At 37.6% G+C, this 72,089-nt stretch overlaps 1 protein-coding gene across 1 annotated transcript; it reads right to left on the bottom strand.

Annotated features, from left to right (window-relative positions):
- Positions 1–35,877: 35,877 nt before the first annotated feature.
- On the bottom strand, positions 35,878–64,212 carry opn7b (opsin 7, group member b). Its single transcript, XM_036591868.1, has 5 exons — positions 64,116–64,212; positions 62,170–62,332; positions 57,379–57,506; positions 37,689–38,023; positions 35,878–36,671 (listed from the first exon to the last, which is right to left on the bottom strand). The coding sequence occupies exons 1-5, from the start codon at positions 64,198–64,200 to the stop codon at positions 36,183–36,185; spliced, it is 1,200 nt and encodes a 399-aa protein (XP_036447761.1). The 5' UTR covers positions 64,201–64,212; the 3' UTR covers positions 35,878–36,182.
- Positions 64,213–72,089: the final 7,877 nt, after the last annotated feature.

Here is a 72,089-nt window from a genome sequence, read left to right as displayed (position 1 = left end):
TTTGACATGTACTTTGCATATTTATGTAATGAAATGCATGTTTGCGTGCAGGGATGCTGTTTATGAATTTTGGGCCCCATGAAAACTTGAGACTCATTCCTCACCTCATTCCTATTAAAACCTGCCAAAATTTTCATAACCACACTCCATTATTCCAACAAGTTATGAATACGAATATAAGCAGCATGACTGCGTATCAATATTCTGTATTCAACTGGATGAAATGCTTCTCAAAGTGCTGCAAAACTATCTAATGAACTGTATAGAACACATTATTCAAAGCTCACTAATATTTCCATGAACACACTCATTTACTCAGTTATATCACTTTCATTAAATTCAGTTGTGGAAAAATAGAGGTTTTCTGGGTTAAATTCATACTTTACCCAGGATGAAAGATAGAATCACACATAAGCTGAGTTCCAAAGCGCAGGCTGCAGCCGAGGTAGGGCGAGTCCTTGGGAGGACGTCCTATGAAGACTCCTCCTTAGTAGCCTATTGATCACACAAATGAAACAGTCCTAACGAGGCTGCGTGGTGATGTCACCAGAAAGGTCCCGCCTCTTGCAATTGTGACACGAAACTTGTGAGGGAAGTGTTGAGAGAAAATAGAGCTTGTTGCACTGTGTTTGTTCCTATATTATTTTTTTGGAAATTGAGATGTTTTTATATAGTATGATGAGCTACATATGCACAAATACTTCTAAATAAAAAATGACATATAGACGATGTACGACATACGGACGAATGTTTAATCAATCAATCATTTTACACTTTATACGGTAACACAGACATTCAAGGGTGTGAGCAGCTTACATTTTGAAACAAGCTCTGCCTCAATGGCTTTGGTTTTCCATCATTTTTGTGCTGATATTTTTTTTTTTCTTCACATTGTAGAAGAAAACTCAGAGAACTGTGGGTGACCAAAGACCTGAAAGGATACATTTGTTACACGTCACTTAGAACATACACTCAAAAAAATATTTAAGCCCAAAAGTTAAAATGTATGTATTACATTATTTAATTACGTCAATTTTCCATTCAATTTAAATACATAAATCCAATGTAAAAAATGGTATTATAATTTATGTTTCTCCATCATATTCAATAAACCTGAATGAATTAAATAACATTTAAATTAGAAGTACTTGTAGGATTTATGCAATTCTTTTACATAACATTTATGTATTTCTAAACAGTTAATAGTACCTTCTGTATTCACAGCACAATTACAAACATTTATTGTAGTCCAAACTGTATTAAACAGTATTTGCTAAAGCCCATTATAAGGCACATGTAAAAGTCTAATGTGAAAGAAATAAACATAACTTTATGTATTTCAGCTGTGATCAAATTCCCTGGTTTATAATTTCTATTCACTCGCAACTGAACTACTATTTAAAGCAAATGTTTATGTGCACAACATTCCTATCGAGGTGCAACTCTCATGCTAACCATGCAAGTTAGCTAGCTAATGCTATCAGTCACTTCATGCCATGCTAATATGTCAAGGTCACCTACACTTACAAAAACCATGAACTGTTGATTTGAATATTAATGGAATACATCTTTATATACTATGCTTCACAATAAATCACTCCCATTGATTATTTAATCTACCTTTTGTACTCGTTAACATGACAGCAGACCTAGCAAGGATGCTAGCTAGCTAGTTCGCTGGTGTTGTCTAGAGTATCTCTCAAAATAAGCAAAATGAAACATTAATATATGGTCAAAAACATTAAAAACACAAATTAAATTATTGCGCATCACTGTTTCATTGCATTTGCACTGTATAACAAAGGATAGCAGCAGATTGTAAAAATAAAAAGCCATTTCATGTCCATGAAGGAAGGGTCCTTCACTTTGGAACAGCCATCTATGATGTAGCGGCAAAGAAATGCAGCCTACCTACAGACACCACAGGATTTGTTGCACTGTTGATTTATGATGGAAAAACTCTAAAATGCTTTAAACTTGAAGTAGGCGATGGAGTTTTGTTCACACAGCTCTGTTGCATCATTTTCATTTTACAACTGCAGTTACTACAGCATAAGCTTACATTCTATTAACAGCCCCAGGATATCATCATAACCCACCTTTACTTCTGAAAAACTGGGTCACTATTGCTTGCCATTTTACTATTTTCTACTTGTTTTGCTGTCATTTCTGACAGGCTGTTTTTTTGTGGCTTCTTAATTTGAACTAAAACAACATCTCGTCCTTCTTATGCACTTCCCAGGCTAAGCCACTTAACGTTTAGACTGGGTTCCACAGATGATGATAATGAAAGATGCATCACAGTTTGCATTGTCTAAAACTAGTCTTCAATTATTGTAAAAAGAATGAAGCATTTCAAGTAAGACTCTTTCAGAAACCCTAAAAATCACATGTAAAAACAATCTTTGTGGGCCTCTGTCTCATCAGGGCACCTGGAATTGTCCAAATTTTCCACCCCTTTATGATGCCGGTGTGTTTTGGTGATGTGTTTAACCCTCTGGGGTCTGAAGGCATTTTCTCAATTTTTTTATATCTTCCTAAATTCTCCTTTCAGTGTGATTCAACATGATACCCATATGTTTCATATCAAAATGTTCAGAATAATCTCAGCTCTGTGTAATGAGAAACCACTGCAGCAACGTTTTCAGATTATTAAGATGTTAAATTATTAAGATATTTCTCATGTGTCTGTGATCTGAATGAAGAATGAAGGGTTTCCGGCATGACGGTCAGTGCTTAGTGATTTACTGAGTGTCCATTGGTCAGTTTCACACCAAATGTAGACGGATACATGAATCCACCAGTTCCACAGGGTGAGAGGCAGATGACGTGTATCCGAACCCCTCTTCATAGGCTCATAACTCCGCATGTGAGTCACGTATGATCTCATGATAAGATGGAATGGAAAGGACATATTCAGGAAATGTTTGAACTGTATTTCTGTGTTGTATTATTATGAGGACAGAGACACAAAATAAAAACATTGAATTTGCCAGCAAGTTTGTGGACTCCAGAGGATTAAATGTCAACTGTTTGGATAGAAGTCTATGTTTTTAGAGGACAGTTTGACCTCATAAGAAATTAAAAACCATACTGGCCTCTTTTGTTTTGAAGAAAAGGGACAGTTTTGACAGTTTTGATATTCATCACTTTCATTTTTGAAAAATGTCCAAAAAATGCAGTTTGACTTGTAGTATAATAATAAATAGCAGTAAATAATAATATAAGTATAAATAATCAAAATCAGTGTCAATAACATCAACAATATCAACAATAACTGTAAAAAATAGGAAATAACAGTGATGATATTAATAACTGTGCATACAGTAGCAACTGTCCATTCCATTTAAAGACCTTTTTACTACTACTACTGGTACAGTAAATAACTACCTTTCTATAAATACAGAACATAGCTTACCTAGTTCAGTAGGACCTCATATACTGCAATATTATCAGTGTTTTATGAAAACAATCATACTACACAATTACATCACACTACCATTTGAAAAAAAAAGTGCGATACTTTCTTTAATTTACATTCGACATTTATTTCAATTGTTGTAATTTAAATGTTTTACAGCTGTTTAAGCTCTGGCCAGTAGGGGGGTCAGTGCATGTCTTGCTCAATTCCAGACTCTAATCTGTTTATGCTAATGAGGACAACCATTGGCTCATGAGCTACTGAATACTTTCGTTTTATTAGTTCACTATTAAAACATCTGCATGAATTAATGCATGTCTTATGTACATTCTACTTATATAAGGGCAAATTGGGACATGTCAAATGCAAATAAGTTACTAATGCTAGTGCACATGCATGTGTGTGCTTTTTTTCACAGACTTAAGCAAATTTGCCAATTTTTCAGTCATTTCCTGAAACAAGGCACTAAAATGACACTAAATTGGTTAAAATAGTGATAATAGTAACTATTTTATCATGAAAAATATAATTTTCATTCAATAACAAATATATGATTGTGTAATTACATTTAAATAGTCAAGCAATAGTAACATACCAGGATTTCTAAGGCTTAAATGCCACAATGTAATACAAATGTAAAACACGGTACATAAATCATGTACATATTTGGATGACTCTCTCTGCATAACATATTAGTGATGTTACAAGGAAAGTAAAGAATAGAAGAAGAGGAATAAAGAATGGACAGAACACTCTTTTTCTCTTATGGTTACTGATTAGAACTGAATTGTGTCCAGTTCAAGGACTCTGCGTAAAATGTGGAATTGATTAATTGGCCTGTGTCTTACTAAACGTCATTTCATCAACAGTCAAACTGGGTTAGCTTGTGATGTATGATTAGATGAGAATGGAAATTTGTATAAAGCAAATCATGGTGTCAGTTTCCATCTCATTGCAATGCCTCATACCAAATCCAGACGCCGCCTCCTGCCTGTGTAATGCATCTCTTTCTATCCCTCCTTCACCTTTCCCAAAATTGCTTTTGGCTAATTGGGGAAGTTAACGGCTTGCGTCATGTCTTTCTGGAGGTGAGCTTTAATGAAGTGCTCTGCCCTTGGCCAGCTCAGACACACTGACAGAGCAGAATGCCCTCCATTCATGTCCAATTCAAAAAAAAAAAGCAGCACAAACTTGGCACGACCATGGTCAGTCATGCATCAAATGCCTAGACGTCAAGTTAAATCTGACCAGCGTGTACCCACTTAAACATGAGCAATTCACTTTGGGACAGCAGGGACAGACGACTTGCAGCTGTTACACTGCTAGCAAGAACCTTTGAGCATGAACCTGGTTTCATGTGATTGACAATCATATTTTTATAAGTGCATACATATTCAATACATTGCTATTTTATCATGTACAGCTACCATCTACAGTCCTGTGCCATTCAGAGACCACCCTTCATTTATTTAATTTCCAGTTAGTTATTCATTCAGAAGTTATTCATTTCTCAGGAGACATCTCTGAGGAGATTGGATATAAAATAATCCACTTGCGTAAGGACACAGAAAGTCAAAGGACAATAAGAGAAAAACCAGGAGTTTCCAAAACTGGACTTTAATGCAAAATTAAAAGCTACAGAGAAAACTGGACTCTTAACAACCACCTGGAAAACCCAAACAGTCCCTATCAGATAAACAGCACTTAAAGCTTTCCTCTTTGAGAGAGAGGAGAAAATGAAGCTGCTTCAGATCTGAAAACATCCCCAGGTGTTCCTGTCCATCCTTCCACTGTGGGAGGACAACACAGAGCTGTGGGTCTTAAAGGATGTGTAGCTGTCAAGAAGACTCATTGAGAAAAGGAGACAGAAACATCAAACAAAGAAGCTGAACAATGGACTGACCACCCCAGAGTCCAGACCTCAACATTACTAAATGTGTTTGGGATTATTTCAATCATGAAAAGAAGAAAATGAAGCCAACTTCTAAGACTGAACTTTGGAGGTGTGGAAAAATATCCCTGCCAATTTCTTTGAGAAACTGAAAGCAGGTCTTTAAAAGCAAGTGATGGAGCTCCTTCCAATATCTTGGGATGAGTTTGTGATTGTAACGGTGGAGGCGAGGAGGTGGGATGCAAGTGTGAGTTGCTTTTATTAAAATCTGATTTAACAGAGTCCAGAAACTGAGTAGCAGAGGGTGGTAGAACAGACAAGTCCATAATGATACAAATCAAACAAGATTAAAGAAAACAAGCAACAGTGTAACATCCATAATGCAAGACAGAGACTGAACAAAGGGGTATAGATACACTGAGGGGAAATGAGAAACACCTGGGGCGGAGCACAGACAGGTGGAGCAGATAACAATGGGGCAGGACCAGGGAGGAGACACAGAACAACAACAAAAGCACATGGCACAAGAAAACAAAAGGCACATGGCTACCATAGAGGGGAAGAAACAAACACACTCAAAGGGGGGAATCCATGACAGTGATCCAGAACTAACATCCAACATCAGTACCTGACCTCACTAATTCACTTTTCCACTGCATGATACTTTCTTAACTCGAATCTACTCGCCTTTTTCCAGTTTCCATTTAGCGAACTTTGTACTTGGTACTATTTTTGGTATCACTCCATTGTGGTTCCAAGTGAGCTGAGCTGATACCAAAAGATGACATGGAAAAACTGACATGGAAGAGACTCGTGATTGGTCGCAGAGCATTGTCAATATCACCTTACACACATATGCTAACGTTACCTATCAGGTAAGCGTAGCCTCTTGCATTGCCTCTAAACAACGAGAACGGTCAAATTATCTGAACTCTGATGTAGTATTACTCAAACTCTCCAGCTTTTATCTTTTCTTTTTTGTCAGCCTCTTTTAAACATTTGTCACCTTCACATAACAGCAGTGTCATGTAGCATCACTGTGATGACCATCTACATTGAGGGAGGCTGTATCCATGGTGGAAAATGAAGTAGCTGCTACCAAAAGAAAGTAGAATTGAGAAGAATCAAGTCGAATTAAGCCGTACAATGCAGTGGAGAGGTGCCACGACGATCTTGTGGCTGAATACAATCAAATTCTCACAGCAATGTTCCAACATCTAATGTAAAGCCTTCCCCGAAGAGTAGAGGCTGTTGCTACAGCAAAGGGACAAACTCCCTATTAATACCCTTCAGAAGAAATACTGGATGAGCAGGTGTCTGCATACTTTTGGACACATTCTGTATGATCCACTGTTTATTTTCCAGATTTAATTAAGCGTATTCTAATTGCATGCCTGGGATAATAAACCTATAACCTATAAATAAACCTAAGGTGATGTAAGTTGCTATGGCTAAATTAGTACAGAGTAATTGAGCCACCAATGGCCCCTTTTTTTATAAGAAAGTTGTAATATGTTCTTCACTGTTGAAAACAAAGACGCCACAATGGGTTTTTTTTGTCATAAAATAACTACTTTTGGTTCTCAGAAGAAGTTCAACATAATGTAAACGTTGTATTCAAATATTTAACTTGAACCTTGCAACATAACACTGACAGAATTATGCGATAAACGCCATGACAGACTTTAGCAAAATATCAGTGTCATGCTACCAGTAATCATCATGACAGATGCTATAATGCTTATTCATGACAGCTTATGTCACATGCTGAGTTTTGCTGTACTCTAGTTAGCCATCATAACATCAAACATTATAACATCTGTCATTTCAGCTATTGGTAAAGGTAACATGGCACTATTATATTACTGGACATAATCTGCTGCAATGTGCCTGCAATGCATATGTTTTGTTTTCTGTTTTTTTCTCACTTTGTCCCTCTTACCCCTTTGAGTCAATCAAACTACTGTACAGGTGTGCGATGGACCAATGAGGACATCGCTAATGCTTGGCTGCACTTATCTTTCCACCAATCAGAATCACTTCTGTCTGCTAAGGGGCGGATCTTGGCAAATAATAGAATCCACCTTAGAGAAGTCGTGGGTGGGAGCGTTTAGCGTGTCTGACACTTTTGGGGCCCCAGCTGTATAGTTAAGCTGTGCTACTTGATGGACTTGAAAATGTTATTCTTGTATCATTCAATCTTGTGGAAGCAAAGCAAAGAAAAAGCATTGACTGAAATCACCACTATTATGTCCTCATGTCTTTCCTTTCCTTCTTCCATCACATGCCACATGTTACCTCCTCTCTACCCCTGACTACATCTGCGGGGAACGTAACATCTGCATTGACAACTCATGGCAGAATATGATACCTTCCATGATATGTTCATGGCAAGGTTATGTCAGTGTTATGTAGGTTCAAGTTACCAGTTTTTCCAGCCAAGTATCATTTAGAACATACTGAAGAATGCAGACTTTATAAATCATTAATCAGTCTAGTTATGAACAGCCTAAGCAGCATTAATCATGGCAGGCACAGGCACATACTGAGTATGAATGGCAGTTCAAAGAGCAAAAGTTCATTTCAGGATCATACAATCATGCCAGTCATAGATGATTGGATGCTGCTGCATTAATATCTTATAAACCACTACTGTCCATGAAAGATGCAAACAAAAGCTCTAGCAGGAAAAGCATTTTTTCCCAAAAGGCCCAATAAACTCATGGCAACCTCAGGCAAGAGTTGGGTTGTGAAAATTCCCAGCCTGCAAAATAAAAATGGAACCATTGAAAATGAATCATGAAACAGGAAGAGGCACTACCGTCACAACCTCAGCTTGCAGGAGACAAAAAACAAACAAAGACTGGCCTTTTCCCATCTGTCCGAGCGCTGACCTGCACCATCTTTTTGGTTTACTGAAACTAGCTCAAATGAATCTTGCAGCCCTGACCATCACATGGATCTGAGGTTGACGCCAGCTTAAGGACAATCAACTTTTTTGTTCTTTAACTTTTTTTTCTCTGGAATTGTTTTTTGGTTTGTAGGGGCAGAAGGCGAATGGAGGGCCAAAAGATTACTGTGGGAATGTAGAGAAAAAAAGAATAGAAAAGGCAGCATTCACACAGCAGGATATCAAGGGTACTCAAACTACAGAGCATGATTATTTATTACAAGCCAAAAAAACTGAGGAAAGGAGAGAGCGCAAGAGAGAAAAGTTCAAAGACTAGAGCAATGAGGACAAAAAGTCAGAAACACTTAGGGCCCCCTAGGGCAAGTGTAGATCATCTTGCAGTAAAAGCACGGGAAAAAAACATGAAGGGAAAAAGGACATACAGAGAAAAGCAGCACAACACTGAAAATTCCAGAACATTTCCTGCTCCTGCTCAAGGCATTCATGAAGAGGATCACCCCTCCTTTTACAAAAACCTTGAACTATTATTTTTTAGGACTTTATTTACATCCATTACATCCCAAATATCCTTCTGTTTTCTGCTTATTAAAACAATAAGCCTGTAAAATCACTGTATTGCATGGCCTTAAGTGGCTCAATGGTTTAATAAAATGGCATGAACATAAACTATGATAAAATGCACACCTTAAATGAATTAGTTGCAAATTGTAACAACTGCAATAATTAATTCCTACTAACAAGAAATGTAGTTTCGGAGGAGCTGTTTAAAGATCCAGGTGTGGTCAAAAGTTTAGAGCATGTAATTTTCTACTCATTTCCAAAGCCAAAAACAAATGTACAAAACATGGTTGTCAGTGGTCTGCAAATTTGGTACTACAGTGTTGTTTTGCTACAAAAGCTAAAATGAGCTGTGTCAAAATGTCTGTTCTGATGCATTGTCATCAAAGGTAAAATATAAATGGTCCATAAAGATTTTTCAAATGCACCGTAGTAGTACACTTTAGCCCATGTTTAGGTTTAGGTTTTAAGTTTGCTGTGTTTTTTGCAGTCTGATTTTAACTTGGTTATGTTGTCTTCATTGGGTAAAAGTTGTGTCTGTGATGGTTATGTTTATGTGAATGTAGAATTCTGGTTGATGTATACACAATCTTACCTCTGTAAGTAGGGTTATGACTGCACTGCAGTCAGCAATTGGCTATAGCCTGATATAATTACACTGTGGGACATGCATTGGGAAATTGTATCCACCAAGTTGGCCTATCCATGTTTTAAACTCAAAAATATATTTCAGTCTGCATCACTGCCAGGTAGGATGAAAGCTTATGTAATACATAATATAATAAAAACACTTTTTGGAAAGAACATCTGATGGAGAAGTGTAATCAAATGAAACTCCACTTGATTACAGAAAAATCTTATATATGTTTATATGTACAGAAGCCTTAACAGCTAAATATAATTATTTTTTTCAGTAGTTAGTGAATCTATTGCCTTTGCAATGCCTTTGCCTTTATTACAGCTTCTATTTTTTGAGGACACTTGTTTAGTTCAGTTTACAGCACATTGTATATATTTTAATGTACTTATCACACTTTAAAAACAAAAACAGCAAAATAGCACCTCCTTTTCAAATAAGAAAATGGGGGCAAGTACAAATAAAATAAATCTCATGAGGAATTAAGATGCAAAAATAACATTTAAATCCGCAGTCATCGATTCGTGATCAACTCTTACGATACATTTGGGATATATATATACTTCCACCCATCGATTCTTAAAGGTAACATATTCTCAAGCATCATCTACCATTAACTACATTACAATGAAAATATTGAGGGTGTTCTTCCTTATGAAACTGGCTGTGGGCTGCATTTAGAGATCAATGTATAAATTCTCAGCATTAACTTTTCAAGAAAATAGAACAAACAATTCTATTTGTCCAGTTGAAAAAGCTGTAAAAGGAGAAATATGACATTACCAGCGATAATCAAGTCATCCATGCTAAAGGCCCACATCCTGTCAGATGGCAGAGCATCGTGAACAAGGTTAGCGTCCCATCCAACCCCTCCCCTACCCCCAACACACACATGTACACACAAAGGAATAGAGTTTCTTGGACCTTCCTGATAAATGAGGTGTATACGTGAGTCACTTCCTTTCACCCCTGCCAGAAATCACCATTATGGGTCACCTAACTGGCCAACTTGCGTCAGTCCACCTAGACCTTCTTTTGACCACGTTCTGCATTCAGTGTAATATTTTAGCATGTACTACAGCGCTGCTGCTCTTGAGTTACTATCTCTGAATTATATCAAACATATATTATCTGTAGAAAAGTTGTATGTATTAACTTATTAGTCAATAAAACATGTAATTTGACCAGGGGGTTCAAACTTCTTTATATGACTGTATCTTAGACTAGGAGTCTTATTAGAGTAATATTAAACTATTGTTGTGTCTGTAAACAAAATGAATTCAAAGCTTCCTCATGAGTCAGAAACATAATGGGACAAATAACATTAAGCTTAGTTATGACAGCTTAATTCACAGCCTTTTCTTTGTTTATGCACAACAGGGCTACTGACTAATCACCAGCCTTTTTCAGTAAACAGCTACAGGACAGAATAACAGGGTGGGGTTCTAGTATGAGGTTAAGAGACCAGAAGGCCAGGCCTATTATACACCCACTCTGGGCTGGCTGAGAGATGGGCAGATGGTGGGCTGAGGATGGCCTGTGTGAAGGTGAAAGAAGTGAACAGGAGCCATCTGTTTACATTAGAGCGCTCTTCATGAGTTGGTGTCAGAAATAAATCTAGCACTCTTAGGAGGTGAATATCCAGAGCTGTCCAGTCCAGCAAACGCACACGCATGTCAAACTGTAAATCAAAGCTTTCACTGTGATTATGCTATCAGCAGTCTGAAAATGCCGAAGACCATCCACTGAGTACACCTGGTTTGCACTGAGAAACACTGCAAAATGGCCAAGCAATTTCCAGTAGCACTTTATTTTACAGTGGCATTCAACTGGGAAATATGTAGTAATAACAAGTAATCTCTGGTACATATTGCAGGTTGGATATTAAAGTACCAACTACCAGTTATGTATAGTAGCGCTTAATGCAATGCAATGACTACTCAAAAGTATTTGCTGTTTCTCACATACTTATTAACCTTGATAAGTATCACGTATTCCTTGTAAATACAAAAAAAAGTAAGGATGCTCAACAGGTTGACGCTTATTAACTCTATTTACAAAACAGATCATTCTGGTCCTAAAATCTGATTGGCTGAGCCACGTTTGAAGCCGCTGTAAAACCCACAATATACACACACCTATGACGGCCTCTCAACAACTCAATTCTGCGTAACTTCACCACAGCACGAAAAAACCCTTGTGCTGTTAACGGAATAATCTTTGACTCTCATGCTGCTTGCATGGAACACCGAGTATTCCTACTCTCTTATACTTTAACTTATGTCTCTTTTTTGTATATTTTTTATTTCTGCCTAACTTATGTGTAATTTTATTTTGTATTTTCTGCACAGTATATGTAAGTGTGCAATTATGTGTTGCTACTGAAACACTGAAATTTCCCTTTGGGAACAATGAGGTTCGTTCGTTCGTTCGTTCGTTCATTCTTTCTTTCTTTCTTTCTTTCCTTCTTTCCTTCCTTCCTTCCTTCCTTCCTTCTTTCCTTCCTTCCTTCCTTCCTTCTTTCCTTCTTTCTTTCTTTCTTTCTTTCTTTCTTTCTTTCTTTCTTTCTTTCTTTCTCCTTCCTTCCTTCCTTCCTTCCTTCCTTCCATCCATCTTTTGTGTTGGCCGCCATTTTACACTTCGTGTCATACCTGAGAACATCCTTGCCCATGATAAAATTGCAGTCACACAGCCTCTCATGGCTTATTGCTAATATGAGTTATACTTAGTCTACAGGGAGATTCACTCGAAAGAGACCCCTGATATTCTGTTGTAACTGCTGTTAGGATGAAGCAATCTGAACCAAAAAAATACGCTACATACCTTGACGTATGCGTAATCGATTGCATAACATGTGGTGCTGGAAGTGATCTCCATTTTCTGCCAGACACATAAAGGGTTACGGGGGTATGCACCCAGAAGCTGCAAATGGAAGTTAAATGTCAGGAAGGCTGTCCAACGCCTACCTAATCGATCTGACACAGGGGCATCCCTGAATAGTCGGGGCCTCTTTCGAGGGAATCTCCCTGTAATTTTCAGTGATCCACACATGTGACGCAAGTAAGGTTAACTCAAACAGCTCAATCATTATAAATGATTTCCATTGAGCTAAAAGTCTCTACTTTTTTAAGTTGTGCTCACTCTTGAATTAGTCAGGTGAACTTGAATCAAATACTCTTCATTATCTTATGTTTTGGCATCAAACAACTTCATTACATTAAAAGGGCCGTTTTGTACAGTAATTAATAAATGGCTTATATGAGACTAGAATCATCCATTTCTGATTACTCTAATAGCTTAATGCACATCTGCCATTTAATTAGCATTTATGTTAAAAGGCTGTACTAATAAACCTGAACACAAAACACCATCATGGTGAAATAACAAAAACAAGCAAAATGAAACCAAACTTCACATGTAACAGGAGGAGATCCTATGACACAGAAATTACATTTTGAAAAGAGAATTACATTAATGAATTAGAAAAATAAGTTAATTAACATTATTGAGCATTTTGGGCTCTTCAGTCTGTGGAACTTGTCCAAATCAACTGATCTTAACTAGATTTAATAGATTTAAAAGTAAATAAGGATTTTAAAAGAAATTATGTGTGTTTTATTCTGTGTTTGTCTTCATAATTTTAACAAATAAATAAAGTAAGCACAAAAAATGTAGTGCAATTATCGTATTTTACAGTGTACATTAGTGCATAATTACAGCACTACATAATTAAGTAATTAATGCAGTAATTAGCAATAAAGATTGCTATACAAACTGCACTAAATTACTATGTACTTTAACACCTATAAACGCCAGACATTTATTATGTTTATTTATTAGGTGTGGAGTGCATTTATGTTTATTATTAGTGTGTAGTGCACACTAGTTCTCAATGATACTATACCATGCTGTGATAATATATCAGTCTCTATGGACAGAATAACATTAACATTATTTATTCCAAGGCTTGCACAAAAATGTAGTCTAGTTTCCAACCTATTTATCTATGTTTAATGTTTGTATTAAAGTTAAAGCTAAACTGGCTCATCATCGTTGGGCTATATGAACAACTCAACAGGTTGGGTCATTAAAGTTACTCAAAATATGGCTACTTTGACCAAGCAGTGGGTTTGTTTTAACCCTGTTATTGGGTTACTGTTTGGTATTTTTATTTGCTTGTTTTATTTCTTTTTTTCATTTTTTACATTTTATATTATTACCTTCTTAACAATAGCTTAATAAAATCAACATAAAATCATCAAAGTGTTGCTCAATAATGACAAATTTTTTAATTAAAATAAATTTCAAACTTCTTTTCCATTTGCTGCAAATATTCTGGCATGTTTATTCCAACCTATGAAAAGTAAAGATGACAAAATTTAGAGAAAAAGACAAACATGATAAACATTTAGCACTCAAAAGCCCTTTATGCACAGTAATGAACCATACACTGAGAAAAAAGCGGTCATATAAAGTCTATTCAAACCAAGTTGGCTAGTTTTAATTAGGTCAGCTATGTATTTTACTTCGCTAACATTAGCTATAGAAAATACAATTAATAATCTTAGAGTCTCACATTACAAATAGAAAAAATCTTAATAAAAAAAGTTGTCTTAAATTAAAATACTCATTTGTGTTTGTTACACTGAAGAGTATATAGTAAAAAGTCAGATGTTTACTTGCTGATTCCTGTTAGCTGTGACTCCTGTGAGCTGCTGCCTAATGCGAAGCTGTTTAACCAACTCAGTTCTAACCAGCACTGTTATGATTTGAAAATTAACCCTTTGCTTGGGTTTTTATTGTGATACAGTCACTAAACCAGCAAGTGGGCTCTCCAAAATCTACCTAAAACCTCCCCAGCACTGTAGACATAACTCAACACAATGACCCAACTGGCTCAACCCAGTGTTTGGGTAGAAAAAAACAACCCAGCAGTTTTTAGAGTGATGGATAAACCTCAAGAACAGGTTACAATTTACTCAAACAGCTTGCCAGGTTGCACTTTAAAAAAAATTGACTTATGATCTCATGGACTGACATTAATCTGTACCACAGTTTTGGAAGGAAAAACATATGGAGAATAAAAGACCTGTTAATGATGCAAATCCAACCAACTCAAGCGGTGTGGACATATATGGCTGCCAATGGAATTTGTTTTTATTGGTGTTCTGAGGCAGAGAGTAACAGGATGGATCTGAAGTTTAACGAAACATTCAATTACTTAGATGCCTTAGAAACCACTATAAAACACTTCACCTTGCATCAGGACAATAACAGTGATTATACAGAGCCATCTGTCCTAGTTGACTGATAATAGCCCTGTTGCTGTTAGTGTAAAAGGCTCACTGGTGTGACTATTTTTTCACAGTATTGCTTTTCAAAGAAATCTCCCATTACTGCATTATACCAATCTAACCACATAACTGTTAGGTGGCCAAATAGTGTCTCACTATGATTTTTTACCAATTTAATCTGTCAAAGGTTACTGCTTTCATTTTGCTCTACTATTCACAAAGGATTACATTCTGTACTGCCACGTTTGAGTCTGCACATCTTTCCATTTGATTTGATGTAAAAAAATGACAAAACAATGACAAAAATATGACATGATTTTTCTTTTTCCAAAACTAGACTGCAAATAACACCAACCTTCAAATATATTTCGTCTTCAACTTACAAACACAAATGTAATTTCTGGAAAGGATCATTGGCCAGGCCAGTATCCAAGGGCCTCTGATTGCCAGGGGCCTTGGGGTGCCTCACAATACTAAACTCGAGGTGTCTCCAATACTGGGAACAGTCCATAAATCTAACCTTCAGAATAACAAATATGTACAAATAACTAATTAAATGAAAAAGTCTAAAGAACTCATTAGGATTTTATTGGAACTTTATTGGATTTTTTTTGGGATGTTTACACTTTCTTCTGTTTTTGCATTGTGAGACTGTGATCCGTTCCCATGTGGTATAGACTAAAAGTTTTGAATCTGTACTTTCCATACAATTTCTCAGCTTGTTTTATGTGAGTGAGAAATAATTCATAGAGAAATGACACCATTCTTTTGTTATTGGCAGACTGTATAAAGGGCTATGGTCATTTTTAGTAAACAGAGTATTGCTAGGTAGGGTTAATACAGTGCCTGTATAGATACCATAAGTATAGCAGCTTCTTTCAATCATTTATTTCATTAAACCTACTTGAAATGCCTCTAAAATTGAATTCTTAATTAGTTTTTGCTTAACTGAAATCTGTTTTCTCATTCTGAGTAAGTCATGGTTCATGCTACCTACCCTCACCTGCTTAATGTAGACATTTTATACTTGAAGAATGTAAACTAGAACCAAAATTTTTCTTCTGTGCCACCAGTTTATTCTTGGCAAAGGAATGCAGATCTGACGCTGAACTGCTTCAAACTCCATTGTTTGCCCAAAAAGGAAACCATGGCATTTTATAATTTGGCTATTGTAATTCAAATATTGCCTGCTAGCTAGGATTAATATCTTTTTCCAAATCCTGTCTTGTTTGAAACAATTCCTGAACAGGTTCACAGCATGCAGAACTGCATTAGCATGTGTAGACAACGCTGCTCTGTTGGGACATTTTGTTGCTGACATACAAAACATTTTAACTCCATCTTTGTTTCAGTTCTTATTATTACATCAGTTGAAAAGCCACCTGCTTTATGTGAAAATGTCCTAATGTAACGTTGCTCCATTTCTGCCCCATGATTACCTCATTGTTGAACTCCGGGGTCTTCCATATGTAGATCTACCTGAGTGACACCATGGCTCAAAAGTCTAGATCCTACAAATGTTGTGAATTATAGAACCATTTCACTCCTTATGTTTTGTAATAGGTTATCCTGGCACAGTTGTCTTCCAGTCTTGAGAGGAACAAAGTTTGTGGCACCAACAAGTCTGCATTCCTTGGTTCTATCTTCAGTATTGTTTGTACCAGGTAGCCTGAGTGGCTCTCTCTCCACTTCTAGAGTTCCCCAGGGGTCAGTTCTTGGTCCCCTTCTGTTTTCCATGTACGCTAAGTCACTGGGAACAGTGATAAGATTACATGACTCCTCTTATTGCTGCTACACTGAAGACACTAACCACCTGACATCTTACAGAAGATATCCAAATGTTTTTCTGATATCTATCCATGGATTGTGAACCTGCAAAAACCTGCCCTACACTGGAATCTCTATTACTTTTGCCCCCTTTATCATCCATTGCACAAGTCCGAAACCCGTTGGAGTGATCTTGGACTGTTAACTTAATTTCTCAGATCACATAACATCTGCCACCACATCCCTGCTTTACAGCATCAAGAGAATATGACCCCTCCTTGCAAGACTTCCATCATATGCCATTTTCCTCTACAGGGCATTTACAGTACTCAGTGTTATGAGCCAGTGCAGCATGTGTGTTTTTCTGGGTTTTTTTCGATCTCCTCTTTCTACCTTTTACGAGGTGGAGAGCAGATATAATGGGAGGAGCTGTTGCTGGTTGGCTGTATTAGCACCTCTGCCAATTTGGGTCGCCGTTCCCTCATGTTCATTCTCAGAAATAAAGGTAGTGAACGGTCACTGGGGCAGTACCCCTCTTGTCACTGGGGAGGTACCCTCAAGGGTACATCTCAGTACCTTTAGTCAGGAAACACAATTTTACCATAATCCATTAAAATTATATTTTCTAAATTGTATTGACTCCACACACCCCGTCTCATCTCCAGGCTTTTTATTTCATTGTTCTGTTTTAAAACATTAGATTATGAAAAGATACAAATATGTACTTTTTATCTGGAAAACTTATTAGGTACACAGTTGGACCTTAAAACCACTGTTGAACCTTTGAGGGAACATTTACATTGATAAGCAAAAAGTGTACATGCACAGGACCCTTATTTCTGACAGTGTGTGGATGGGCCTTGGCAAACAAAAGAGTCTGCATCTCCATGACTTAAAGACATTCCTTTACTCCACGAGTGAGATAAGCTGCCTTTAGTTGACAGTGATGTATGCTTATAGAGTTTTATTAACATAGCCTGTATGATGTTTTAGAACATTAATGTATGCTAAACTCAAGCTTTGTTTACATCCTTGACTGCTAATATGAGGGGTCTTGTCTTCTCCGCAGTACTCTGAGCATGGACATTAAAGCTTGGGCACACCTGTACATTCACCACAGGTTCTCTCACGCTGTATAGATACAGTAGGTTAGGGGCGGGTGCCACCTTTTGTATTTTCTAAAAGGTTTAGCTGTGTCAAGGCAGGTGAGCTTATCTTTTGTTTCTTTCTTTCCTTGAGCACCATCCAAAGTCCACTGTTATGATTAACTGACGGGGTGGTGTTTATGCTGTAATGCTAGCCATACACTAGAAGACTTTGAAAAGACTTTTGAAAGACTAAAGTCTGACACCCTCTCACATCAAAAGACAATGTCAGAGTTTTTAGTCACAGACTTTGATATTGCAGAGATGTAGGGATCATGCAGGGTTACTATGTAGCAGAGAAACCCTTTTCCTTTTCCACTCAATAGAGGGACAAATGGGAAGATACGTTGGCTGGGCATGTAAAGATCTGGGGCTATTCTTACATGCTCAGTGGACTTATATTAAAACAGCCAGTTTAAAGTGGAGCAGATTTACATTTTATTTCAGGCTCTCACACATGCATTTTCTTCTTTGCACTGCTCTCTCTCTCTCTCTCTCTCTCTCTCTCTCTCTCTCTCTATCGCGCCGCGTGTATATGCTCACTTGCTCGCTCTCATGTGCACCCCGGCACATCTCTATTTGCAGGAGCCAAGACTTATAACTTACTATAAGGTCCTATTTTATATTAAGTGTCTCTAATAACTGTGTAGTTACACATATATAACACATGCAACAACAATGCGACTACCTATGATTTAGTCAATGTTGCAGATGGATTACTCAAGTACAGCCTATGTAATTACACGTGTATCAACTTCAGTTTTGCCTCATGTAATTACACAAGTATATCTTTTTGATACACTACAGATCTGAAGTCTTTTTCCAGCGGTGAAAGGAAGTATGCTTTACATAACATTACATTTATGTTTTGCATAATTACTGTGGAATAACTGTGTTGTAACTAGGTAACCTAATCACATCACTTTGATTAATACCATTCTGTGATTACACTGTACCTACATAGCTACACAGGAACCTTTTCTGTTTTGTAGTGTTGAAACTGCACTTTAAGATAAGTAGACAGTTCCTGTGTAGTTGTTATATAGGCACTGTATAATAATGGAGTGGTAATATAGACATTACTTTGGGGGAAATTTTGGGGAAATCACATTTAAATTAATGTCATAAAAGTAACATTTTAGGATAAGCAGACATCTGCAGTACTGTCACATTACAGAATGTTGTTACAACTATATACTAGTTACAACTATAAAGATACACTTGTGTAATTACATGGGGCAAAACTGAAGTTGATACATGTGTAATTACATAAAGTGCACTTCTGTAATCCATCTGTAACATTGACTAAATCATTAGTATTTACATTGTTGTTGCATTGTTGTTCACATGTAACTAAACAGTTATTAAAGACGTATACTATAGTGGGACCTACAATAATATTAAACATGGTTGATTTTCTTGTAGCATCAAGACAAGAAAAAGACTGACTGAAGACTCTTCTGTTGAGATCATTCCACTGGCTTCCTGTGGAAGCATGAATCACATAAATCAGGTGCTGCATTCCAGACTTCAAAGGGCTCAGCACCTCACTCTCAGAACACTCTCAGAAAAAAAAAGGTACAAAACTGTCACTGGAAGAGTACCTCTCTTGTCACTGGAGTGGTACCCTCAAGGTTCATCTCAGTACCTTTAGTCAGGGAAGATAATTGTAAGATAATCCACTGAAATGATCTTTTCTAGGCTGTATTGACTCCACACACCCCATCTCATCTCCAGGCCTTTTATTTTACTGTTCTATTTTAAAACATTAGGATATGAAAAGGTACAAATATGTACTTTTCACATGGGAAAAACTTATATAAAGTGCACAATTGGACCTTAAAACCACTGTTGAACCTTTGAGGGTACATTTACATTGTTTGTACCTTGATGAACTGTAATGTAAATGTAACTGCATAGTACCTTTATTTCTGAGAGTGTACCTTTGCATCTTTGTCCAGAACTACACACCTTCTTGACAGCTAAGAGGCATTTGTAATGTCCTTTCTCAAAATCTAAACCTTTCTGTGAGGCTAGGTGTTGCTGGGTTAGTGTCCTTGTCCCTCAGTGGTGGAACAAACTTCTTCCTGAAGCACATTCACTGTAACTTAGTTCCTTCTGCCTTGATCTTATGAAGACTCACCTCTTCAGGCAAAACCTGTTTTACAGTAATTCACGCTTTTATATATGTTACAGTGCCAGAAACCACATAACCACATTTAAGATCACTGAAAATCTCAACAGTTTTAACTAAATTGATGATTTAGACATGTGCTTTGCCTGGCGCTAATTGCTGGATTTTTCATTTCTTAATAGCTACATTAGCTTCCTAGCTGCAGTGCAAACTTCAGACACCAAACAGGTTATGACTGATCAACTACATTTGAAGTAAAGTGAAACTTTTACTGAATATTAATTTAAAGAAGTTGAATGATGATATTCCTTGGCATAAAGCCAGTCATTTTCACTTCATAAAGTAGTTCAAATACTGCAGTTAACTGCAATGTTGTGTTAATGAGTCAGTCAAACATGATTTATCCCAATAAAAAGTAAAGCCTATAATTAGACTGAGACTGTGCTCTGTCTTCTTTTGCAATGAAAGCTCTCTCTTGTAAATTCACACATTGAGGCTGAGGTCAGTACCGCAGGAGCAGTTTTCTGACCCTGACCAAGACAGTGTGAACCTGCTGAATCAGACAGAAAAATTCTGAGGAAAATGACTACATAAGCTCATGTATCCCAATCAAGCTGACATGGTTTATTTACAGAGTGCCTGATCACTGAATATATCCAATTAGACAAGCAAGGACCTTGACAGATGGAGTGTGAGAGCAAAGGGTGCTTTATATATATATATATATAAATATATATATATATATATATATATATATATATATATAACATAATAAATATTTAATCACATAAGAAATATGCAATACCATTTCCTCATTGTAAGACCTGTAAAAATGAAGGTTACTGCAGCCTCCAGCAATAAATATTTCACTATTTAAAATATGCACTGGAGGACACTTCCAAGGATTTTCAGAAACTTCCATGGAGGCTAATGGTCAGATTTACTAAGAGAGGTGCTGAGATGGCTGAGATACCAAGTCTCCTGACACTTTGGCCCAATTTACCAGGTTCTCTACTAAAAACGTCCATGCAAATGAACACAGGCACAACTATGAATGTAACAACTTGTTTGGCTCACATGCTTTGTGTATGAATGTAACAAGGCAAGCGTTTACAAAAATGAATAACTGTTTAATGACAAGGGAGTTTGCAATGGTGCAGAATGTTGCTCCTAATGTTTGTTTTGTAAGTCATAACAAAACAAAATCTACAAATTTCCAGTCAGGATGAACTGTTGACCAATCTAAACTGTTTCTCTCCTTTAAAAAAAACATAAAGGGGTATTCTGGTCTAAAATGATAATTTATCGTTTATTGTCAGGTTATACAATAATTTGATGTGCTTGGTATAGTGTAGTCAGTAACAGCTCTGTCTTCCACATGGCACATAGTGGTTCGATCTTTTGCCTGGGCAAGCACCCTGCGCTACACTAAAAAGATAAAAATTGTGAGTCACTCTGGATAAATGTACCACTTATATGACTTATAATGAAGGAAAAATAAACTTTGCAACGTAATAAACCTGGGAATTTAAAAGATGAATTAATAAATAAACTATGTATGTAATTATAGAAATTTCTCTTTGGGCATCTATCCCAACAACGAGTATTGGAGTGAAGTGGTTGACTTTCATGAATAATTTCTATTCCTACATGTGTTGATTGTAGAACTACAAAGGAGAAGCAGCAAAGTCAATATTTAGAGCCTGACAACATGCTTCATTTCCCCCAAACTGTAATGATTAAATGTATTCCCATCAAATTTTAATTGGACATAAGTAAAAATTTGTTTTTACTACTGAAAAGCTACTAACCAGTTTGACGAACCTGATTTGTGCTGCCAGAAGGAATTTTTCTTGTGTTAAGGGGATAAAACAGAGTTGGCTGGCTCTGGTGCTCTGCAAACAACAGCTGCTGATAAGAAAGCAATGAAAGAAACAGATACAGGAATAAAATTACATGCTTTTTGGCTTGATGGGAAAATAAGTTTCATTTTCTCTTTAACTTCAAGCTCATTGATGTTTCCACTTGTGTCTATCATCAGATAAACTCATGCACTTTGACAGGAAAGGGCCATTTGACTGAAATGCAAAATAACCAACCAGAGACTGCTGTTGTAGTGTTACATGTAGAGGCAGGCAACTTTTTGAAAAAGCCCTACAAGAAAAACAAATGAGTGGAAAACAGAGAAACACAAAATCTGTCTCCAGAGCAGCTTATGAGGGTGCATGTCCATGTTTGTGGTAGTACAGTAACGGTAGTTACTGTATAATCACAAACTGGTAACATTGATTTCATAGATCTGTTTTCCATCGTTACTTTGATAGGCCTCTAATGGTCGTCTTTGGTTAGTATTGGTTAATCTAAGTATTTCCGTCCAATGACAGGCTGCTTTCTTTTTTTCCTCTACACATTCAATACTGTATATTGATTGTAAAGTTTTATTTTCCATTTATATTGCCCTTACAGTTTTGTTATCTGGTGTTGAGAAGAGGAGGAGTTCCCCTTTTGAGTCTGTGTTCCTTTCAAGGTTTCTTCTTTTGCTTTTAGGGAGTTTTTCATTGCTACTATCACCCTTGGCTTGATCATTAGGCCTTGGTGCCAAATTTTCTGCAAAGCAGCTTTGTGATGGTTTATGTTGTAAAACGTTGACTGCACTTGAATTTGAGCTTTCTGTGTGCTACAGTGTTTCCCATCATTGTACAAAAGAAGCTCCATGCTGCCTTTCTTGTTGGATGGAAGCATGAACACGCATACATTGCTATGCAAAATCTCATTATTGATTTCATCAGAGTAACAATAAAAGGCCACTGGAGTGTAAAGTATATTCTTTCTAATGCACTCAAATGGTAAATTGCTGACAATGAAAATTTGTAAAAGAAACAAAAGTAATTTCTCTGAATTTTTTGGCTTTGTAAGATCATGATCAAATCAAACTGACGATTCCCACATTGGAAACCTGGCGAGATATGGGATAAGCCACCAACCAGGTGCAGAAATGGTTTCACATGCAAAGCACAGACTAGAGAATGGACAGGAAGAAAAGGAGAAAAGCAAGGCTGCACCTAGCAAATCAAATCAAGTTTATTGTCAGATCACATTAACACAGGTGCGAAGGCGAGTGCGCAGCCCCCTTGTAGTGCTTAAATACAAAAAAAAAGAAAAAAAGAAATATACCGGGTGACTCAAAAAGATTCATCCTATTTCAAAATGATTTATTTCACTTGTAAATCATTACAGAACGATGCAGTAAATCGTAAATGGTTTAATTGAGCATAAAGTTTATTATGTATCAATATGACATCCTCCAGCTGTACGGACAATATCAACGTGGCAGTCAAATTCATGCCATACTTGATTGAGCATGTTGGGTGTCACTGTACTCACGGCTCTTTCAGTGTGATATCGGAGACGATCCAGTGTTGTGGAACCAACAACGAATGCTCTGAGCTGTTGGAGGTTCACTGCTGATGAAAATCACATTGCAGAGTTGACGGATTCACTCTTTTTGAAGTGGAGAACACAAAACGCTTTCTGCTCAGGGGTCGCCATCTCCTCGCAGATTGAAGGGAGCCATCTTCCGGTGACAGTCAGAACTCTATGACCCCCTCTTTCAATTGGTATGTGATTGGTTCCTAGGAGCCTCATGGGTGTGAAAATATGGTGCTTTGAAAACGGATGAAACTTTTTGAATCACCCTGTAAATACACTGACTAAATATACACATACACAATATACACTAGTATTGCACCATTTCCAATGTACAGTTGTGCAGCAATAAGTTATGAAATAAAACTGATATGTAGAGTTGTACACATTTCAGTATGTGCAATTAGTGAGTCTGAAGTAGATAAATAAATGAGACGTAGGGTACACAGGGAATAGAATATTGATAAAGAAATCTTCCAGATTATAGCAAGACTCAAACTAGCAACCTCGCAATGCAGGGTGAGTGCATTACCACTGCTACTACAACAATGCTAAGGAGAGCCTTGTAGAATAGTTGATAAACAAAAGGGAGATGGCTAAGGCCAAACAAAAGAAACACCAGAGCCGTGTTGTCAAACAAAAGAGTTTCTGAAAACTTTTTTTGTACTTACACATGGAAAACAACTGGGAGATAACTCAGAGTTTAACAAGAACTTAACAACTGAGAGAATACCACTTACTGGCTCAGCAGAGATACATGCACATGGCAGCATAAACTCAAGAGTGAGCAGTGAGCTGTGGGAGAGCTCTCCTTTAGTAGAGAGCGTACAGCTGCACCTGATTAGCCTTAATTGGCTTGTCCTGATTCTCAGACTCCTCCTAGTGGTTAGAGGTGGCCTAGCAGGAGGCTGGGACGTTACACTACTGACACTTAGCATTGGTAGGGTTGGCCAATTTACCAGGTTCTCTACTAAGTTTCTGAACAAGTGTTGATAAACATTCACATTGCAAACATTTATCATTCGTTTTATCAGAGTAAGAATAAAAGGCCACTAATGTGCATAATATTTTTCTATTCATGTGTTTGCTGAAAATTATAATTTGTTACATGACTCTCTGAATTTTCCACTTTGTAAGACCATGCTCTACAACAACATTGAGAAATCACATTATCAAAGCAGAAAAGTGGATTAAACTGCAGAAATAGTCACTTTTTTGCTTCAAAGGATGAAGAACCAATTCGATAGAACCAAGGCCGTCTGATAATGTGAGTTGGTCCACAGGCAAACGCATGTGAGAAGAAGCTCATTTCTCTGCCAATTTAGAACTAGCACAAAGACATGCTAAATCTGTAGCTGTGGCACATGCCAGCAACTCTCAGAGAAAAAAGGCTGAGAGATAAATCTCCTATTGCTCTATCATGGCCACCTCCACAGAGCATTGTTGTGTCAAAAAATCTGTGTCAGTGTAATCCTCAGGATTTTTACATCCTAATTAGAGACAAAAAGAGACTGATCAGTTGAGAGAATGATGAAGCGTTTGAGTAAATCACTGGTGCTAGCTTTATCCAGACGCGTTTCACACACTGGTGACACCGTGTACTGATTTAAGACGCCTCCAGGGCCTTCAGCTGATTAAAGAGCATGAACTTAATGACACAATGTGCTGTTTGTGCATTTGCGAGGAAAGAACCTCATAATCCCAGCAGGGATTTAATGTGGCATAAAGCCACAAGCTAAATATATCCCATTTTTTTGGAGTTGCTCTGGCTGAAATAATCAACTTTGTTCTTCTGCATTGAAAATCTGCTGCTTGCCTCTATGAAGTTCCAGGACTTTTTTCCGTTTCACATGGGAAATATGAGGATAGTTTGTTCTAGTGGAAAGATGGCCATTGTAGAGCTCTGTTTACTCTCAGTTTCCAAAAATCATTTGAACTATTTTGGTTTGATGATTTAACATTTTCATAAATGAAATGTATAAGTGTGAAGAGACATATTAAATTTAAAGAACATAATGTAAAGGTTATATTGCAATATTTCCTAGAACTGTACAGCCAAGCCAAGAACCATATAGGAGCTGGAAATCATATCATATCATGTCATATTATATCATATCATATCATATCATATCATGGAGAACGGATGGAGATAAAATCAGTGTGTATGTGTCTGATGTAAGAACTCTAAATACATCTTGGCTGGCACTACATGAGGTTTTTGTTTGTTTGAATCGTATTGTTTGTGATTTGTTTTGCTCTGAATTTTCTCCATTGGCCTGGGAGTTTTTCCATCGGCTGAGAAACTTTTCATTGCCGTATCAGAGTTTGACTTGGACACAGGCCTGGTGGGGCTTCCCTGTGAAAAGAGGCTTGCTTCAGAAAAGTAGATGAGTTTGATTTGGCCTCAAACTGGGACAGTTTTTTAGCACAGTAACAGAGCTTGACTTGGCTGTGACCTGGACTACTGAAGCAGGGTATGACTAAGTCATGAACACTTGTCACTGCAGTAATGGAGTTTGACTGGGCCGCAAACCGGGATAAGTTTCACCATGGTAGCTGAGTTTGACTGGACTATGAGCCAAGACACTTTTTTACTGCTCTAGCTGACTGACTGGTCAACAAACTGTGACACTTTTCAGCACAGTAGTGGAGTTTGACTGGGCCATGAACTGGGACACTTTTCACAGCAGCAGTGGAGTTAGCCTGGATCTCAAGCTGGGAGACTCTTCTCTGCAGTAGTGGAGTTTGACTGGGCTACAAACAGGGTTGGGATGTAATGAAATACAAGTGCTTGGATACATACTCAAAATACAGACATTAAGTATTTATATTCAGTCCAAGTTATGTTTTGTAAAGCTAGTATTCAGAACATAGTTACCTTTCAAATTTTAGGAGAATATTTTTGAAATGCTTGTCCACTATAATTTAAAGAATATACATCCTCTGTAAAATAAACACCATTAATACTCATAAATGAACTATTTTAAAATCAGTGTACAGTGTGTAAATATGTACTCTAAAGAAGAACTCCAAAAACAGTTTCTTTACACATACTGTAAAGTTTCCTGCTAAAGCCTGAGTAGACTAAAAATCAATGTGATGAACCAGTTATTAACCTTCTGGGTTCCACAAACACACCTGTGCATCAAATGCTATGTTTCTGTACCTGTTTCTCTATCTTTGTCATAAAACAGCACAGAAATACAGTTCAAACATTTCCTGAATCTTACCATTCCATCTTATCACAAGATCATACGTGACTCACATCTGGATTTATGAGGCTATGAAGAGGGGCTGAGATACACGTCATCTGCCTCTCACCATGTAATTGGTGGATTTGTGTGTCCATCTACATTCATCAACTGAAATGTCCTGTGCGTCTGACCCATCATGCCAGAAACCTTTCGTTCTTCATTCAGTCCACATCAGAGACACATGTGAAATGGAGTACAGAGAGTTTACAGCTGCTGAAGTTGTTGCAGCAGTTTTGGTTTTGATATAAAACATAATTGCATGCAAGTGCTTTTAAAGACAAATTTAGGAAGATGCAAAAATTGAGAAAATGTCTTTAGGCCCTAGAGGGTTAATCTCAGCATTAATAAATTCTTCTAAAGGGGGATGACAGAATCAAAAAGTCTCCTCAATAATGAACGTGTTCATAAGTGATAAGCTTAGCTATGGTGTACTGGGCTTGTTCATGCATTTTGTGACAAGTTAGATACGTCGTCAATTACAAATTCACAAAAACTACACAATTTTTGTCAAATTTGCAAGATTTTGTTATTGTGATATGATAAATTGTTTGCTTAGTTCATGAGATGGCAGTGGGATTATAGGAGGATCAGTAGACTGAAGCAGGCGATGAGAGCACAAAGGAATTACATAAAGAAAACTGCCAACCACAAAGAGAGTGTAACAGTGTGAAATGGAGCACAGGAAGTGTGACCATGCAGAGCAGCCATGAGTGGACGCTCCCAGGAGGCTCTGCGCTTGCAGTAGAAAATTTCTTGTAAAGAAGTTGAGGCTGTTAGTCTAAAGTGTGTGCATGTGTTTATTTTGCTTTACTGTGCTGTGCTGTAGGGTAGTAGTGTCAGTGTTAGTGCCTACAATAAAGGGAAGATGTATGATGGGAGGTGACCTGCCTGCTTCCCTGCCATGTGAGTTAGCACCAAGTTTTGGTTCTCCTTTGCTGCCTGTTCAGCAAAAGAGCATTTGCCTTTAAAGTGGAATGTTTCCTGTGTCTTATTCGACACTGAGGCCACACTGGGGTCAGAAATGGGATAACGCCCTACAGGAATGACACTTCCACATACTCAGAGGCAGAGAGTGGAGAGGAGCAAGGGGTGGTTGGCGCCCCAGGGATGCTGCTCATAGTCTGTGAAGTCACCTGAATGGCTGGGTGCTGTGTAGCATTCTGCTCTGGCTTGCACATGAATAATATTTACCAATAATATCTGTTCCACCTTTCACTTGCACCACCCTTATTTATCATCGAGATCTTCTGGTTTCTTGGTTTCTTGAAAATATGTCATGATACAGAAGCAAAATACAATCATCATATCCTCATCATCATTTTATCATCATATACTACAGGTATACAGGTACCAGTTCACTCTGGGCAGCACCGCCCTGGAGCACACGATGCAGTGCACTTACCTCGGCCTCATCATTACTGCATCTGGGAGTTTCAGTCCAGCAGTGAATGCACTAAAGGAAAAAGCTCACAGAGCGCTGTATGCAATCAGGAAGAGATTCTACAATATTGACATTCCCATCTCAATCTGGTGTAAAGTGTTTGATAGTGTGATCCAGCCCATTGCGCTGTATGGGGGTGAGGTGTGGGGTCCACTCAGTGAGCACGGCTACACTAGATGGGACAAGCATCCAACAGAAGCCCTGCATGCAGAATTCTGCAGAACGATCCTGAAAGTCCATAGGAAAACACCAACCAATGCATGCAGGGCAGAATTAGGCCGATTTCCTCTGTTAATAAACATTCAAAAAAGATCTCTAAATTTCTGGATGCACCTGAAGACGAGTCCCAGAGAAACGCTGCAGTATAAGGCGCTACAGACCCAAGAACTGAACCCTGAGAAGAGTTCCCTCAGTCAGCTGGTTCTGAGGCTTATTAACCCACTAACAGATTCTAACACACAGCAGCCTTGCTCCAGCACTGCTTTACAGCCCAAACAAAACATCAATCACGCCATAAAAACAGTAAGAATGATTATCTGGAACATTGGGGTAAAGAAATTAACACTCAGAGTAAATTAAAATGCTATCAGGCCCTAAAAACAGAATATGAATTGGAAGAGTATCTCCTGACTGTCAGAGATACAAAGCAGAGACAGATCCTGGCCATAGAACAGGGCAGGTATAAAAAGTCCTGGCTGCCCAGAGAGGAGAGGCGATGTGGTCACTGTCTGACAGGTGAGGTCGAGACAGAGATGCACTTTCTTCTTCACTGTGAAAAATACAAACAAACAAGGGAAATTTACACAAACAAATTCAACAAATTAATCCCAAATTTTGAAAAATGTACAGAATTGGAGAAATTATGAATATTCCTTGGAGAGGGGCTCACAGCCCCCCTGGCTGCTAAATACGTAACAACATGCCACCGCCTGAGAGACAGCGGGTAACAGTAATAACAATACTCTAATATTGTGATTATAATAATTAATATGGTTATTATTTATGTTGGTTCTTTTATCTTATTCTGTTTTCATTACTGTTTTTGTTGTTCACTTCTACTGTTGTGATGCTTTAGCAATACTGTACCTCACAGTCATGCTAATAAAGCTATTCTGAACTGAACTGAAACTACTATCATAATTTCCCATTCACGTTGACTTTGAGTTCACTTCAACTTGAAAATTGCAAATGTACATGAAAAAGTGGAACATAGATAATCTTTTTTTATTGCAGTCTTTTAAGCCTAGAGGGCATAGAAAGTGCACTTAAACCTTACCCTCAATCATATTTACAGTAATTCTCTAATGCTGCTAATGTAATAGAATGCTTTTCACATACTGCTGCGATAATGAATTCAGTAGCTATGCAATATTTATCCATTTTTGTCCAAACAGGCACTTATAAAGTCATTTTACATCTATGAAATGTCTGTACTCAACTATGCATACATTTATATGCAGTAGCACTTAAAACCCTTCACACTGTGAGTGAAATGAATGCTGGTAGAAGGGTAAATGCGATGTCTTTTTGTGCAGCAGTTCCCTTGAATCTGAAGGGGAAATAAAAGGAAGAATGTGTGAATAAACTTGATCCCGTACTTGATTGAGTGTGGAACCATGTTTGACAGCAATATGGCTTCCATTATTGTCTGTTAAATGCAAAATGCAATAACTAAAGTGTGAAGTCACTCCAAACCTCTATTTACAGTCAGATTTGTAATTAAATAATACATAGTAATTTGCTCTGAAATTATTACCTAGCAGACTACATTTAAAACTGCCTAAGTCAGAGGCCTCAGTGTGACCAGTTAGAGCTGTAAGCTAGAGCATGTTGGAGAAATGTTGCTGCATGCTTGGTTTTTCTGTTCTCTGTAGGCACTAATCCACAGAGCATTGTTTAAAACATGTTGGCAGATGCTGCGGCTGTAGAAAAATCCCCAAAGAAAACAAACAACCAAAAAAAAAATCACTTTTTCTTTGCGCAGGGTGAAAATCTGGCCCAAAGCTAGAACAGTTTTTCATTTCAACACCAATTAGGCAGCTTGCAGTTGTGTGTTTTGTGGACTTTTTGTTCATGTTTTTACATTTTAGTATCAGTATCACCCCTTACTCCAATGAAAGGAGTCATATTTATCATTTTAGCTTACATAAAAGCAAAAATGTATCTGTATATCATCTTATTATCTTATTTTTTTTATACAATACACGCAACTTTGTCTCAGTATTTTACCTTTACAGGCCAGTCACTGTTGCTTTGCTACAGGTGTAATCACATAATTACATAATTAATAATATAATTAGTTATGTAATGAATTATCTAAAAATAATGTGCACAATATTTTCTCGTGTAAAAAAAATCATGAGTGTGCACTTTGCCCCAGTTCAGGTTTTGAGTAATATTTCAACACTGTTACTTTAAAATGACCCACTTCAGGATAATTTCCTGAAGTACCCAGTCATTACATTGCTGTTATGATTTTTATTCATTTTTTTTTTTACTACAGCTCATGCTTTTTATTCTTTGGGGTCAAATATGTTCACAGCTGTCAGAACGGCATGACATCTTTTAACTATAACATTAATCCAGCACAGATCAATTACACCAAGAAATAAACAGTAAGGCACATATGCAAGAAGAAAGACTGACATTTAATGCTGAAAATCAGTTCAACATCACCACAACTGGAGATGCAGTTGTATTTCCTGTTTTGCATACTGACAAACAAAAGGACAGTAATCAAGTCAGTTGTTTTGAGCTCTTGATCATCTACCTTGATTACTACTTTTACTCATGCTCAAGCTCGGACCATTTTTGGTGATAAATTAGATGAGTGGTACAATAAGTAAAGGACACACTACACGTTGCAAACCAAATATTTCTATCCAAACAACAATTCCAACAATAATGATGAGGCATTTTTTAGAAGGACACATACATAAAGAACTGTCTCAAGTATGAGGGAAATATTTTATACATTGCATCATTTTTAACTTGTCCCTGCCCTGGAAATGTTCATGTTGCACAGATTGCAATTACAATTTTTGCTGTCATGTCCAAACTGCTAATATGATTTCATATGATGCTGGACATGTGCAGTAATAGTTAATATTTCATGCCTACAATGATACCCTTATTGTTGATGCATCATTCTGATATCCAGCAAGAGCATTTCGATATTCCCATGGTTACTAATGATAGCAACCAGTAATATCAGTGGTTCCTACATAAAGCATTTTTATTATTGAATGTTGACCAGATTCTAGTAAACAGTCGGCCGTTTTGGTCAATCTAGACTTTGAGGCCTAAGTTCATCCACTGTTTTTGTCCTATCTAAGCTCCAAAACACCTGAGATGTGCTGAGATTTGGCATAAAGTGAAACAAAAACATGTCTACGTACTGCAAACTTTTGTCTCAGGGTGTTCCACTGCCATGCTTCAAATCCAGAGGTCAGTCATACCTACTTTTTGACTGAAAAGATACGTTTTTTTTTGCACTCAGGAACAATCATAGCTCAGGGAGGTTAACCCTCTGGGGTCCACTCACCAGCAGGTCAAATTCGAATCAAATTCAATTTTATATCTGATTATATATCTTTGTGATAATCCAGCACAGAAATGCAGTTCAAACATTTCCTTAATCTGTAGAGTCACCTTTTCCATTCCATCTTATCACAAGATCATACGTGACTCACATCTGGAGTTATGAGGCTATAGGAAAGGACAATATGCAAAAATTGAGGAAATGTCCACCAGAGGGTTATAGGAACGTTCAATTGTTTCAAAGATCTGTAGCATACCAACAATTACAATGAACAGCAATAAGTACTTAAAAGAGAACACAGAACCTGTTGACTCAAAGCACTTATCGTTGCTTTTGGAACAAAACCCGTATTGTCATTTTTCAGTTTTTGACATAATTTGAAAACGTCTGTTGCCCTTTACATGGTGTATACATTTTTTTGATGAATGGACCAGTAGAAATGGCCCACAATGACCTGGAAAAAAGTCTGGTTCCATTGACTTACAATAAAAGTAAAGTGTGTTTTTTCCTCCTCCTGTAAAGTTATCATTTTGGAGATACAAGGTTTTGTTCTGACAGCAGAACAATCATTTCACACCATGCATGATTCTTTTGGTCATAAAAAAAAAGGAATGCAATTTTTAACATAGTGGGATGTTGACACCAAATCTGATGTGTATAACAAGAAAGAAAAAAGAAACGGATTCCTTGAGAAACAGCGATGATTAATTCATCATTTTTCTTTTAAGCACTGTACTAAACAGCACACACTGAGTTCATCTGCTTCTATTCAAGCTCTGCTTCGGCTTATTGCTGATCTCTTTTAAACACTGCAAAAAATGGCATCTTGTCAAGTGAAATGCTTTTAAATCTAGTTGAAATATCTAATATTTCCCATTTCCTGGTTGTGCACTTATTATACGATTATCTAATTTATTTCCAGAATTTTTTTACTTGTTTTAGGTGATTCCAATTAAAATTATCTCACTATATGGGCAGATAATTTTCCTGGTTTCAAGCACATTTCTTAAAACACGCAAAATTATCTGCCAATATAGTGAGATAATTTTACTTAATGCAATCACTTATAACATGTAAAAATATTTAGAAATAAGTTAAATAATCTTAAAATTACAACAATTTCAACAGGAAAAATAATAGATTTATTGACTAGATTTAATATAAATTTACTTGACAAGTTACCATTCTTTGCAGTGAAGGAGCGTTCATTAGCAAGGAAAGCTAATAGTTCTTCATGGTCATGAACAGATTAAACTGCACCTAGATAAACTAAAAAAAGCCTACATACAGTCGGTCTAAGGTACTTACTATCATTCTCCACCCTGTTGGCTGTGGTCCACCAAATATTTTCTTTTACATCTGAGTTTTTATAGTCAGCGTGTTTCTTGTTGCATAAGCTGTTGTGCTCTGCTAGATGCAAGATGAGTTCTGCTGCCATCCTGATGCTAATTTATTTGGGCTGTAACCATAACAACAGAGCTCTATTTGGTCAGCCTGATTTTTAAAGCACCTGTAAAAATCAGCCTTGGTGTTAAAAGGCCTTAATTTTCCAGAGGGAAGAATTTGTGGTGAAGACCATTTTGACTGGAAATTAAATAAGCGACTAGGGCGGTCTTAGACTTTCTGCACAGAAGTATATTTTGTTGTATTACTCAGACTTCATGTAAATGATCAGGTAGTTTAGATTCTTACACAGTTATAAGTTGTGAATATAAATGTATTCACAACTTCGAGTGATGTGTCAAACTGTGTTGAGTCAGAAGTACTGATCTGGGGTCAGTTTGGCCTTCCGTGACCTGACGTAAAGAATATATATATATATATATATATATATACACACAGTGATACACAGTTTATTTCAGATTAGCTTTACAGATACACATGGGCCTCTTTCCAATTAAAGAAAATTAAATAAACTGTAATTTCATTTGGCAGAGGAACCTGTATCATCACAATAACATTCACAGTCACCTGACCAAAGATGGACAGACAAGAGGTATACCATAACATTGCACAAGTATATTAAATATAACATAGACATAACATAAGTCTTAGATTTGAGGCTTGGTTGAAAAGAGTCCCTAAGAATGATTCCTTTGAGAATTCATCTCAGGTTCTCAGTCCCTGCACTTGGGATGCATAGCCATAAAAGGAGAAGAAGAAGGATAGTAGACGATTCTGCCTGCTAAAGGTTTGGAATCACCGCTCAGAAGTTTGGTATCAGTATCAATATAACACTTATTTTATTGCAGATTTGTATGAAATTGTTGTAATATGATACTGCTATTATGCTACTTCATCAACAAGGAAAGGTAAAACGAAAGCATTCTAGAATGATGAAAAAAGTTGTATATGATTCCATAACAATTAAAAAGCTTTACACATTATAATGAAATCAATATCCAGAAGAGATTTGAAAAACAGAATCAAAACTCAAGGTGGGCATTTTAATATGAATTGAAACAGTTTTATTTTGCCAATTTTTTTAAAAATATGCATAAACATATACACCTATTGATATCTAGATGAAATTATTATTTTATTCATTATTAATATTAAATCAATATTATATATGTAATTCCTGACTTAGATGACAAAAACTAACACTTTATAATAACAGGTCCAAATAAATAGCAAGATAAAAACATTCTTCAGTAAAAGCCTTCACAAGTTCTGTAAAATTTAAATAAATCTGTAATATTTTGTTTATTTTTATTTAATAAAATCCTAATGCCTGAATTTTAACTCCGGAATTACTGCAGTAACACTCATATTCCATTGCTTAGTTTTGGTTGGAAACAAAATTGTCCAGTCAGGATTTTTTTTTTCTGCTGTTTATAGGTAGATACAGCCAAGCTCTCCCATTGGTTAGGACTTTAGAACATACTACTGGAATCCCATAGGGGTGCTAGCAGAAAGTAGCATTATCATTTTCTTTCCCTACTTTTTGACCATGTTTTGATATTTGTAGCCTGACCTTCAGCCAGACCTACAGTAGTCACTGATGACCGCTGTTGTGATAAATAAGTGGATCTTTATTTAGGTCTGTTACTATGAAGTGATAGATATTTTAAAATATTTTGTCGCTATAGTACAACTGTGGTTCCTGAGGAGAAATTATTACTAACAAACGGTTGCTGTTTTGCAAAAACATTGTATATCCATTTTTTATTATTTTGATCTTTTTGCATAATTTGAAGGCTCCCGTTACTCTTTGCTTGTGTTAAAATGTCATGTCAAAATTCAAATTACTTGGGAAAAAAATGTATTAAAATAGACATAATGTGCATTTTTATATCTGCACATATATTTTCATTTATATCAACGTGCATTTTATATGTTAAGGATATAAAGGATATAAGTTAGTTTTATCAAAGCTTTTATTTTTTTAAATTTTTTTCTATTTCAGTTATTGAAACTGTGCTGGTCTGGTTGCACCAGCTGACTTACTGGTTGTGCCACCTGACTTTTCAGACTAATTTCAAATTAAAGAGGTATCTACTTAGACACCCATAGGAACCTTTGTCCTTGAACTTGAGTTTATATTTACAATTTCTTCGAGCCGCCTGACATGATAAACTGAACTGTTCTAACCACAGCTCAAAAATCACATTTTTTCCAAATTTTTAAAAAGAGAATACTGACTTTGGCCTTGCAGTATAAAGGTTACTTGGGGTCTTCTTTATGATGCAGTACTCTGGCCCTTCTTTTGTAAAAGCATGTCCAAATAAAAGTTCTTTATTTTCGGTTGTGCCACCTGACATTTGAGAAACTAAGAACTTGTAGATAAAGGTTTTTTTTAATGAGTTGAGCACTTTTAAAGTTGCCTTATCTTACAACAGGGATTTTATTTACAAATGTAAAATCATGCCAACTTTATACAATTAAATTATCTTTTTTTGATAGTTTACTCATTCAACACATATAATTGCATCACCTGACATTTTTAGACTTTTGGAGGCAAAAATAAATAGATTGAATTTCAATGGATGCACCAAAAAATTGGTTCACATGAAAGAGGTATTATTATATATTATATTATTATATATTATTTACTATATTATTATATATTATTATATATCATTTGGAAAATTATCGTCTTGGACACAAAAAAAAATGCACGTCATGTCAATGACCCATTTCAGAACTTGCTGTTTCTCAAGTACTTGAAATGCTGAAAAAAAAAGTTTAAATATTTGGTTTATATTTTTGGTTTATATTGTATATTTATGAGTTATTAAATATCCAGAAGTATTATGGTAGGTGATTCCAAAATTGTGAGCGGTATTGTAACTAACTGACTGCATGTGCATCAGAAACTGACCTTCTGAATGCATCCACAGACAGGAAAGCGCAGAACAGATGGAGAATCTCCCAAAGCTCATTTGAATGGCAGATGCACCTCCGTTTTGTAGACCAGGAACTGCCTGATGCATTGGTATGGTTGTGTACGTGTCTGTTCGATCCAAGCAAACCAATGCCATCAAAATTCCAAAACATTTACGCAGTCGCTCACAAGATAACAGGCCAAAAGCTCTATGCCTGTGTTTGTTCACTGGTTTGCTTTATACTGATATATCTGGCAGTATCAAAATATTTGAGGCATATTTCTTCCTGCAAGTAGGTGGGATGGCTCTCTATACAGAATCCAAAAAATAACCCCCTCCTGTCATCTCTCCTTTCATTTCTGTACAAATCCCACCTGTTTCTTTTTTTTGTTTTGTTCAAACTCTCAAAACTGTCTCTCCAGTTTGTCCTCGCTCTAAAGAAAGTCACTCTGCATCTCATTGGACAGCTGGCTGACCACCACCTCACTATGAGTGGATCCGGTAAGGATCAGCACTGTTCTTTGCGGAGTAGCGTCCATGCATTGACCTTTGCTACCGTCTGGACAGTGCCTGCAGGTCCGGTGGCTTTCATAAAGTCCATTGGAGAGCCGGGTGGAGTGGCACTCCTCTTTGCTGTGCTGCAAAGAATGGCACATGCTCTTCTGCGCCACCTCCGACCGGCACAAGCACGGGCACAAAGTCCGCTTGCACTTGGCGATGTCCCTGCAGAGGGACTTGCGGAAGTTGGGCTTGAAGCCCAGGTAGACCATGGGGTTGTAAAGGGTGGAGGACTTAGCGAATATGGCTGCAATGGCAAACGCTACAGGAGGGACCATGTTTGGATTTACGAAGGCTGCCCACATGGACACGGCAGCGTACGGACTCCATGCCACCAGGAAGCCTATGCACACTGCCACGGAGAGCTGCATGGTGTAAACACAGCAAGATAGATATATCAATACATGGACCAGTTCAAAAATGGCTAACACATTAGACTGAGTGACAATAGATGATCAGAACCTGTTTTTCCAAGTCTAAAATTGAAAAGTCTAAAAAGAAAGAATGCAGAATGGAGAAAGAGACAAGAAGAATATTGTGACAAACTGCTTCAGTCTTACCAGCTCTTCAGTAACGCCACTAGAAAACCTTGCAACATAATTTTTATTGTTAAGTTTTAAAAAAAAAATAGCTCAATGAAAAAAACTAACATTGCAAACAATGAAAGTGTTCTTTATTAGTGTATGTAACATGATTGATTGAGCTTTTCCATTCCAAGAATGGTAAAAAAAAAAAAGTTAAATTTCTGCATTTGTATTAAGGTGCAATCTATGCTGTTTTCTATTTCTATTTTATTATTATTATTATTATTATTATTATTATTATTATTTTAGATATTTCAGTGATTCCACTAATAACATACACCTTCATAAACTATATGGACAAAAGTATTAGGATACCTACACATTACACCTAACGCAAAGCAACAGAATAACTGTTATATTCTACATATATTTATAAGCAATAAAGCTTATAGCCACCAATTTGATTTGATGTGATATTTTCTAAATTTAGTACCAGTACCCAGGTGGTGGGCAATGTTTACAGTGGGGTGTTTACAGTGTGGGGGTGGGGTGTTTAAAGTGTGGACCTGCCACCATTGAGAGAACACTGTATCTTTTACAATGGACTGCTTCTTTTCTTATTCCTAAATATTTATTTATTCACACAGGCACATGAATTTGTGTTTTTTGTATTTTAATGTATTAATGTTAAAATGTTGACTGTGACATGTCACATGAATGTTTTGAATATTTTGTCAACAATGTAATGACATTGATAAGTTTCTAACAGCTATTGGTTGCAATGACACACAGATACAAGGTTCTCTTATGACAGTGATGTGATGCTAATGTTACTTTACCAAGGTTTAAGAACCGCACCTTCGCAATGAGGGTTTGAGCGTTGACAATTTTGTTCTGCGGGGAGACGTGCTGTTGCACAGCCTGCTGGGACCCCCGCACTGTCATGAGGATAAAGGCATAGGAGAGGAAGATGATGGTGCAGGGCACAATGTAGCAGAAGAAGAAGAGGCAGATGATGTAGGACATGGCAGGCGGGCTGTGGTAGGGGGCATACCAGTCGATACAGCAGGCCGTCCCGTATGGCTCAGAGCCGTACTGACCCCAGCCGGACAGAGGGCCCACCGCAAAAATGCCAGAATAACACCAGACCCCCACCACCAACAGCAGGGCATGGGACGAGGAGAACTTGTTACCTTGGGGTGAAGAGAGAAAGAGAGATAATAAAAATAATAATAATAACTATAAGTATGCAAAAGATCTGTAGCTGTAGTTGACTAAAAAGGGTTCCTTTACAAAAAAGTTACTTCTATAGGTTTATAGCATTGACAATCATATCTCAAAACACATAGTTTGACAAGAATTTACTACAAATAGACAATATAATATAGAACCAACATCAACAAATGTTGCTGTTATTAATGGTTGGCTGTCAGCAGAAACTTTTTTTTTGTTTTTTTTTCCCCCAATTTTCTTCCTAATTTAGTTGTATCCAATTCCACCTACTAGTTAGGACTCCCCCAGTCACATGATACCACCAGTGCTAAGAGGACAAAGGGTAGCACAGGCTTCCTCTTAGACCTGTGAAGCACCACCACGTCTTTAGAACTGCCACTCACACAACATCATTGGACAGCTGAATGTGCTCGGAGGTAAAGCACCAACTACCAGTTCTGTTATGTCAGCTAACAGATGCCTGCACTGACTAGTATTGCATTGAGTGATGGAAGGGGGACAGTGGCCATCCTACCCACCCAGAGAGCAAGGCAGATGGCTGTAGTGTCACCAGGGGTCGAGCTCGCGATCTCCTGATCTCCTCAATGCTTAGATGATTGCGCCACTCAAAAACTTTTTTAGATGTCGCTGGCCCAAACTGAAGGCCTTGCTCCAATAGTGATGGGTCACCACTGCCAATTAGCAACCAACTGTCACCAAAAACTCAGTATGTTTATTAGTGCAGATGCTAATACTGGAACTGAAGGCGTTTCTAATGACCTCATTTAGTGCCTCCACCAGTAATTTCGTTATCTTTTTAATGCAGCCTTCAAATGCTTCAAATCCACTCTCCTGCTCCCTAAAAGCTTTTGGGTTGAAGGAACTACATCTCATTTCAAACTTCACTCTTTTCATACTGGCTTCAGTCAGAAGTCAGAATATCATACTGCTTATGTCACTCAAATGTCATACTCCAGTTAGCTTATATGGCACGAGTTAAGAACGGATGATATATCTAGACAGTTGCATGTTGTTGTGCATATATTTAGATATGAATAGCAACCAAGGGTTACGTCTTCTGAGGAGACAGATATCGTCCAATTCCATGGAGCTTAATGCAGAGTCCATGGCCCAAGAGAATTGGAATGTTATGCAATCCTTCTTTCCACCTTCACACTGAACTGGGCCTCAAACCATTCTTATTTTATGGGATGTAATTACTGTCTCTCCACAGGGTTTGGGGTTTCTTGCTTGCTTGCCTCAGGCTGTGCTCGTAAAAATATCAGAGTTATGAGCATCAGTTAAAAAGCACAGCTGCAGAGTCGCATTTAGCAAGAGTAGAACTAGGTTTTGTGGAAATGATGGCTTAGTCCCTGTTCTCCCTTTATAGTCATGCTAATGGTTGGGATGTGGCATTCTCAGAGTCAACAGGTATAAACACAGGTATACACTAGACCAGGGGTCAGCAACATGTGGCTTAGGAGCCCTGTTGTGGCTCCACAGCAGAATTAGATTTACAGGTAAAAATAAAATAATCCTCCTTCGCAGTAGAATAAAGCTCTGCTGATCGTTTTAACACATTTTTAACAATGAATGGTCTTAAACACTGGAGTTAATGTGTAATGCTGCTAATTCACTCTTTAACCCTGGAGCCTGGCGCACAGACTGCTGGTCACCATAGCAATGCAGACAATAGTCTCGCAGAGCTATCAGCAAATGAAACGGCAGAGAGAAAGATTTAAGATGAACATTGATAATTTGGAGACAAATGGACTTATTTGCATTTATAAGCACTCCAGCTGGTTTCCTGATATGTTTAATCTGCAAGGAGAAACTGCCAAACACTAAAAAGTTGGCTTTTTGTTTGCCAGCTTCTTGTTCAAATTCCACCTTAAATGGTGCAGTAGTTACATTCTGACGCCGCAGGCACCATTTAAGGTGGAACGGGAAAATTCAAACAAGCAGCTGGCGAATGAGGAGCAGACTTCAGCTTTGTAAAAAATTAAACATAGAGTGACATTTTAATAGAAACTACTTTACTTTTGTGGAAAAGTTTCCTGCTGGAGATGTGAGAAAAAGCTATAGCTGAGCTAAAGCTTAAAGCAGAGCAAAATAAGTCTACTCGTTTGTTTATATTGTACTTTTAGCCTGTCTAGTACTAGACATTAGCACATCTTGAAACATACTTACAGCCAAGACGGTAAATTGGACATAAAATGTTGTGGCTCCCAAGATGGTTTGATTTTTGTTAAAAGAATAAAATGGGTCTTCTTAACATTTGGGTTGGGACCCCTGCACTAGACAAATCCTTGATCGGAAACCACAAGAACAGTTTAAGCGTCAAACAGAGAAAATTAAATAGTCTCGAATGTTTTAATTATTTTTGAACCCTTGTGGGCAGAAGTTTTGAAACAGTTTGGAACACTCATTCTCTGCATTAGATTTAGGATTTACCACAGTTACTTGTACTACTTCTGCTTTTGAATACCATAATATTGATTACATGTCTATTATTCATGTATAAGAGAGAAAGACACATTTATAGTTAAATTTTTTGGCATTGGAACCCTATTTTGGCCTCAACCCTAATCACTTTTTAGGACAAAGTTTAACAGCGGGTGAAGGATGCAGATACATATAAGTTTAGTAGTAAAGTGCATTTTAATGTTTATAAGGGTACATTTGTATTTGTAGTTTGGTTCCATTGGTCCAGACCAAAGCCGACAATGATATGTTGCATTTATGTTCTAGTTTTGCTTAGCATTCAGACTGACACATTTGACACTGAAGGGAAAGCTGTAAACAAAAGTTATTACAGATAAAGCCCAAGATTTGAGAATCTATTTATTCAAGAGCATCTGAACAGCTTGGAACTGATGTTAACAGCCAGGATAAAGAGGAGAATGTCAATGAGGAAGTAAACACATCTTTAACTTCTCTTGAATAAGAATTTGAATAAGAATCAATTTGTATAAGAAGCCGACATGAACTTGATCAGAAGTTCAAAGTCTAGCAGTTCGCTCAAAGAATAAAAATAGTCTGCCCCAAAAAATCACTGTCAACACAGATTTAGAATTGTTTCTTTGTTAGCACTAGTTGCTGTGACGTCTTTGATTAGCAATACAATAAAGCTCCAGCTGCAGCTCTTTTTTCTCCTAGCCATAATTGCGTCAAACTTTGCGAGGTTCGTTGTTCTTCTTCATTGATCTGAAGACAAATTGTGAAGCACCTTACTTTCATGTTTTAAATGACCAGCAGGCTAACTCAATGTGTTTTTACCTGTTTTGTCACTATTTACTCTTAACAGCATTGGAGGACCATTCCTAGAAAACCACATAAGAATACAGTCTCTTAAGGTAGGCCAGGTAGGTTTCGAGAACTATCAACTTTGGCAGTAAAGGGCCATTTGACTGATATGGAAAACAACCAATCACAGACCCAGTAGTAATTAAAATAAAGCAACATTTCCCATCAGTCTGATATGCAAAGAAGTTCAGAAAGCCAAAGACTATTTACAGCTTCATCATTCTACTCTGTTTTAGTGTACAGTTTATATCAAATGACTAGTCAGCTAATAAAAATGAATTGTAGTGCTGTCCTTCTTCGTTCTCTGTTTAGTCAATATTAACATCTTTGACCTGTATTACATTCATAAATCAAATGAGTTTGTTTGAAACAGACTGAGACTGACCTCCTTTGGAGCAATTGCACCAGGGCTTGTTTTTTAATCTCCGAATGACAGATAGTAGATAAATTAAACTAGATTTTGAATGCATTCACTTGCCAAAATGTCCTTTATCAAAGTGTCCATGTGTGCACACATCTTTGTATTTGAGAGAGAGAGAGAGAGAGAGAGAGTGAGGAGGGGATTTACACTCCTCCCCCTACATCCTCACTCTGTATCTTCACAGTGAGCACTGGAGCTGATCTCTGTGTTTCATCGAGCAGAGAACAGAGAGGAAGGAGGAATTTATACTGAGCACTTCAACTGTTCTGCTATGCTTCTGTCTAAACAGTGTGTTGGCAACCAAATTATATATTTTCAATCTTTCTTTCTCTTTTTCTTTCTTTCCACAGGCCTACATCTCATTTACTTCTGTCCTTAATACTGTTGTACTTGTACTGTGTTGTAAAAATTGATTTCTTCTATTTTCACACGTTTGTCATGCTTAATGATAGACCTGTATGAGAAAGTAATTGCCCCCTTAGTTATTTAATCAACTAATTCAATTTAATTTAATCAACAATCAGGACCAATTAGACACGCAAAGGCTTTGTTTCCTGCTAGCCCTGTTGAATCTAATCATCTCTTAAATACACCTCAACATGCACACTATGCTGCGATCAAAAGAAAATCCAGAAGAGATGAGAAAGAAAAGTAATTGAAATATCATTACATCTGGCACAAAGCTATCAGAGCATTCCACAATTTAGAACATCACACCAGCAGTGAAACACGGTGGTGGTGGTGCCATGGTGAGATGCTGCTTTGCTGTTTCAGGGCTTCACATCTACATGTTTACTTAGAGTTTTGGGGGGATTTTTCAGCCATGCTAACTTCTGTTTTATCCACAACAACACGCTTGTTGTCCATCAGACAATGTTGACAAGTGCAGCACTGCCCCCTATTTTGGGCTGCTCCTTCAGGAGGCACTGGATTTGACAATTAGTTTGTTTTCACTCACATTTAGCCCAAAGTTTCTCCCTGATGTTCTCATTAGGAGCCCACATCCGGCTGCATGAGACCAGCTTAATGGCCACTTGTGATGCCATGTGCAGTTTGTATTAGCCATCCTCTAGCACTGTATTTCTGACCACAGAGCTGCTCTCAGGTCAATTTTTTTTTTCGACAATGACGTGCGTAAAAACCAAGCAACACTGCTGTGTCTTACACCTGTACCAGCTCCACAATCTACCATGTCACTGCTGTGCTGATAGTGATCCACCACATGGAAGTAGTAGTAGTAATTACTACTAGTATTATAGAGCTCATTTACATATTTAGCTCTTGTGCTTTCATGCATTTTTGGTGGGTGTCAGTGATCATTAGAAAAACTTTGTATCTATAGCATTTACATTGTATTTACATTGCGAACAAAAGTTTCTTTTCTAAGTGAAAATAAGTAAACACATCCTCTACAGGGAACGACCTTAAATACGGCATTTGCCTGCAGAATTTAATGCACGATTTCTATTTATTTAAATATCCAAGTAATATCTGAACTTAACATACTATAAAAAATAAAACATAAAATATGCACAGCCCATATTTTATGTTTGAATTTTTTTTTTAATTCCACAAATAAACAATCATTGTTCATTGAAATGTGCAGAAAGGTGTTTTCTGTAGAGGATGTGTTCACTCATTTTCACTTTGACAAATAGAAAGGAATGGAATTTGACCAAGGCTGCCCAAATTTTTGCAAACAATTGTGTGCGCACAAATTATGAGACACTACTAGAACTGGGAACCACTATTCTACCCTCATCTATGTGAATTCACATATCCTGAAGAATGTTTGTCCTGCGGATCTCTCTCAGTGTGGAATGCTGAATGCTGTCTACTTGAAGGAAATGATGTGTTATCACAGCTATTCACATGGCGGATTGAATAGTGGGTGTCAGTGTGTTACAAAGAACATGTATGAATAGGAAATGTGAAATGGATGGGAGCAGCCCAGGCTGCATCAACTGAAAACGTAGAAATGACATTCTTTGAAACAAGAATGCATTTTACCCACTACATTCCTTCAGGAAACGTATGATTTGTCCAAGGACGCTTAGCAAGATTGGAGTCTAACTCAACATTGAAAAAACATGGGAGTGGTTTCAGTGCTGAATAAAGCATTCAGCCAACAAGAACTGCAGCTGTTGTTTGATGTTTCTCTATTTCTTACAAATCTTTTGAAGTCGTAGGTGCAAGAGATGATACCAAAAAGTCATGCTGTAAAATTATATTAATTATTTCTCACTCATTTATTTGTAGCTTCTTGAAAAAACTACACATTGCAATTTGTTATTTTCAAATACAAAATGTAAATCAAATGTAAATATTAGTCATTATGTAGCTAACAGATAATTAATTATATAATTTGAGATCAATTAAGATCAATTAAGTGCAATTGTTTTTGTAAATGCATGTAATTGTTCTCAAATTATGTAACATAATGAATATTAATCATAAACTAAAGGAAAGAGTATTAGATTACAGTTCATGTAGATTTCTATCACAATGTAATTACATGTAATTAAATGTATATATGTACCAGCATACAAATGGTTCTTTGAATGTGTATATTTCTATATAGAATCACTATTTTTTTTACTAAAGAACCCTTGAGGAACCATCTTTTCTAAGAATGAAGTTCATTTCCCACCTGTTCAAGAGACGACTAGAACAACTGTAATAACCATGATTAATGATTTTATTTAATTTTTGGTCATTTTATGTCACTCTAAAGCATCTAATTTGGCTAATCTAGCTATCTTGCTAGCAAGTTGGTTTAACTTACTGGCTGATATGAAACGGGGCACTGTACTGTTCTGCACATGCGCGCTGACAAATGGATCATGTGTAGAACCAAATAAAGCTTTTGTTTTTTTTCTGTTGAAGGTGAAAATATGAGCAAAACACTTGCTCTGTGGCTGCTAGCATAAATCTTGGTGTCATTAGCTTCCTAACTTGCCTATGGTGAACTCTATACAAAGCAATAATTCTAAAATAAGCAATCAACACATCAAAATCCCAACCTAGTTTATATTCGGGTGTTCTTGTTGGTTGTGTATTAGTGTTTGGCAAATTCATCTTCATCTGAATGAGTAAAGCATGCGCTAAATTGTTGAGACTTGTTGGAAATGTTGCCAAAGACAGTGGAGCTCTTGCTTGGGTACATACTGCCTAAATTGTATGCTGGCTAGATGCAAATTGTCCACCCAGATGTTTAGCCAGCCTTTATGTTTGTAAACACGAGTGTAAAAATGAACTTGACACATTGCACTTGTGATGCGGTCACTTTATATTCATTTCTTTACACTGTTTTGAGTCACAACATCAGTCACTACGCTAACCTGGCCACTATTTGTTTAGGAGAAACAAACCTGGACACTTGCGACTGTTTTCATTAGACGCTGAGCCTCAGGCTGATACCAATCGATACTATCCCCCAGGTAGCACCTTTGTATAAGGATGACATCAGCTATTACTGCACATCCCAAAAAACTATGTCCTAAAAGCTGCAACAGTTCTTAGTGTTTTGCAAAATAAATGAATTTAGAGCATCCTTTTTCCTCTTATTAAAGAATAATGGAATTCTCATATGCTTTCTCAGGGAGAAAGCAGTCAATATGATCACTATTCCTTCTACATGCATCACGGAATCAACTTAGACGTACACAGTTCATATTAAACTGCATGGACTGGGACATTGGTTTGTTTGGTTATGCTTATTTTTAATATTGCATGCAGAGAAAAGTAAATTGGCCCTTTAAAGGAAGCGTTAAAGATCGAGTTCTCCAGGCGCATATTTATGAGAGCCTTTAGTTACAGTGTGTGACCTTGTGAATGTAAATGAACCTCTATAGTATCTTTTTTCCTATTTACATAAGCACATCACCATGAGAAGGGGAAAGGTTTTGCATATGAATCTTTCATTTCTAAAATCTCCTCACAGAACTCACTTCCATTCAGTCACTTCAGAGACAAAGTTCATTTCATCTCACTATTTATTCTCAATTATCTATCAACAGTGAATTCTTTCACAAGGTATGAGACAACATTCAATGCTCTTTCAGCAGGATGGTTATAAAAAGGAGTTCTAAGAAAGCATTTATTCATGTATTCACTTCATTATTTTATTTTTATAAGAACCAATATTGCCAATTATGTGAAACTGTCAGCATTGTAACAGTGAGATCTTTTTGGCATGCATATTTCAAAGTTTAATGAAGGCAGCCAAGCTGTAAGCTAGAATAAATTCCAAACAATAGTTAAGGCCAATGAAGTAATCTTATACACGCGTCTGTCCTTCTTACCACATTGCTTAAATCAGCAATATTTTGGTCTCTTATTTGTAAATTCAGTTTTAAGTGTCACCAGTAGCAACAGAAAGCTATGCTGGCTGACAAGACCCTATTCATAGAACAATTAAAAAACACTTTACAAACTCAAACACAGAAAACACTTTAATAAAAATGACTACACCTGCACTGCATTTCTCAAACGTGCTGCAAATACAGAAAACACTCATCGAAATTACTACATAGGACAGGGGTCGGCAACCCAAATATTAAGAAGAGCCATTTTGTCCTTTCAACAAAAACCAAACCACCTTGGGAGCCACAATATTTTATGTCCAGTTTACCATCTTGGCTGTAAATTTGTTTCAGTATGTGCTAATGCTGTAATGTAGGCTGAAAATATAAATGAAAACACAGACTTACTTTGCTCTGCTTTAAGCTTTAGCTCAGCTATAGCTGCTTTTCTCGTATCTTTGGCTCACAGTGTAAAATGTCTTGTAGGACAGTTTCTTGTAAAATGTCTCTTAACATTCGACTTATTACAAGGCTGAAGTCAGCTTCTCATTCGCCAGCTTCATGTTTGAATTTACCGTTCCACCTTAAATGGTGCCTGAGGTAACAGAATGTAACTGCTGCACCTGTCACGCATTTGTCAGTATCACGGGATGATATGGACTCCATTGCCCAGAACTCTCAGGGGGATCAAATGACTGGGCTACTTCCCTCTGACTCAGAGAATGCGATGGACTACAATACCCACAATCCTCAGAGGGATCACATGATGTTTGACAATATCTCACGCTCCTATCAGCGCTCTAGTTCTAGAGTATTAACTATGTGCACCTGTTCTTTAGATCATATGATCAGCACTAGATAGTTTTTAAGCCCGGGCTTTAGTGAAGTTCAGTGCGAGGTATTGCTTCTTTTCGAACTTACTGAGCGTTATTGTCTGATCACTTGTCTGATCACTTGTCTGATCACTTGTCTGATCACTTGTCTGCTGTGTATTTGACCCTTTGCTTTGTTTTTCTCGACTTTGCCTTTTTGCCTAACCCCTTTTGGATACTTTTGCCTGTGATTTTGTGTTCTGTGTTTTTTGACCTTTTGGACTGTTTTTCGACTCACCCTTTTGTCTTGCCCCTTGGATTTGTTTCACACAGTGATATGTTCATTGTTGTGTTTTGTATCAGCTTTTTGGCTTTGACCCATGCTAGTTTTTTGACTCCGCTTTTGCCTATCTCCATTAAAACATCTTTCGCCTTTTTACACCGCGAGTGTCTGAATTCTGTTGAAGTGTCACAGCACCATTTAAGGTGGAACGCAAAAATTCGAACAAGAAGTTGACTTTAGCTCTGCGACCTTTAAGTGTTTGACAGTTTCTTGTTGCAGATTAAATGTATCAGGAAACCAGCTGAGTACTCAGAAACACAAATAAGTCCAAAAGCCAGTCATAACACAACAGAAGTGAACCACAACACAATGGAAATGTTTCTGGAAGACTCAAAGGGCAGTAAATGTTCGTGCTGCATAGAATTTAAAAGTCTGAATGGCTCAGTCCTCTTTGATTGTCCTCCGGAAACATCTCCGTTGTGTTGTGACTGGCTTATCAGCATTTCTGAAGTTGCATGTGTTTTCTGTGTTTGCAGCACGTTTATTAAAAATAGTGTTGGTGTCGTCATTTTGATGAAAGTGTTTTCTGTGTATTAAAGCTCTTTTTATTTGCAGTTTATTGGGTCTTATTGGCCACCATCGAAAGCTCTTTGAATTGTTAGTTTTACAAGGCGAGAAAACTATGCAACTTTAGCTTAAAACTTACATGAAACTGAATTGCGCTTGAGTTGCTTTATGTAAAGCCTCCTGCAAATTCAGCCACAAATGCTGCAAGTATCTCAACTTTGTGGAACAAGTTTCAGTGGCAGACTAAAACATTTTGAATGCCTACAAAAAGTTAGAAGCCACATAAAGTCTGTAAAGTTAGCAGATGGTTCAGTCAAAGAAGCCAGTTGGAGCCGGAAGGCCATACGGCCATGAGTAAGGGAAATCTACTGTATATGAATCTTTTGTTTCTTTCATTTATTAAACACCCAGTCTGAAACTTTCATGCATCTAGTTGCATGTCATGAGTTGTATGCAATGTAATTTACATGCAACCTGAAAGCTGCAAAAGTTAAAAAATGATCAACGTTGCACTCAACACATTCAATTACTCCACTAGTCAGCCACTCATATTTGTTTGATACACTATATTGTTCTTGCTATAAAGTCATTTTGGGTTGTAACTTAAATTTGAATGAATCTGTTTATTTATCCATCTAGTCTTCTTCATTTTACATTTACGTTTGTATTTGTTGAGTGAACATTGAGCCTTTAAAAATCAAATTAGTGTTTAGTAGCTATCTCTCATTTAATGTGATGCATTATCAACTATCACTTTGTTTCAGGAAGTTAACTCAATTGAAGCTGTTGTTTCAAGTGAGTTGCAGGATCCTTTTCCATTGCATAACTCAAGTGCAATTTAGCCTCAAATAGGTTTCAAGCAACTACAGTTGCACAACAGTTTCAGTGTGTAAAGTCAGCCTATCAGTGTGACCTTCCACATCAATACAAAATAAAAATCATTTAAAATTAATAAAGCACAGCTGTGTCTGATCCACTCGTACCAGTGCAACACACACTAACACACCACCACCACGTCAGTGTTACTGCAGTGCTGAGAATGATCCACCAACCAAACAGCACCTGCTCTGAGGGGGTCCTGTGGGGGTCCTGGCAATTGAACAACAGGGTAACAAAGTATGCAGAGAAACAGATGGACTACAGTCTTTAACTGTAGAACTACAAAGTGCTCCTATAGGGTCAGTGGAGCTAATAAACGGACAATGAATGTAGAAGCAAGGAGGTGGACTTAGTTAAGTGACCAATCAGTGTATAAACATGACCTATCTTTTTTGCTCTCTCTCTCTCTCTCTCTCTCTCTCTCTCAATAAAGTAAATTATACATCTGCTAAGTGTATTCATGGCCAGGAGTGGCACTGGTAACAATTTTTGAGAACATTTTGGTCAAAATTTCTTTTTTCCCCCTGTTTCTTTCCCCTTTTTTTCCGCCTTCTCTCCGTTCTTGCAAAATGGCCAATTTCAGGAGGGTGTTCATGCAAAGGCTGAATGGCTGGTTATACTGATAGGTGGGAATAAGGTGCAGTTGTGGAACAGAAAGGATGAAAAGGGTTCCTCAGCCTCCACAGTGCAGATAAATACCCTACACACAGAGATACGGCAACTGAATCATGTGTTTTCTGTGTCCAAGAATAATAAGAGGCTAAAGCATGTTGTCTAGACCCAGAATCAGAATTCTGACCATTTCTGCTCTTCAAGTACCCACACTCTTTATAGAATACCCCATCAATAAAACACTGTGTGCAGCCTGCATGAGAGGTTAGCTGTGTTCAGTGGTTCAGCTAATTTAGTAATTTAGCACTGTGTTTTAGATGTTTGTGATTTAATAAATGATCAGCTGACCTGGGGTTTAACAAAGTCTTTTTGTTTGAAATTGCTGCTGTCACAAGAAAACCTTGTATCTCCATTTTTGTCATTTTTCATTTTTTTACATAATCTGAAAGTACATTTTACATTTTATGTAAATTTCATGATGAATGGACCAAAATAAGTGCCCCAAAATAACTTGGAAAAAAGTCTGGTTCCATGGACTTACATTGAAAGCAAAGTGTGTTTTTTCCTTCGTCCGACAACAGCAACATATTTCCAGATATGTAATCTAGCTTTGCATAAGCTGTTTGTGTCACAAAACATCATTCTCAAAAAATATGGTAAATTAAGGGTTCTTTAGTAAAGACAATGGTTCTATTTCAAACTGTGAACACTCACAGAACCATTTGCAGGCTTAAGCGGTTCTTTGCATGGTTAATCATTCTTTAGATTGAATGAGAATGAGTTGTATATGGTTCTATAAACATAGGCCAGTTGTAATCTGATGGATTCTTTGTGTCAAGGAAATATTAAAGAATAAGCAGACAGTGGCTACAAGAATTCGGTTTCATTCAGTTCAATGTGTACACATCATCCATGGAAAAATATGCAGTATAAAAGCTGTCATATTTCCATAGTAGCATATTTATAGGTTGGTTCTGAACATGTTATTGTCTGGTTAAAGCCATGTATGCATGAGTTACTTGCTACTGTTTTATGTGTGCTATTCTAGTAAAATAATAGTTTGAAGATAACTAGAGTTAACTAAGAGCTTAGTGAAGACACAAACTCAAATATAAACATACACGACAACGGTGCAACCTGGTCCTGATCTAGCTCATCAACTGATTACTGTGCCTGTCATGAGCTGGATCAGATTAGGACAGAGAATACCTGAAATTATAAAGGGCAGTGGGTTCATTTATGTAATTTCCATTTAAAATGGCTTTCAAGGGCAAGTTATTTAAATTTGTCAGGAGATATTTCTGAGGAGATTAGATAGAAGTTAATCCATTTGAACAAGAAAGAAGAAAGCCAATTAAAAATAAATAAAAAAGATAAGTGCTTCAAAAACTGGAGCTTAAAAACGATGAGAAAAATGAAAAAGAAAAATGAAACTTCTAAAAAACCGTGCAAGACCTGGTAGACACCAAAACTGTCCCCATCAGATAAACAGCGCTTAAAGCTTTCATCTTTGAGAGAGAGGAGAAAATCAAGCTGCTGCAGATCTGAAAACATCCACAGGTGTTTCTGTCCCTCCTTCCACTGTGAGAAGACAACTCAGCGCTATGGGTCTGAAAGAATGTGTAGCTGTCAAGAGGCCTCACTTAGAAAAGGAGACAGACACATCAAACAAAGAAGCTGAACAATGGACTGACCACCCCAGAGTCCAGACCTCAACATCACCGAATGTGTTTGATTACTTCAGAAAATGATCAACCAACTTCTAAGACTGAAGTTTTAGACTGAATATCCCTGCAGATTTCCTTGAAAAACTTATATTATATACATTTATATGTATAATTTTAATATATTAACATGGACATGGCAGATTTAATTGAAAATAAAATAAATGAAGAGTGGTCTCTGACTTTTACACAGTACTGTTCATTCAGTGCATCACTTTCTTCAGTCCACGCTCTGTGAGCTGAAGCCTGGAGCAGGGTGAGTGTTCCTGCTGAGACAGACAGAGAGATGCTTATCGCTTTAGCTCCTCAGTGCACACCTCTGGCACACACAGGGGATGAGAGATAGGGGCTAAATATCCCCTCTGAGACAATGACTGGAGGTAGTGTCTCCAAGGAGAAAAAAGCCTCAGACTATGACCAGTTCTGCTCACTGACAAAATCAATCCAAATACACTACGGTTCAAAAGTTTGGAATCATGTGTCAGGTTAATAACTGTTAACTTCTACAGTGTAGATAGAAAAACTGATGGTTTATTCACAATTTAGCATATTGGGAACTATTAGCATCATATTAGCAAAATATTAGCATCATATTAGAATGTATCTTTAACTATTTTTTTTAAATAATATTAAAAGCAGTGATTCCAAACTTTTGAACAGTAGTGTATAAGTGGTAGAAAATACACATTTACAAGTTGGGGTGATGTATTTCAGTGCTTCCAGAACACTGAACAACTGCATGTGTCATAATAAATGACAGTCTTTACTAATTATATGTTTCACTATCCTGGACAGATTTCTATTTGCCATTTGTTCTAATCAAAAGCAACTTACAGTTTAATCAGGTTGGCTAATGTAACATTAGGAGTCTTGCCCAAGGATTGGTATATCATGGTGTTTTTGCCCAGGTAGTAGTGCTGTTGTCAAGACCACCTTTGTCGAGTCCAAGACAAGTCCAGGACTGTGATTGAGTGAAGACTGAATATATAGCGAGAAGACCAAGACCAAGACCAAGTAAAGACAGAATGTAAATGAAAGTGAGGTTGAGTCAAGACAGATTGACTCTTTCAGGTCCTCTTTAAAACCAGGTTTAAATTAGAGTAAAACTGGAACCAGTAGGTGGGCCCTATATTTTCCATGGGTATCAACATTGTGCAAAGTTAATATTGTCCAATTTACTTAATAAATGTAAATCCTATTTCTTAATTAAGTCTTATACTTTTGAGATTAAGACAAGTCGGAGTACAAATATTATCAAGATCAATAATTGCTTGGACGCAGGGAGGGGGGTGCTGAAGGGGCCACAGCAGACTCAATTTGAGGATTGCAACTGTTAAAAAAAACATTCTGAACTTAATTTGAGCACAGTATACAGCCACCCATGCTTGTTTCAGAGTTAGTATTTTTATATTTTCAAAATCTGCAGAAGCCTTGCACTGTTTAAGTGAATGCCATATTTTTATTTACAGTGAGCTGAAAACAGCTGTCCACTTTGGGGAAGTCACTAAAACAAACACGGGTTGACAAAAAGAAAAAGTCTAGGCAGTTCTGAGTCTCAAAACGGCCTAAAATCAATTTTTAAACTTAAAAAGAATCACCTAGCTTAATGTTATGATGAGGTTTTTATCATTTTTATAAGTTCCTCTTGGTTTGCGTTTTCATGTTAAATCTCACCACATGGCTGTGGGCATGACGCAATCGGTTACTGCACCATAAATCAACAATTTGACTGGTTGCCTGTCAGTACATTTGCATAAAATTCTTCCAGAATAGAGCAGAGTAATGATGTGAGTCAGCGGTTTGTCAGTTAGATGTATATATTTTTGTCACTCACCTCATTATAGCACTGTGTGACACATTCTGTTTGATGTAAATTAGCAAAATGAAAAAAGGCAAATCATTTGTTACATATACACGTTACATATACACTGCTTAAAATATCAGCATCCTCAACTTAACACACTTTCCCATGTCCCTGAATACTATTAAGCCCAAAACAAGTCTAAAACTAACAGCTTTTAAATAATTCTTAATTAATAATAACTTTACAGACCAAGACAAGTCTAAGTTCAAATACTAAACAGACCAAAGCAAGTCTGAGATCAAAGTCCATACAGATCAAGACAAGTCTGAGTTCAAATTCTATACAGACCAAAATGAGTCTGAGTTTAAATACAATACAGACCAAGACAAGTCTGAGTTCAAATACTATATGAACCAAGACAAGTGTGGGTTTAAATACTATACAGACGAAGAAAAGTGGCTTACAATATATACTATACAGACCAAGGCAAGTCTGAGGTCAAATAACATACAGACAAAGACAAGTCAGATTAAGTGTTATATAGAACAAGACAAGTCTGAGATCAAATACCATACAGACCTAGACAAGTCTGAGTTCAAATACTATACAGACCAAAGTGAGTCTGAGTTTAAATACAATACAGACCAAGACAAGTCTGAGTTTGAATACTATATGAACCAAGACAGGTGTGAGTTCAAATACTATACAGATGAAGAAAAGTCTGAGAAGAAATACAGACCACAACAAGGCTGAGATCAAATACTGTCCAGACCAAGATGAGTCTGAGCCTAAATACAATACAGACCAAGGGTCGCTGAGGCGGTCAGCCCACACTGGCCACGGGCAGTGAGGCCTCGCCTCTGCCCAAGATGGACAGGTGTGACTTTACCCTGGAGTGTTGGGGCAGTCATGGTCTGTATGTTATTTGGTTTGATCCTCTGAGCCGACAGTCTGTGACTGAGGTGCCCTTGAGCAAGGCACCTAACCCCCAACTGCTTCCAGGGCACTGCGGATAGGGCTGCCCACTGCTCCTGGCAAGTGTGCTCACTGCCCTAGTGTGTGTCTTCACTAGTGTGTATGTGGTGTTTCACTGCATGGATGGGTTAGATTGCGGAGGTGAAATTTCCCCATTGTGGGACTAATAAGGGTCACTTAATCTTAATCTTAATCTTAATCTTAATCTTAAGAGTACATATACTATAGACATCAAGACAAGTCTGATTAAAAACACTATATAGACCAAGAAAAGTCTGAGTGCATATCCTACCAAGACCAAGACAAATCAGAGTAAATAAAAGAATGTTTTGTGTCTGTACTTGAGTACTACATCATTACCAGCTAAGGAATTAAACCCCACTCTTCAACATGAGTGTTACTTACCACTTTATTCCAACCATAGTGCCAGACCAAAGTGCTAAACACACACATTTTCACACACAGTACAAACAGCTCGTTAAATAATCGAGTAGCACATTGCCAGCAGTGTTCTGCTCAAGTCTCAGATGTAAAATATTGAGCTCCCTTCTTTTTAAATGCACACATTTGAATGCTTGTGAAAATAAGGAGTCCACAAAGGCATCACGGAGAGTGGCAATTAGCATAAATACATATTGTTCCCCTTAACAAGCAAATTATTGAGTCACTGTTGCCAGCTGATCAAATTCAGCTTTCAGTGGAGCAGTGCTGTGTTAGGCTGAGTGGCCCTATTTCTTTTGACCAGTTCTTGTAAACACATAACTATTTATGCTCATTTACATATCAAACATGATCTCTTGAAAGGAACTCCCATCTTTCTCCTCCTCTTTCTCTCTCTCTCTCTCTCATTTGATTGTTCTCTATAACAGAATGCACTCTCTGTTTTCAGAGGACAAAGACATAATTTTTAAAAAAATAAAAATAATTGAATGAATAAGTCTCTTTCTCTTAATTCAGCCAGTCCCCTTGCTAACATATGTGTGAAATCAAGCACATGGCAGTAGAATGGCGTGTACTGGAGAGTTCAGTGACTTTAAATGTCCCACTGTCATAGGAGGCAGGTAAAAGTGGCCCAAAATCTGATCTTTTTCTTCATGCATGACACAGATGTGTTTTTGTTTGATAGTGTGAACAGTAAAATCTCATTCAATCTGATTGTTTTAATTAACATTTTGGCCTCTTTCATGTGTGATGCTATGCTGTCTGACATGCAGCAATGTGAGCTCTATCTGACCGGTCAGATCAGAATTCATGCGACTTTTACATCAATCCAACTCAGTCTTCATCAAATGACTCCAGAACTTCTGCAATTGAACAGTGCCAGTTTTCTCCAAACAGCATTGTGGGAATGCCTTATCTCCACCCACTCCTCTATCATACAGCCAATCAGGCAAGGCTGTTGCCAGTGGTGTTAGGAAAGAATGTCTGATTGGCAGTATGGCTTAACTGGCTCATTAGCAACTGCATCTTGTCTTTCCACTCTATGCTTCTTGGTTCCAAGACAGATTAGTGGAAAAACTTTAGTGAAAATTCAAATTTACATATAATTTACATAAAAATGGACAAATGCACAGGCAAAATACAGGTTTCTGAATGTCTGCTTCTATGAAGTGGATTTTTCTCCATGTTTATAGATAATAGGACATACAGTGTCAAAAAACCTAATAAGCAAATTTATTAAGTCAAAATGGTTTATAACAAGCATGTAATGATTTGGGCATGCAGTTAGCACAGTGCTTACTGGTGGGCTTTAAGCTTTCATTAATTGTTAGCTACATTAGCCTCATAGCTCCAGTGCAAAACTAAAGAGGCAAAATTCTGACACCAAATATACAAAACCTGCACAAATTAGATTTTTTGCTGATCCATTCTTTTAAGTGAATTTGCTTCCACAAGACAGCATAAACTGATCTTTACAGAGGAATCGTGATCCAGCTGTGATGGAGATTTAAGCTCCAGATCTCATCTCTTCTCCTCTGGACTGTCATCTCTTCTCCTTTAATTCTAATTTAATTCTCCTACCTATATTCTAATACTACAGAAATGTACAGGATTTATATGCCCTGTAACTCATACATCTCATATAGTGTTTATAGTATACATGTTCCATACTCCACACACAAAAGTATTTTAGTCACTGTTCTTGCAAAAATCCCATTCAACTTAATGTTTTTGTCAGTCAGCTCTATGTTTAGAGTGTGCAGGTTAAGACTACCGGCATAGGGATATCATTACACATGCATAAACATTGAATAAATCATCTACATAATTAGAGTTTTTTAAGGACTTTTCCGCTACATCCATGGGCTAACAACATGGTTGTTGTTTGGCAGCCAGTGTTGATGACTGCATCATGGCCAACTGCTTTGAGCTCCACAAATGTCTTTGTATGCTGTTGTAATAAAATTACCTTACACTGAGCTAAGGGGCTCAAACCCTGAAAAAGCCCCAGCCCATTATCCCTCCTCCTCCAAACTTTACTGTTGGCACAATGCATTCCGGTAGCATTCTCTTATCAGGTCTTCTCCCCCAAAAAATCTTCTTTACAAGATAAAAAAACAAACAAACAAAAAAAAGCAAACATATTTGCTGTATCCTAAGATTGTGACATTACGCATGTACAAACAAATATCCTTTGAAATGAATAGCACACTCTAAATATAAGTATTGTGATGTTAACTTGCCATGCTGTACAGTTTCTCATTAGGTTGAATAGAATTTTGGTAACACTTTACTGTAGGAAAGTGTTAATAAGATGACATGACACATACACGAGCTTGGCATGAATCTGACTTAAATCAATGTATTTGATTATAATGGATTATTCCAATAGGTGTGATCTGTCATAAGATCATCTGTGATTTGTCTTCTATCAACTTTGATGTCAAGTTGACACAACACCTACTGGGTTGTCATCACAACTTTTTGTATGAAATGACGGAGCATGTTCAAATAACTGACTTTGAAGCTTAGTGCATATCAGAGCGACATGATGCTTTGACATAACTTAAATCATATAATGGTAAAATGAAACTCAGTTTACATAATAGCCACAGAAAAGCTTACTTTTATCCAACCAGCCTGACTTGTAAGCTATATAGCCAGTCTGTCAGTTCTTGTTTAGGGGATTTTCACTCATTCTTCCTTGCAGAAGCCATCTAGTTCTGTGAGATTCTTGGGCAGTCTTGCATGAAATGATCATTTGAGGTCTATCTACAGATTTTTCATGATGTTTAGATCATTAGACTGTGAGGGCCATTGCAAAACCTTCAGCTTGCACCTCTTGATATAGTCAAGTCATTGTGGATTTTGAGGTGTGTTTAGGATCATTATCCTGTTGTAGAGTATAGCCACAGAAAATGCTCACTTTTATGCAACCAGTCTGACTTAGTAAGCTATGTCATAAGTATCACAGCCTTTATGACAAATGTTAAACATTGGAGTATTCATTGAAATGCTAAGTGCTCATAAACGTTGATGTAGGTCTGTGTCAGTTGCCATGATGTGCTTATGTTGGTGTTGTATAGCTTTACCAAAACTACCCTGTTAGTCTTACCAGATTTTTTTCCAGAATTTTGTACCACTCAGAACACATTTGTGGACGGAGCATGCAGAGGTAAATTGGAGAAATGTGTGTGCGTATAAATACCGTAGTTGGGGCAGCAGACTTTAAACCAGCAGACAGACGAGAGAACGGTCAAAGTACTCAGACTGCACAGGCCAAAGAGAACTCCACAGAATGCATAGTATAAACAAATTGTTTCAGTGAAGAGCCACCTGCAGAGAGAGAGAGAGAGAGAGAGAGAGAGAGAGAAGAGAGAGAGAGAGAGAGAGAGAGAGAGAGAGAGAGAGAGAAAGAGAGAGAGAGAGAGAGAGAGAGGGAGAGAGAGAGAGAGAGAGAGAGAATCCATCAAATAAACACCCTCTTAAAGATAAAACAAGACAGGAAATGGGACACAGTGGAAAAAATGAAGATCAGTAATTTTTGTCTCGTCTTACCACCAAGATTATTTCCACTTGTTTGTCAGACACTGCCACTGATCCTATGGGACTTTAAAAAGCCACTGAAAGGAAAAGTCTGTCCGTCCCAGAAACAAACTATACAAAATCTCTCTGAAACAGCCTCAGCATGGAAGACCATGAATTAATGAACACGGCAGGGTGTAGGAATGAAAGAGAAATTTTCTTTCCCTTATCCTTCAGATTTTTTGCATTTTTAGTATTATTGTTATTTATTCTAGGCCACCACACACCGGACACATCACACAGTGTGGCATAGCATCGCAAAGCTCAGTTATATCAGAAAATTTCTAGTGAGGACAGCTGCCACTCAATAATGTCTTCTGGGTTTTTCTGACACTAGATGGTGCCAAAGATGAATGGGTTCCTATGGAACATTTGCAAAATCATAGGGTGTGTCTCAAAGAGCTCCCTTGTTTCAGTAGTCAGGGCACTGCCCAGGGAATCGGTCATTTCCTAAGGTGTCTCATTTTCAAAATCCAGAAAGTTCCCACAGTGCATCGTAAAAATCAGTGAGCTTCGACTGTTCACTATGATGCCTGACTAGAAATAGAGTCACATCTTTAGCTCGACTTTCGGAAAGTTTTAAAATGGTGAAAAGTCTGGTGAAAAGTAATAAGTCTGTATTTTTCACAAATGTAAATAACAAAAGCCCACCAAGAATAAGAGTTTTGGTCTAGCAAGATACTTTATCACAGTTTATCATTCAATATAAGTTTTCTAACTAAAATGTATGTAGCATCCTGTAGCTACTTAGCCGACCAGTTGCATTTGTTCCTGATTTGACTTACGCTTACGCATTGATGTTAATATTTGTCACTAACAACCTATACTACAAAATAATACCTACAAAATAATATCACTTGCTATATTTAGTGTAAAAACACAAGAGAACATGCTACAGAAGTACACACACACACACATTATCTAAGCTGCTTATCCTCATGGGTCACTGGGGTCCATGTTTGATTCCCTGGCCAGGTGACCAGGATCTGTTCTGTGTGTAAGCTGCATGTTCTCCCCGTGTCTGTGTGGGTTTCCTCCGGGTGCTCTGGTTTCCTCTCACAGTCCAAAGACATGCAGTCAGGCCAGTTGGAGATGTTAAATTGCCCTTAGGTGTGAATGTGTATGTCTGTTAGTCTGCTGTTTGATGGACTGACGACCTGTCCAGGGTGTTTCCTGCCTTCCACCCAATGACTGCTAGGATAGGCTCTAGCAAACCCTGTGACCCTCTGCTACACAAATATTGAACTTCATTTACTCATTTTATGAAAAGATTATGACATTGAAATAGCCTGACCTGCTAACAGGCTAATTAGGCCCCTTCAAAAATATTCAGTGAAAGACTTGAAGTTATGAGTAGAAGTTATTGACTTATTTCCATCTTTTACAGTTTCAAAATAGCAAAACAGTAAACGGGCCCAAAGCAAAAGTTCAGGCACCCTGCATGGTCAGTTTTTAGTAACATTCCCTTTAACAAGTACCACAGCTTGTAATACTTTTTTTAGCCAGTCTTTCAATTCTTGTTTAGGGGAATTTCACTCATTCTTTCTTGCAGAAGCCATCTAGTTCAGTGAGATTCTTGGGCAGTCTTGCATGCAATGCTCATTTGAGGTCTATCTACAGATTTTTCATGATGTTTAGATCAGTGGACTGCGAGGGCCATTGCAAAGCCTTTAGCTTGTACCTCTTGATGTAGTCAAGTCATTGTGGATTTTGAGGTGTGTTTAGGATCATTATCCTGTTGTAGAAGCCATCCTTTTTTTATCTTAAGCTATGCTAAGATGGTGTGATTTTGCTTCTAGAATTTGCTGGTATTTAATTGACTCTTTTCTTCCATCTACTAGTGAAATGTTCCCCAAGCCCGAAGCATTATTGATCCACCCCCGTGCTTTAAATTTGGAGAGGTGATGTTTTAATGAAGTTCTGCATCCGTTCTTTACCAAAGTTGTTCATTTTCTGCTCAAAACTTCATCAGTCCATAGGACTTGTTTCCAAATTATTTCAGCCTTGTTTAGATGTTCCTTTGCTAGCTTCTCATGCTGAATTTTGTAGTGGGGATGCAGGAAAGGTTTTCTTTTGATGACTCTTCCATGAAGGTCATATTTATGCAGGTGTTGCTGCACAGTAGAACGGCACACCACCACTCCAGAGTCTGCTCAATCTTCCAGACCTCAATTTAACCTCCACTGTCCCTGTTAACTGGCAATGCTTAATTACATTACAAACTGAAAATACTTTGCTATCTTCTTTTAGCCTTGTCCTGCTTTGTGGGCATCAATTATTTTAATTTTCAGAGTGCTAGGCAGCTGCTTAGAGGAGCTAATGGCTGCTGATTTTAGGGAGGTTTAAGAAGTCAGAGTATTTATAAAGCTTTGAAATTCACATCAGCTGGCTTTTTCTTAGCCAAAGCCCTAACAAGCTAATTAGGGTCTGAGACCTTAGTACGAGCTATCTGACAGCTCAAATCTCTTGGGTGGCCAAACTTTTGCATGGTGCTCTTTTCTACTTTAGAGTCGTACAAAACAAAAGAATTACAATAATTGCTTAAAATGTTGAAAAGAATGTTTCATCTTTAACTTTGAGTGTAAAGTCTGTTCTAAACCTTACATTGAGAGTAGTTAGTTTAAAATGACACACAGAATTTCAGCTGCACCACAGACACTTACATCTTAACAGGTAGAGCATAAAGTGATCGTAGATTAAAACACTCACACAGAATGACATTTTCACTCTGCAGCCAAACAGTAAAAGCTACCCGACATAAACAGGAAACATTACATGATCACCAAACACAGTGAAATTTCTCTCTTTTTGTGCTACATTTACTTTAAGGTGTGTCGGTCATATTAGCTATAATTCAGAAAGAGACTGTGTTTTACAATAAAGCAGTGTTTTCAAAGCGTCCATCACTTGTATGTGTGTTTAATTACTTCTGCTTTTTTCCAATGTTCTAACTGAGTTCTTGTGCACAGTATGTTAATCACATTTTATCAAAGCTGAGGCTAATGTAATCGCTATTTGAATCTGCTGAATGACAAAAAGGTCATGTTAGCTATGTTAGCTACGTCAACGTCACAAACAACCTGAGCACTGAGGGAGCTGCTGTCATTTCTCTGCACGCAGTTGACTTGTGTACTTGAATATTGTCATCTACCAGGTTTTGGAGTGACCCTGTAGCAAAACATCTCAGTGCTAGACACAAAGTAGGACTCAGGGCTCTGTTTGGGTTGTGTAAATCTGCTGCTAGGAGGTCTGTGATCTTTTTTATCTGCGAGTGACGGAAACAGGTGTAATCTATACTGCACAAGTGCTTGCTGACACATACCGAGACTGATATGCAATTTTCTTGCAAGGTTTTCCCATCGACCAAATCGATTAGAACTTACACCTACTGTTAAATATGTGTAAATTTTAAGTTATACCTTAAAGCTATGTTGGTGCAAATTCTAGTAGCTTGTAAACTTGAATGTAATGGCAGTTTACGTTCAAACTAGGCTACGATTGAACTTCAGCAAGTGCAACTGGCTGCTGGTCATCCTTTACTCACCTAAGTAATTTACAGTAACAGATTTTTTTTGGCAACCTTTTGCATGCCACTGTAATTTCATCAGTTAGAGTGATCCACACGCTATAAACTGCAGCTCAGTGTTACACTTTTGTAGAGGGGTAACTGGTATAGTACTTTAACCCAGGTGGGTACAAAGACAGAAAGAAAGAAAAAAACAGTGAAAAAAAAAGCACTGAAGTGGACAACACAAAAGAAAAGATAATATAAAGGGAGGGTGGTGATCTGGACTGGGGAAAGTTCAGCTCTCAGCCTTGGTTCTACAAGCGGTGCACTAGTCACTTTCTAAGTCCGTTTTTCCCCTTGGGCTTGAGGGTGGTTTACTGTTTCTTTAGTTTTCCCTTTTAAAGAGTAGGTCGCTGGTTTGAACCCAGCATCTGATCTCACCACACAGTTACACCAAACCATATTTATTTCTCTTTAACACTGCATGCTAATAAGAATGTCATATACTACAAAGACAGCAATAAATAAACTAGTGACTCCAGTTCTGCTTTGGGCCCCCCAACCCCCCACATCCCGTGACACTAGCTCTTTACATTTACAAAGCTACAAATCACCACTGTCATATCAGATCACCTTCTTTTTTTCTTCTTTTTACATCTTTTGAAAACACTAACTTTTACAATGTTTGCAAATTTCATGACCAACAGAAATTGCCCAAAGTTATAGAAGAATAAAATGTTATTTTAACTTACGTTGAAAATGACGAACTGATAATAACATGACAGTAAAAACTGTAGACATCTAAGGGTTAAGAGAGTGAAGAAATAGAAAGAGAACTGCTTGTATTTTTTGAGAAAAGGAGTGATGGAGGGGTGAACAGTGGCTTTTTGAGCAAAGGACCTTCACCTGTGAGCAAAAGCAGAGGGGATGGCCAAAGGAAAGAGGGAGATGGTCATGCCCAGGTCACTGATGGACAGATTTACGATGAAAAACTCAGCCGGCTTCAAGGAGGACTTCTTACGATACGCCACGAGCAGCAAGATGGTGTTCCCCATCAGAGAGAACACACCTGTGAGAGAGAGAGAGAGAGAGAGAGAGAGAGAGAGAGAGAGAGATAAAGAAACTGTCATTATGCCATGTCATTCATGACAGCTGTCATCAGTTGGTATCAGTCTTTATGAATGTAGAATATTCAAGCTCTGTGGTCCTATTCAAGCTGAATTATTCTCATCTGAGGAGGTTCTACAATTTGAGGGGTTACTGGTGATTTGAACCCAATATGAATCTACAGTGTCCATAGTCTTTACAACACTACTCAGTGATAATTCCAGAAAAAAAATACTTTCTATATTTCAAACTCAGAGCTCCTTCGGTAACAGCAGCCCTGTTTGAATCGAGGTGATAACAGCAACTGTTTTTTGGTGATCGCTAAAATGAAGGTTTTGTCAGCATTTCTTTATCCTCAAGCTTAAAACAGAACTACTGTAATCAAAAACATTTAGTGACACTTTATTTTGAGGGGTCCTTTGTAGATGAAATAGACACTCAACTGGCTCTCAGTAACACCAATACCATATCAATGATGTAGCAGCAGTGAATACATTCAGTTGGTTATTAAGAAACTTTAAATTAACTTTATAAGTACCATTTATTTATAAATTTTCACTTTATTTGGAGTGTCCAACTTCAGATCTGTAAATGTTAGTCTGGGAGGAACTGATCACGTAACAGGTTTATACAGACCATCTAAACATTCTCAACAAGATGTTATAGACTTGCTGCTCACAGATTTAGGTTAGGTTTTGGTAAGGTTGGGTAAGGTTATGTTCGGTTAAGGTTGGGTAAGGTTAGGTTTTGGTAAAGTTGGGTAAGGTTAGGTGTTGGTAAGGTTGAGTAAGGTTAGGTTTTGGTAAGGTAGGATAAGGTTAGATTTTGGGTAAGGTTAGGTAAAGGTAGGTTTTGGTAAGGTTGGGTAAGGTTAGGTTTTGGTATGGTTGAGTAAGGTTAGGTTTTGGTTAAGGTTAGGTAAGGTTAGGTTTTGGTAAGGTTGCATAAGGTTATGTCTGGGTAAGGTTGAGTGAGGTTTTGGTAATGTTGGGTAAGGTTAGGTTTAGAGTAAGGTTAGGTAAGGTTAGGTTTGAGTAAGGTTAGGTAAGGTTAGGTTCTGGTAAGGTAGGGTAAGGTTAGTTTTAGAGTAAGGTTAGGTAAGGTTAGGTTTGGGTAAGGTTAGGTTTTGGTAAGGTTGGGTAAGGTTAGGTTTGGGTAAGGTTGGGAAAAGTTAGGTTTTGGTAAGGTTGCGTAAGGTTAGGTTTTGGTAAGGTTGGGTAAAGGTAGGTTTTGGTAAGGTTAGGTAAGGTTAGGTTTGGGTAAGGTTAAGTAAGGTTAGGTTTTGGGTAAGGTTAGGTAAAGTTAGGTTTTGGTAAGGTTGGGTAAGGTTAGGTTTTGGGTAAGATTAGGTAAGGTTAGGTTTTGCGTAATGAAAGTAACATATTAACAATACATCTACTTAATGTAAGTAATGTATCAAGAGTATGGCTTCAGGATATTTACCTCAGTGTGTTCAAATGCTTCACTATTGCTACTTAACAGATGTTTCACTGATATGTTACTAATAGTTTGTTAAGAGTTTATTAATCATCTACAAAGAATCACTTAAATAGTGTTACCAAGCGTTTTTGCTGATGGGCTTATTAGAAGAAGAATGAAATCAAATATCTGAAGGTATCTCTCACAGGGCGATGGGATTTATGTCCTCTTGGGCAACAATTGTTAAGTTAAATGAGCCCATTTTACTAACCTAATGCTATTGCTATAGCTACTGGTATTATGTTATGTTATGTTGGTGTCTTTACCGAAGATGGTGTAGGCAGTCCCCAGGAGAAAATCATACTCTTTGGATATCGTGGACACAAAGGTGACTTCAGAGGCATTTCCCATCTGCAGGGAGAGGGAGAGAGAGAGAGAGGGAGAGAGAGATAGAGAGCGGTTGGAGAAGTGTAATTAAACAGAAGTATGCTAGTGTGTTATGTTACTGTAATATAAATTATTAAGCGCTGTCCCTCAAGGTCTCTCCACTCTAGTAGGAAGCAGACAGGAGATGAAAGGAGAGAGAAAGAGGGAGGTAGAAAGAAGTGATTCCTGTGATTCCCCTTCTACCACATATTCAGCAATAGCTTTCAGTAGCAATATCCAAGGTGTTTGATGCTTGTCTGAATGCAACAGAGAAAGCCCTGCTGGAGTGGAATTAGTTATTTTTCCAGAATTCAAAAAATAAAATAAAATAAAATAAAAATAAATAAATCAGGCTGAACAGATAGCTCAAAATAACCTGAACTAAAGGTCATAGCCCATGTGTTCATGTCAGTTACACTACCTCAATATCATACAAAGCAACCAAACAAATGTGTAAAATGTTGATATTTCTCATATTTTCTACAGCTAAAACAGTCAAACTGACCCCAAAGAATACTGATGAACACAAGATGAGTACAAAATGTGTAGAGGGCACTGAAGACAAATCATCATGCTAATTTTATGTTTACCTGAATGTCCCCATTAAATTAGGAAAAGCCATTACTATGAAGTCATTACTAGAGACATAGTTAAATGTCAAATGATGACAAATTGAGGGTTAAAATCAATCCACAATTATTACTGTCAAACCTGTAAAAAATATTCACACTGAAGATTCATACTGGATTAAAATTACTCCATAATTATTACTGTCGGACTGTAAAAACTACGCAATGTAGATTCATACTGCATTGCAATCCAACATTCTTTGTGTCAGACCCTGAAACCTACACACGCTGCAGATTCATACTGGATTAAAATTACTCCACAATTATTACTGTCGGACTGTAAAAACTACACACGCTGCAGATTCATACTGGATTAAAATTACTCGATAATTATTACCGTCGAACTGTAAAAACTATAAATGCTGCAGATTCATACTGGATTAAAACCACATATCTCATCAATAATCACTTAAATAAATAAAACAATCTGAGATTAAACTAATCAAGCTCCAGTAGGTCTAAACACTAAAAGGAAACTTTTCAGGAAAGAAAAAAAGACAAACAGAATTAAATGAAAGATCAGAAGCAATCCTCACCTATTAGCACCTGAAGCTGTGCACTCTGCATAGAGGAATGCCTTATTCTGCTGTTGCCAATTTACTGCAGATATCCAGCACACACGGCTGGACCAGATGTGCACATGAGCTGAGGCGCAGCACAAAGTGAGTCTTGATGCAACTGCAGTACACACCCACAATGCCTGACTTTAACATTCAGTTTACTAAAACTGCAGCTTTTCACATGCACTGTGTGTAGCCCCACCCACTAACTGCTCACTCATGACGTGCAGGGTGCTGTGAAGTAATGCAACCATCAACAAGAAACAAAACAGAAAATGAACATTCAGTGATGAAGCGATAGTTTTGTTAATGAGTGTTTTTTCTCACCAAAACGTTCTTCAATGGTGTTATCTTACTAATGTGTCTAAGATGTTTTACTAAGAAAATAGAACTCCTGACATGATAACAAGAAGCATATTTTGTTCAGTGACTGCTCATATAAGTACATCTGGTCCCAAGAGTTTAAACAGTGTCATTTTGGTAGTAAACATTCTTTCACCACGTGTTCGAGGCTTATGTCTCTGCTGGTGTTAAAGTATGTCTCTCAGCAAAACATCTTTTGAGCCTCTAATGCGAATTTATGACAAAACCGGCCACCGTAAGTTCCTCCAATTTAAGTAAATCAAGCAGAACATGTATTTAGGTGCTTGTGTAGTATCTCCACCAACTTTTTGTGTGATATCCAGTCTACCATGTAGAGGGCAGCAGTATTACCCACTGCAATATGGCAGCCATGATACAGTCCCTGTATCAGTCAGGGCTTTTTACACACTGGCCACATCTTGGAAACCCTTCTCATGTACTTTCACCTTGCTGGTGTACAGTTAGAGATACTGGTCCTCAGTATAAGCGCCAGGTGTGTTGGATCTGAACTCTCCATGGTGGTAGATCTTCAGGACCAGGATTTGGCACCCCTGCTCTAGCCCAGTTTCTGACCACAAAGCTGCTCTTAGCTGGATAATATTTGGGTGATGGTCCACTCTTAACCTAGCAATGATGTGTGTAAAAACCCCAGTAACACTCCATCACAACACGCACCAAGAATGGTCCACCATCCAAATAATATCTGGCTAGCGGTGGTCCCTCTTCATTGGTAAACAGGGTAGAAGGGGGCTAATAAATTGTATAGTAATAGATGGGCTACAGCCTGTAACTGTAAACCTACAAAATGCACTGTTCTGGTAGGTGTTTCTAATAAAACGGCCGATAAGTGTGCTGAGTGCTGAACTGGGTTTAAATGAGCTCAGGCAGAGAGAGAGTTAAAGACGTGAAGGCAGTTAAAGGCAGACTTATAGAGGTGCTCCTACTTCACCACACTGCCACTGTAAGCGCATCAGAGCGAAGCAGAGCAGAGAGCAATGGAGCAGTTAGAGGAGACACACACTGTACCTGTGAGTGATGAGTCCTGTCACATGGCTTTCCCTGGGGTTGGAGCTGCGGTTTATGCCCACTGCTGGCCTCCAGGTATACACATACATTATGCTACACACACCACCAAAGCTACAAAGGTATGTGCTCAGAAACACCACAAGGAACTGATATTCTTTAATGCTGCAGAATAATGCAATATATGGAGCAAGAAAGCATAGCATTGCAGCATTTTCAAGAAATGCTTTGTTAGTTTTAGGTTTTGCATTCTCTAGCCTTTACTGCACGTTGTGGAGGACAGGGTTAAATACTGCCCAGGGACTGGGTGTGTAAATGTATGCGAGATGAAAGAGATGATAGACAAGAGTAGTGAAGGAGCTGTTAGTAAAGAGAAAACTCTGCTTATGCATGGTGTGATTGTGGCCAACAACAGCTGGAGAATAAAGCACCATGACTATGACTTGTGCAAAAACTCTGTCTCTTTTAATAGCAGTGAACACTAAAGTATCATCAAATGCAAAGGCGTAAGATGTCATTAAATGAAACTTGAGTGTGAAAGCCAAAACGTTTTTGAACAGATGTTACAAACAAAACAGATATAAACACTAAAAACACTGTAATGTAAATAAACATCATGAAAATTGTGATTTTTCCACATCAAAACTATACACACTGGATGTGATGTGATGTTTTGCAGTTTTGTGTTGTTTGCAATGCATCAAAATGGACAAACAGGCTGAACATCTTCAAGCGGCAAAGATAACAAAATGGGCAAACGATGGTGGGTAGGCAACTCTCAATTTTAGGAAAGGCCAAATGAGCATGGAGAGTTTCACATCCTCAGTCAGGAGCTGGAACTTGGTGCTTTCACACACAACTCTGAAAGCTGGGGCACAGCTGAACTGTCAGCTTGGTTGTCACCATGCCAACACCAGAGGTGATTGAGATTGGTCAGAGAGTTCACACTGCTTGCAAAAGTTCACAGAAATTAAAAACAGAGCAAATAACATAATGTTGAATTTTCAGCATCCAAAAAATTGTGTTTGGTGTGCAAGACTTATCAGTTTTACACTTGCTCAAATTCATATATTGACGCCTGAAGGAATTGCTCAAATACATCTTGCTCAGTGAGCAAAGGCCTTAACACTGTGACCAGATACATATTATAGACAGTTTGCATATAAAATACACAGGAATAGAAAAACATTAATTGAGCCCTTGCAACGAAAAACAGTATATGTGACATTTTTTGTAAAAAACCTTACAAGTCTGGTGTGGGATTGATTAATATTCTGTTAAATAAAGTAGTCACTAAAACATAAATAAAGCATACTTTGGCTTTTTAATGCAAAATGTTGCATAACCAAAATACAAAATAACTCATAATCCCAAAAAGGGTGGAATAGTTATTGTATGTTTTTATTTTTTTATTTATTTATTTATTTATTTATTTTTTTGGAGGAGCTCGATTAATTACTTAGATTAGATTAAATAATTGTTTTAAATTGGTAAAGGATTGTGGTAGGAAGTAAAGTAGTACAGCCAAGTCATGCTAATTTGAATAGAATCCTTTTTTTATTTAAACACTTCAAATGAACTGTATTTATATCCAAATAGCTGTTACTAAAATATATATGTGCTATGAGAAAAAGGTAAACAAACAAACAAGCAAATAAATAAATAAATAAATAATCAAGGTCTGAATGTTTTATTACCCAATCAGGAAACAACCCTGCAAGGAGGTTGTCCTCCCCGCATGGGAGATTATTTTGCATATGCATTAGTAACCTATAGAAGGTTATGCTATCAATAAACAGGAAGCAAAGCAGTATCTTCATTTGGTTGAAGACAAACCTAGAACTGTAGTGGATAATATAATATATCGTATGAAAGCAGTGGTAAAGAAGGCTGATTTCTAACAAAAGGTCCAGTTCCACTGTAACAGCAATGGCCCACACTACAAAACAGCCTAAGACTAGAGTTCAGCAGAAAAGAAACCACCCGCAAAAGTTCTGCTGCTGTGTGTGTTTAAGTATTTAGATAGATGAGCTTTGGAGGAATGTTTGGATGGAGAGCGGGGGAATGAAGGGAGGTTGTAGACTTGGATTTTGATGGACAAGCCTGGAAGACATTAGTAACAATTTTAAAAAAATCACTTTTAGATGTAGGATTTTACAGCAAGAACATAGATAAAAGGGGAGAGAGAGATAGCGGCAGAGAGAGAGAAATTAAGAAGATGCAAACGAATAGGGTAGCATATCACACCCTGCACAGTGTGTTTGTGGGGGGAGTACTGGTGATTCCATAGAATCAGGGTATGATTTAATAATAGATAACAGTAATAGTTTCATGAGTTAGAGCTTTGTATAAGCCCAAGCCATTCTGTCATATCCTTTCCTCAGAATAAGCTTTCTGTCCGGACAGTTTGAGGTGTTAGTAGCAAAAATGCAATGGTAGCTTGTGTGCTACTGAGTAAAAAATCCCATTAATATCCACAGGATAGAGGATATTTTATAAATGCAGTCATGCAGAATTTCCTCCAGTGTCAGCAAATTCAAAAAACAAGAAGAAAAATGGCAGGGGCAATGGCCAGTCATCCATGTTTAACAACTTAGCAGACAAAATAGGCCTGAAATCTGGGTAAAGTCTGTTAAAGTCTGGGAAGGATTTTTGGGGAAAAGAGTTTTAATTTTGCTTTGAGCATTCGTTTGGAAAAGAAAACCATCAAATCATTCTGTGTGTGTGTCTGTGCAAAGCAATAATGTTACTTCACATGGGCGGCACACTATATGTGGTGAAAGCCATTACAAGGCTATTAAAATGTATTGCGTACAAAAAACAAAATCCATTACATAGCCTGAACCACACATTGCAAGTGACCCTTAGCTTTTTGCAAAAATTGTCTAACAATGTCTGCAGTTCAATCAGAGCATGTTCTGTGATTAAAATGCATGAACTAGAAAACACGATGAATATATGAAAATGAGTAGAGATATGACAGTAAGATTGAGAGAAACAGAGAGAAAATGATAAATGGCTGGACAGTGAGGTCACACAATTAGCAAAGCTGTGAGTTTTAATCATGCTAATCACTGTGATTATGTGATAATAAATTTAGTTACATTAAAAAGTTTTTTTTCTCTGGCTTGGTCCAGTGCTTCTAAACACTTTAATATCATAAACATTGACATGTAAATTAAAATGTATAACAAAACAGAGACATGATTTGGTAATTAAAGTCCCCCCTTCCTTCCATTCTTGAAGCAACTCAAATGTGTTTCGGTATTAATATTCATCTTTCCTCTCCAACAGCTGTTAATCTGACAGAGAAGCCAGTTAGGAGCAGTGACATTGCAGATGACATAACATCGTCAAATCCAATCATCATATCTCTCTTGCCATTTAGGATTAAAAAGTAAGTTCATGAGCCAGGATTGAAAAAAGTGGGGGCTTGCCTGAGATCCAGATTCACAAAGTGGAGGCTTGCCTGGGATCAAGGCTCAAAAACTAAGTGCTCGTCCGGGATCCAGTCTCAAAAAGTAGGGGCTCATCTGGGATCCAGGCTCAAAAATGTGGGGGCTTCTCTGGGATACAGGCTCAAAAAGTGAAGGCTTGCCTGGAACTGTACTAGATCCACAACATTCTTAAAAATGAAGGTGCCATAAAGGGTTCTAGCAGGGTTCTTTGGAGGATTCTTGGAAGAAAAAACTTGGAAAGAACCATGGTGAACCTTTCAAGAGATTTTGTGCAATGCAGTTACGTGTACCACACAAACAGTACCACAAAAGTTTTAGAACTGTACATCCAAGCCAGGAAACAATGTAGGAATCTTTATTTTTAAGACAGAATGGCAAAACCTCTTGCACTTGCTAGCTCACTCACATGGCCTCTCAAAGTCATGAGCTTGGCTTGTAGACTGGCAGGGCTTGTAATCTGCACTGCAGCAAGAACTCTATGGCATAAACCCTTAGAGGATTTCAACCAGGAGAAAATAACTACAGATCCAGACTGAACTGAAGCTAATGCTTGGAGTCAATGCTAGTAACCCATCTAATCTTCAGTAATCTTCTCATGCCATGAGGTGTCAGATCACACAGTAGCTGTCAACAAACTTCTGCTTTTGATGAGCCCTTTTCTGTGTCAGTCTTCTTCAGGAATGCAACCTGAATTGTTTTTCTCTTCCCAAAATAGCCACCTCAACACCATCTTGACAGCACAGATTTCTTTGATCCATGTACTGACAATATTCTTCACAAGTCTTAAGTTTAAAGTTGGTCAAATTAGCTGAGCATAGGAGGAAGTAGCTGGATTTTGGTCTGCAGATGACTATTCCACTATATACTTACAATTCTCTTAGATTAGAGTTTGTTAAACAGTATCATTCCAGGCAATCACTTCTTATCCAGTAATACTTTGCTAACCTTTAATTATAGGATATACTCTACATGGTTGAGAATGTGATTACTTAAGCATCTGATTCCTTTATGATATTCTTGTATGAAGGAGGAAAATAACAGTGCCTTGTTAATTGTAACTGTGTAATGTTTGTAAAATCACAATCTGGGAAATCATACTTTCAATACCTTGAATATGGAAATGTTGCTTGGGAAAGCTTTAGGTGTTTCAAGATGCTAAGAATAATCTTAAGGTATCTTTCCTTTCCCTCCATTTTTACAATACTGAGAGAACTAGATAATTGCTCTTAATAGTCATAAGCTGAGAGGGTGAATAGAAATGTAGACCTCCATGTGTTCCTTATTCTTATGACAGAGAAGCTCCAGTCAGCAAGATCAGCCAGTATGTCATCTGTCCTGATTCTTCTTGACCTCTCAGCAGCTTTTGACACGGTCAACCACACAATCCTTCTGGACGTCCTCACCAACCTTGGAATCACTGGCTCTGCGTGGAAGTGGTTCAAGTCCTATCTGGAGGATCGCTCTTATCAGGTAACATGGAGAGGGTCCACATCCTCTCCATGCAGGCTCTCCACTGGTGTCCCACAAGGCTCGGTGCTAGGTCCTCTTCTCTTTTCTCTTTACACTAGCTCTCTTGGCAATGTAATATCATCTCATGGCTTCTCTTATCACTGTTATGCTGATGACACTCAACTAATGCTTTCTTTCTCACCCTCTGACACACAGGTTTCCAGTCGGATCTCGGCATGTCTGTCTGACATCTCTTCATGGATGGCAGCTCACCACCTGAAGCTCAATCCTAGCAAGACTGAGCTACTATTCATCCCTGCAACTACAGGTCCTCATCATGATCTTGCCATCTCATTCGAGAACTCTCTGATTGTCCCGTCAGCAGAGGCAAG

Source organism: Colossoma macropomum, unplaced genomic scaffold (genome assembly GCF_904425465.1).
Source record: "Colossoma macropomum unplaced genomic scaffold, Colossoma_macropomum, whole genome shotgun sequence".
Taxonomy (NCBI): domain Eukaryota; kingdom Metazoa; phylum Chordata; class Actinopteri; order Characiformes; family Serrasalmidae; genus Colossoma; species Colossoma macropomum.
The sequence above is the reverse complement of the archived record's forward strand: the minus strand, read 5'-3'. Positions and strand labels throughout refer to the sequence as shown.

Bases quoted from the DNA above. Each gene is read 5' to 3' on its own strand.
- opn7b (XM_036591868.1), bottom strand. From the start codon at position 64,200: ATGGGAAATGCCTCTGAAGTCACCTTTGTGTCCACGATATCCAAAGAG. The intron at 62,333-64,115 runs GTAAAGACACCA...TCTCTCTCACAG, and splicing joins GACTGCCTACACCATCTTCG to GTGTGTTCTCTCTGATGGGG. The intron at 38,024-57,378 runs GTATTTATACGC...CTTCACCCCAAG, and splicing joins AGTCTGCTGCCCCAACTACG to GTAACAAGTTCTCCTCGTCC.